General features: G+C 39.8%; 1 protein-coding gene across 2 annotated transcripts; it reads right to left on the bottom strand.

Moving 5' to 3' along the window:
- Positions 1-15,787: 15,787 nt before the first annotated feature.
- On the bottom strand, positions 15,788-56,113 carry LOC126194775 (splicing factor U2af 38 kDa subunit). Of its 2 annotated transcripts, none has more exons than XM_049933066.1 (8): positions 55,937-56,113; positions 55,455-55,542; positions 55,296-55,362; positions 49,920-50,002; positions 49,665-49,736; positions 34,824-34,957; positions 32,659-32,757; positions 15,788-16,082 (listed from the first exon to the last, which is right to left on the bottom strand). In XM_049933066.1, the coding sequence occupies exons 1-8, from the start codon at positions 55,978-55,980 to the stop codon at positions 15,908-15,910; spliced, it is 762 nt and encodes a 253-aa protein (XP_049789023.1). In that variant the 5' UTR covers positions 55,981-56,113; the 3' UTR covers positions 15,788-15,907. The 2 variants fall into 2 exon arrangements, with proteins under 2 accessions (XP_049789023.1, XP_049789025.1); XM_049933068.1 differs by having other exon boundaries at positions 55,305-55,362.
- Between the last annotated feature and the right edge of the window lie 15,976 nt (positions 56,114-72,089).

Genomic DNA, 72,089 nt, shown 5'->3' with positions numbered 1-72,089 from the left:
GTAACATGCATCACTCTCCCAGTAACTATAATGCAAAGATGGTTCCTCACAGATAGTGCAGCAATACTGGTGAGAAGTTAGCTTGAAAAAGTCAAAGTCCAGCCAATATCAAGATGCATCTGTTCAGCTATTCGCTAGCCAATGTGTCTACCAGCAGCCAGGGGGATTGTGCAATGACCTCAGAAAAATTTAGCTAAACGTGGGATCTCACAGGGGGAGGGGGCGGGGGAGATACTTGTTTGCAGAGGATGTTTCCATCTCCTTACAGGGGAAACCTCACGGAACTGACATACCAACAAACTTGGAACTACATGTGACTATCACTCTTCACTGGAAATCCTTCTCTCTGTGAGATCTATCTCGACTATCAGAGGAGAAGGTGAGAATTTAGGGTGATGAAAAAAATAGCCGGACACACTGTCGAGCAACAACTAGAGAAATGGGTACATTTTGAGTGCCCAATATGCGGCAAACAAAATGCAAACCTACATCCCATGAGGTTTCAAGTTCCCATGTGCCCAGGGAAATGCCAGAAGGCTATACCTGCAGTGTTGCTGTATGAATGCGATATATGCAGGCAGAAGTTACAAAGGCCTTATAATATCACAGGCACTGCCATGCTGAACTGAAAAACAGAGTGAGAACTAAGGTGATGACTACTCCACTTATTACTATTAGAAAAGGGGCTAAATTTACTACAGAAGTTCTCTAAGAAATAGCTAAACTAGAGGTGAAGTTCCACAGCAACTACAGAATCAACGAAACAATCATAAAGCGGCCAGGCACAGAATTCACCGGCATACAAATACAAGATAAACACAGGGAACCAAAGAACATGTGGAGAAGAACAGACTGGTGGACCAGGGCTCCACTCACACACCAGTGCAGCAGCCAGGCTGCAGAAGGACGACACTGGAGGAGTATACAAGGCCCTTCATTTGCCTTTGTTGCGCACACATTTACTGCGTATCCACTGGGGCACCCGGCCAGACATGACAGTGTTCAGCTGTGAGGTGCAAGACCTGTAACAAGAATCGATGGTACTTGGCTATGTTAAATTATAGTTACTCTTGCCAGAAATGATTTAGATATTTGACTTTGTGTATTGCTTCACCATGTTGGAGTTAGATCATGTTTTGTGCTATCTGGTGTGGTTGACTGGCATCAGGGAGTTGCAGAGCTTCATCTTAGTCCAGGAGCCATTATAAAATAATGTAAGGGCTGTGACAGTGTTTAAAGATACACTGATTACGTATGCCTAGTGTGCCCACTGTTGGGATGGTGTCACTTGGAATCGCACTTCTGGTTCCCACCACACTGGCAAGGACATTTGCATCGAGCTGCCCTTTGGCCTGACAGAGCAGTGGCACCGAACTGGAATACTACTACTCTTTCTGCATCTTGGTGCAGTCCCTATCCTCATGGCGGATGCTGGTGTCAATCACGTGGATCCTCCCCTTGCATGTTATCAATCTGTATTGAAGTGTCCTCCATTAGAGCCTAGAAGTCTCGGCTCAATGGATGTATCTGCTACATCATTTGTTAGCAGGTTGTGGAGCTTGTCATGGCAAATGGATGTGGAAGCCCTGTGCCTTGCCTCAATCTCCTGTTGGTCACATCAGCTGCTAGTCCTCTATTCAGCATCGTCCTGTTCCTGGCTGTGTTGAAGGCATGAGGTTTCAGGAATTTTAACACAAAGCTGCTCGCACGGCTGGCGGTCAGGGACTTTACCACTTTCCCTTGTGAGGGGAGACTCACCCAATGCTGGAGCTGCTCTCTGGCAGCCCCCTTTTATATATGACATTTTCACATCTACAGGTGTGTTAAGGCGAGCTGCCTTCCCTGTTTTTTCAACAAGGTGGCTAAGGATGACAGGTTTCAGGGCTGCAGCAGCTGTGTCATTTGACTATGGTGCAGTCCTGCCCTTAAACTCTTAAGTCACCTGCATCTCGTGCCATGGGACACCTAGACCACCTCCTCTGGCTTTGCAATATATTGTGCAAGCTCCTACATTGTGAAAGGACTGAGATTTAGAATGTCGTTCACCAAATTCGTGATAGAGACCCCGGAGGTACATTATGCCTGGCGCCACCATTACGAAGGCATATTTGAAGTGTGGGTTCAGGTATATCTTTTAGATTTCCAAGGCCAATCTTTTTAACCATTCAAGAGACCCTTTCTGGTCTTTGCCAAACCACAGGGATGTCTAAAACCCTAGCTATGTCAACTTTTAAAAGTCGGATCCAGCATGTCCCTGTTTGCCTCTATCTGACATGCACAACTTTTTGTTGCAGATATCACCAGTCCAACATTCCTTTAATACTGGACTGTGATGTATAAAAGACCACTAGCATGCTCCACATATTCCTCCAGTAAGAAAGTATTGTCTGAAAAGGCCAAACTGCACAGTTCCCTCCTCCCATTTTCAGTTCCGGTACATTATCTAGTTGAGAGCAAAGGCTTCATCACCACGGTAAACAAATAGGAGAGCTGAATCTCAAGCTCCACTCTCCAGCAGCTGAGCTCTGTCTTGAGTCTCAGCCTAGGCACTCCCCACCATTTCCACAAAGGCTGGTAGTAAAGCCTCGAGGCAGAGCGCATGTTCTGTAGCACCATGCAGTACAGTATCGATGGCGTTAGAGATGTCCAGCTGAACCGCCACAAGACTGCCCGATGCCTTGCTCCTTTTCATGTGCTACGGCAGTGGGACTGCCACAAAGTATTTCTGCCTATTGTTTATCTTTTGTCATTTTGACCCTCTCGTCCGTTAGTCTCCAGAACAGTGGGCTGACTATACTGCTGATCGTGAGGTGCCTCTAGTTGGCGGCATTGCTCAGATCTTTACCTACATTGGGATTCAGCATCAATGTTGGTATTCCAGATGTTTGGGGTTCTGCCCACCATTATTACAGCACTCAACACACTGCATTTAGCCCTATTTTGTCTCAGACACGGTTTGGTGCCATCAGGGCCTCTGGACTTGTTGGAGCACTTCTTGGAAGTGGAACATGGATTCAAAAGAGAATTATGGTTCATTACCCCCCCTCCCCCCCCATCACTTCCTGGGATATCCGACTTGAGTGGGTGGCTGGAAGCTCCTCACAGATGGCTCCTGCATCCACCATCGCTTCTTCCTGAGGCTTTATTGGATCCGGACCTCCAAGCATGTGAGCCACCAACATGTTTGGTTTTCATTTGGGGGTTACGTGTCCATGCATAGTGGAAATGCTTGTGGGATTTCCTTCCTTGTCCATTTCTTCCCCTACCCTTCCTCTCTGTGTTGGGTTGATCAGTACCTGTTGCAAGCTGTAAGAACTCCAATATCTTCTTGTAGAGACCAACTTGTACCTTGCTAACATCAAGTTCGAGTCTTCGGCGATAAGTGCGGTCCCAATTATAATAGTCCTGACAAACTCCTGTGGTTCAGGCTCCTCTATTGAGGTGTTCTCGAACTCTTGTCATTAGGTTTTGTCTGCACTCCTGGTTGCTTGACCTTTGTGCATCTCTTAGTACAGGCAGCTGTTTACCTCCCAGGGGTGGCCCCTGCTCCACTCATCTGTTCTGCTCCTTCTCCATTTCTCTGGGCTCTCCCTTCTTTCAGCAGTTTGGCACACGTTGGTTCCCTGCATTTATCACTTATTTGTTTGCAGGTGAAGACAATGCCTACCCGCTTGATGACAGCTTTGTCAATTCTGTAGTTACCCTGGAACTCCACTTTTAGTTTAGCTATTTCCCAAGGAAGTTCTATGCTACATTTAGTCCCTTTTCTAACTAACAAGTGTAGTAGCCATCATCTTAGTTTGCACTCTGTTTCTCAGTTCAGGATGGCAGTGTCTGTGATAAGGCCATCAGAAGTGCAAACTTCTGTCCGCAAATCTCATTAATGTATAAACACTGTAGGTATAGTCTGCTGGCATTTGCTCGGGCACATGGGGACATGGCACCTCATGCCACATGGGTTTTCTTGTTTTTTTTTTCTGCTTGTTGGGCATTCAAAATATACCAGTTTCTCTGGATGATGTTTGATGGGTCCAACCATATCTTTTATTGCCCTAGATTCTTACTTTCTCCTCGGTGACTTGAGAGATCTCCCAGAATTAGGGATTTTCATCGAAGAGTTATAGTTATTATCGCAAAAATGTTGCTGTTCGCCTAGATGAGTGGAAGCTACGGTTTGAAAAAGATCACCCAGCTATGGATACAAGTATTCACAATTACTTGCAGCAGCACATCTCAGAAGAAACTCTTCATCCACAGTGGTAAAAGTATCCAAATGTGTCAAAACTTGTTAAGGCTTCCCTCACATTGTTCCATGGAAATATTGACAGAGTGAGAAGATATCGCATTTCGAGACACACATTAGGAGAAGGCAAGATAGTGATGAAAAAGATTTTTAAACCGTGATTTGACTGAGGGATGACTCTGGGACAATAATGCCATTTACTTTCTGTTCCAATTGACACTGCTCAGTTTGGACAGTAAGCACATGCAAATTGTACTGTTTCTGAGGAAGAAGGTGAGAGGAAAAGGAAACTAGGATCAGCTGCAAGAAAGAGGAACAAAACCAGATATCTTGAAGTGATTAAAATGAACATACAAAATCAATTGACTATAGACCGGAAAGAAAACAAAAACATCTATTTATGGGGGCGCGAGAAGAATCTCTTCAGCTAAACTGGAGAAAGCACTCTGGAGGGAGTCAGCAAAATTAGCCCGCTAGAGGGTGTGCAAGTTATGAAAATAGAAGAGTGAAAAAGATAAAAAAATATCTACTTTTTCCAGTGCTGAAGTGTGGCATGTAATTAAATGTGAAATATGTAATGCAAATTTTGTTTGTGAATTACAATTATCAAAACCAAATTACCAATATACTTACATTCGCTGATAAATTTGTATGAAGGAACCAGGATTATGGTAGATAAATTTATTAAAATCTTCGCTGCAGATTATAAAAAATGAGGGCAATTCAATTGGGGCCACATGTTTATTGAAATAATTGTCACCTTTTTCAAGTGCCATCATGGCTTCTCACTCTGCAAGAATTTCTTGATAAGCTCTTTGATAGTATGTGGTGGCAGTAGGCAACTGGGCATTCCTCAAGGTGGCTATAGATAATTTCATCATGACTGGAGACAGTGTTTCACTTATTAGAGAGAGAGTTGCATCTTTAGCCACTACTTGTATGTTTTAATTCTGTTCATGGGGTGCTGTGTACATACTGGAAGTTTGTTGTGAGAGATGAGATACCTACTTTGTACCTTTGTAAACTAATGAAAATATCTTATCCGACTCTCTACATAAATAAAAAGATGATTAAGTTTTTTCCAAGATACTGTGACCTTTTAAAGTAATGGGCATACCACATGTCAAAGCAGTGTTTTTGAGGGACCACAAAATGGGGCAAGAAAGACACACTTAACATTGACACAATTAAAAAATTTAGGACCTCAGGAGAACATGTCCTCTTTGCTGATGCCACCAGGTTCTGAGTTAATTGCTTCATTAATTCCCCTTGTGTTCCATGATGCAGTATCTTCCTCTTCAATTATTCTGTTATCTTTCAGCTACAAACATATCTCACTACTTTATCAGATTGAGTTAAAGACAGTTTTAAGTTACATTTTTGCAGAGGGATTTCAATTGTTCTCTTGCAAGAATAACAGCATAAAATTTATGACCTGCTGGGAAACTAAGAAATATTGTGTGATAGTGTAGCGCAAAATACATCTGTCCAGAAGAGTAAAAACTTCTGATATGGATCAAAGTGAGGTACTCAAGGATGCAAAAACATGAAAGAGACTTGTATTTCCAAAACTTTCATTTACATATATAAGTAAGTGATTCTGTACATGGGATTTTCTATTCCCCTCAAGTAAGTAAAGGCTGGGTTTCATATATTTTTGGATGGGAGATTAGGTACTAAAAGTGAGTACTTCATATCGTTAAGAACAAAAATATTTATGACATACGCAATAAATTACATAATCATGCACACAGACATTTCCAACATGATGTTGACTGACATTTAGAATTACGACTAAAGCTGAACGACGTAAAATATGTGGTTGCTAAATTTCTTATTGGGTATCAACCGGGGTGTGTTAAGATCAATTGTTGGGGCCTGTACGAGTGAAGTCATTGTGAGTCGGTTCTGTAGGTTATGTTAACACACTTCAAAAACTGCCATCAGAGCAAGGTACTCATCAGGAAGGATACCTTGATGAGAGAGGTGGGATGGGGAATCTATCTTTGGGGCCTGTTATCTTTATTTCTTCACTCTTAATATACTTTTCTTTCCTTTCATCCTTGTGCAATAGGGAAACCAATTCTACCGTTCCTATTGCCGAAACCACGTTCCTATCGCCGAAACCACGTTCCTATTGCCGAAACCATTTTTTTTTATCCTTGCACAATGAGGTAATTAGTCTTTTTCACAGGCCAAGAGATGATATAGGGTGCAACACAAAAGATGTATTCAGTATTAGACTGAGACATGGCGGCCTCTTGTTGCACAGCTGTCTTAGCAGTTCTACACATCCCTTGCTCGCAATGGCCGTCTGCTAAGGCAGTGAATTTCTCCCTTTGTGTGTTACCTGAGAATATTGTCGTCTTGGTGAAATTCTGGAACGAAACTGCCACCTTGCACAGTGTCCCATTTTTTCTATTGCACTACGCCGTTTTCCAGTGCCAACCATGCACGGCAAATGACTCTTCAGAACTTACGAATTCTGAGCTCATGTCAAGTGTTTGCAGTTGCGTAGATGGTATTTAGATGCATTCCTTGAGTATGTGTGAACATTGTTTTTTGTGTGTATGTGTGAACATTGTTCTTTGTGTGGCACCTACCACGTCTTGCTCTACTATTTGGTAATTGACTTATAAGTTAGGTAAGGAAACATTCCTACATGCACATGTTAGTCATGTCATGTGAACAGGGAGCAGAGATGAAATAGTAAAGGGAAGTAGTACTTGTCCCTAAAGCATGATATGGCATGGTAACGCCTATGCAAAAAGAAAATAATCATGGTGGAAGTACGAACACATCAAAATCTTATATCTAGTGACAGAAAACAGTCTTCATGACCAGTTCTTAATTACATAGGAGAGAAGGATCAGAATTGAAATAAGGGGAATGATACAAAATGATGAAGAAGGAAGCATGTTTTATATAGCCTGGTAAGGTCACTACGCTATGCGGGGAATTTCAACATTTGTAGTTGTAAAGGCCAAACGTCAGAAACTGGACATACGATAAGTTTTAAGATGGAGTGCATCCAGCTTTATGTTGATTTAAGAGGTAAAGGATAGGGAGACCCATATAAGGAACGGTCTCGTCATGTGAATCCAGACAAGGAATGACCTGAACTGATTTTGTAGGTAAAGAAAAATGAACACTTAGATCATGAATGCAATCAAATACATTCGCAGTATCTGTCCAGAGGATGTGAAACAGAATTGAATATAAGTTAAATTAATTTCTGAAACTGTCTAAAGCATACAGACTTATCTGGTCATTATTGATTTTTTAAAAATATATTTCCTGTACCTATTGAATGATTACATATCTAAGATTTGAAAACATGGAGATTTAGACAGACTGGAATATCAGGCCTATGGCTCATTTCATTTAAAATCACCCAAAATAAAGAAATCTTGCTGCCATCATGTCACAGATATTTGTGAAAATTTGGTTTAAGTACATAAATAGAAAGTGATAAAATAATTTTTTCAGATTTTTTAGATCAAAACTGTAGTCAGGGGGCCATTTTGAAATGTCTGGCATTTTCTCCATCTGGTGTCAATACGAAAGGCAGGTTGAAAGTTTTTTTATTCAATCTGGTGTCATTAGAAAGATAAAAGGACCAACTACACCACTAAACTATAAAAATGCTGCAACTGGGCACATAAATATGCAAATCTGTAATTAAAGTCATTTTTCAAAAATTTTTGATACAAACTTCATTAATTTTTCATCAAAATCACAAGTTTCACCATTTTAAATTTTGCCTCAAACAATTCCTTTTGTCATACAGTTCAACAAACAAAAAAATCGGAAGGTTGTTTACTCTGTTTAATCATTTAAAACAGAAAGAACATAAATAATAATATACATTTAGTTTTGTGACTTACCTAGTGGTCACAAATGATAAGTTTATATATTATTATTATTATTCACGTTTGGGCCCTACTGGACCACACGAAGTACAATCACGGGGCATTCAGTTATTTTCTTTTAGACTTTCTCTCTGCCCAAATTGTTTTCATTCTCTCGGAATGAGCTCTTTTCCTTTCATCGGACCATGTGGTTCCAGTTTTCTTTGGTTTTTCAGCTTGACCAACTACCCAGTCATGAATTTTTTGCCTAAATAATTTTCTGTCTTGAATTTCATCTTGTTTTATATCTGCCTCTTTCATGTCCTCTTTTATAGCAGCAATCCATTTTATTGTCTCAAATTTAGCTTTACTTCGATTTTCGTAGAATTCCACTACTTGTTTAGTTAGTCTGGTAGCATCCATTCTTTTAATATGCCCATAAAATTTTAATCTGCGTTTTTTCATATCTGAATATATGCTGGTGTATTGTTGAATTTCACTATTTGCTCTTAGCCTGTATGTTCCTTCTTCAGTATATTTTGGACCTAGAATTTTTCTGATTACTTTTCTTTCTCTTTTTTGGATTTCTTGAATGTCCTTTTTTCTGTTTAAAATTAGCGTTTCAGCCCCATAAAGGCACTCTGGTTTTATGACCGTGTTGTAATGTCTCAATTTAGAGTAGCTTTCGCAACAAACGGTTGCTTCGTCAGGAAAGGGAAAGATGAAAGGAAGTGGGTTTCTATATATATTTTTTCCACGTGGAATGTTTCCCTCTGTTATATATATATATCATAAAATTCTAAAAAGCATTCATTCTTTCAAACAAGTTTTCAATGGACAATATTCTGTCTGATTCAAAAGTATATAAACGACCAGTACTTGTGCTTGCACTAGGAGCAGGCAAGGTCATTAAAATGTTTCTCTAATGTGTTCAGCATACGTCAGTGTGAAGCGGTCATGAATAACTTGAGGAAGGGCCACTTGGATTCATGAACTTTACTTTTGCATCTGTGTTCTTCACTTATCTCTAGAATTTTTCCAAGCCACCACTGGTTATTGTAGATAGTTGCTACAAACGTCTCTTCTTTAATTTTGTTAGCGGCGGTGTTTTGAATTCCAAGAGGAACTTGAATGAATTTAGTAGATGATGAAACACACTATCAGCAACTTTTTTTCATTCAGTGGTTTGAAAAAATGATTCACTCGTCCCAGGAAAGGCAGAACCAGTCTAACATCGTTTTTGCAACATTTTTGTGAACTTTGTTGTCTCCTCTGTTTTAACATAAAAGGTTTCTATTACTAGAACATGAGTTTTTGGCAAATGTAAACAGATCTTTCGGACTTAAAATAGTACCACCAACTCCATCATATGCATTTTTGCCATGGCTAGTGGCAAAAAAAAAAAAAAAAAAAAATCCATTCTGCAGTTACTCCATGATCTTGCTTGTGATGGCACAAATTTAAAAAGTTCTTTTAAGTTTTTATATTGTGCAGAACTGCCATCACTGAAGTACGTAACATGCTGTATGTGTGGTAATTATTCCAATACATAAGTGAGAGCAGTTTTCTGGAAAACATAGAATGTGTTTGGATGAAGGGTGACTTGAATGTTCTGCCAGCGAAAACCTTGTGCAGCATCCTAAAGCAAACACGTATAGTTCTCTGTAAAATCCACTATGATGATGCGTGTAGCATTGGGGAGGGTAGTGACTCAGATTTGAAGTAGTAACTTTGAGATTTTGATACATAATGATGATGTGTTAAATTTTGAAGTTTTTGCATGAGATACTCAACAAATTCATTGGTTGTCTTCATTAATGTCTCCAGTGTAGGTCTATCAGTTTGGATCCATTGTTTGAATACATTTTCAGTCTTGTAAGGACTCTAGCTCCATTAAAAAATTGCTCAGTTCATATTTGTCAGGACACAGAACAGCGATGCAGCATGCACTTCTCATTTTCCACATTGCACACAAGTTTGTGTAGAAGTTCAGTGTATGGTTCTTTCACATGTGCAGCATGGATTAACGGTTTTACGTTTTGGTGATACGTGCATACTCATACATCATTCATTCCATGACTGTTTGCAGTAACACATTCTTTTGGTCTAAGTTCACAAAATTTAGTAAAACCAATTTTATCTTCAGGGTATTTTTATCTGAAAGCTAAGAAAAAGTCTTTCAGATTATGTAAAATTAGTCTTTTTGTCTTATACACTCTTTTGCCATTTTCTGAAGGGACAGACAGTCTTTATTAGCAGAAATGCGACTTATCTGTTTCCCACTTTATAGCTCCCTTTTGGACAAAATACCATCATCTTTTAGCAATACCCTCAAGTTCTTTACCATGTATTCGGTAGTGTTAAGAAGCATTTGGATTTTTTCTTTACTCCATGAAGCCGGTGCTAACATAAGTATTTGTAGTTTTTCTATAACAGAACTTTTGCTGAATTTCTCAAAGTTTTTGCATTAAAATATTACAGTCTGTACATTCAGCACTGCCAGTTTCTTCAGACATTTTTCACTGGAACATGTAGCAATTCTGATGCTGTTTGCTGGAATTTTAAAGCTAAGTAATGAGACTTGGATGGAATGTATTCTGGACGCCTGTTTTGTGCTCTCTTGGTAACCTTAAATGGTGAAATTTCAAGTAATTCACAACTTTCATAAGTTTTTGAAGAGCTGTAGATGGATCTGGTGTACATCCTTGGTCTTCAACTTCACATTCATCCATCCCTGGAAGGTTATCCCCCATAGGAGATAAAATTTCCTTACGGCATGTTATGCACAGCTTGGTATGTGGGATAAGTCCAAGGGTTTTATATTTCCTTGCAATGGTTAAAGAAATAGGTTTCAAAGATTTCTTAGCGGTCATTTTACCAGGTTTCTTGAAAGGGTCACAGCAAATTCTTTGTCTTCAAATGTTCCCAAATAGCGCCTTTTGTGAGAAGAACAAACACACACAATATTTTCACTGGTGCTTCTTAGCTTCAATAAATCAATAATTCAATACCAGCTTCATTCAGGCTTGACATATCTATTAAATCAAGCTCTTCACTGCTACTACTTTTCTTCTGGCACACAACTGCTGACACAAAATCTAAAGAACATTTGTTTTTCATTGTGATTTTTAATCAACTATGTATGTTGCCAGAAAAGAACTGGATGGTTTGAAACTTTTTCTTGTTCTCTAATTAGTCAAGAATGTACAATGAAGAATCTGTAAGGGGGATATGAGAAAGAGTTAATGGCCACTTTATTAAGTGATCCGTAATATTCTCATTATGCAAAGAGACAGAATGGCTGCTTATGTAATAAGCACAACAAAAAAATCCTTCAGATATATAAAGTGCACAGACACACTAAACCTAACACACACACACACACACACACACACACACACACACACACACCCTGTGTTGCATGTGAGTGTTGCTGCTAGACTGAATTTTTTATTGTTCATGTCATGTATTGTTGATTAGCTATTTGAAGCAATTAATTATTACAGCATTATTGAAAAGTGTAAGATCTAACAATAGAGGGTGAACACCCTTCAGATTTTTTTATGTTGAAAAGTTTGGCAGTAGGAATTATTTGAAACAAAAATTCAGATGGTGAAACCTGTGATTCTGCTGGAAAAAAAATCCTGAATTTGCAAAAGTGATAAATTACATTAATTCCAAATTTTCAAACATTTGTTGCTTCAACAGAGCACTTTAATAATTTTTATATTATATATTACAGCTCTATTCTTTTACTTTCCAATGACACCAAATTGAACAAAAATGATTCACAAATAAAAAAGTTATAGTGGTTACAAACTTACAAGGCACTTCATTTCTCAACGCCAGTTGGTCGAAGGGGCCCACATTTCAAAATGGTCTCCTAGTTACAATTTTGGTCAAAAAATTCCAGAAAATACCCTAATGCATTATATACATTCTTACACCAAATTTTCATAAAAATCAGTGACATAAGGGCAACGGCCACAGGGTGACTTCACATGAAATTATCCCTATGCTTAAATAAACATTCAGTGATATGTGCATTGTTGAGAGAAAAGATATGAAAAGGAGGTAACAGCTCTAAACCACAAACATTTTATAACAATCATCCTTAATGGAAATATAGACATTAAAACTCATCCTTGACAAATCATTAATTCAGAATGACTGATGTAAGACACCTGAACGTATGTATTTTGCATGAAAAGCTTTGGCCCCACGAGACTAATGTAATTATTTGTTAAATTATTTGTTAAACGGTCAAAGCAATCAGATACTGTAGTTATAAATTAATAGAGGGAAACATTCCACGTGGGAAAAATGTATCTAGAAACAAAGATGATGTGACTTACCAAACGAAAGCGCTGGCACGTCGATAGACACACAAACAAACACAAACATACACACAAAATTCAAGCTTTCGCAACAAACTGTTGCCTCATCAGGAAAGAGGGAAGGAGAGAGAAAGACGAAAGGATGTGGGTTTTAAGGGAGAGGGTAACGAGTCATTCCAATCCCGGGAGCGGAAAGACTTACCTTAGGGGAAAAAAAGGACGGGTATAACTCGTGCGCGCACGCACACACACACACACACACACACACACACACACACACACACACACATCCATCCACACGTGTGTGTGTGTGTGTGTGTGTGTGTGTGTGTGTGCGCGCGCGCGCGCGCGCGCGCGCCCGCTTTTTCCCCCTAAGGTAAGTCTTTCCGCTCCCGGGATTGGAATGACTCCTTACCCTCTCCCTTAAAACCCACATCCTTTCGTCTTTCTCTCTCCTTCCCTCTTTCCTGATGAGGCAACAGTTTGTTGCGAAAGCTTGAATTTTGTGTGTATGTATGTGTTTATTTGGGGGGGGGGGAGAGACAACGCAGTGGTGCATTTAATATTGTGACGTCACTTCTCTCTACCATACCAAAGAGAAGAATGCCCCACTGTCCGTGGAGTTTTGGAATTTATATGCAAATCTGAAGGGCGAAATATGAGCAAGCTGCATCCATAAGCTGTGATGAGTGACTGTCTACTTGCAATGGAGAAGTAGTTTATACTTTGCAGCTGCACTTTGGGGATGCTGTGAACTCCAGAGAAGAAGGGTCCTGATAACAATGGTCTAACCTCCAAATATATGAAACTCTACTATGTGATCTCTTACTTACTATCAGTCATTCAGTGTCTTCAATGGCTACAAGTATATTGCAAATGTGAGATCTGTTCATACAATGTTGATATGGTTTATGAGAAACAAATGCACAAGAGTTCTTTAAAAACTGGCTATATGATTTCGTAGCTAGTTGCTAGAGAGCTCTCTGTTACAGCCCTCTTCCCGCTGCAGTTGGAAATGAAGTCCCACAGTACAATTAGTTGTACTGCATATAGTACCGATGCATCAGGAATCGGTGGAAAAGTAATCTTAAGAGTATATTACAGGTAAGCAATATTATGAACAGCATCAGGGTGATAAATCTCTGCATGAAGTAGGTACTCTCAGTAAGGCACATAGTAGGGCAAAACTGTAGCACTTCAGTTTAAAGTGCCTGCAGTAGACAACATTCCCTCATAATTGTTAAGATCATTGGGGAGCCAACGTAACGAAACTTTCCCATCTGGAATTCAGGACATGAGACAGGTGCAATACGTTGCAACATACTAACAAGAATTATCTATTGAACAAACACTGGTGGAAACTGACCTCAGCCATGATCGATTTGGTTTCCAGAGAATTTTAGGAACATCTGAGCCTATGCAGACTCTGATGTGTGTCTGTAGAGCTGGTGAAAAGCTCTTGACAATGTTGATTGAAGCACACTTTCAGTTTACTAGCAATAAAATATAGGTAGCAGAGGCATATTTACATGATGTCCAGTAAATATACTGCAGTTGTAAGGAGTCGAAGCACATGCAAGACAGGCTGAAGTCAAGATGTAATGGGGCAGGTTTTAGTTCATTCCCATGTTATTCAATCTGTTCAAGACACAAAGAAAATCCAAAGGAAGTTTGGGAAATTAATTAAAATTCAGGGTGGAGAAATAAAAACTATAGTTTTCTGACAATTTTTTAATTCTTTTAGCGATTGCAAGGACAAGGAGGACCAGCTGAATGAACTGTATTGTGTCTATAAGAGGTGATAAGATTAAAATAAACCAAAGTAAGGTAAGGGTAAAACAATGTAGTAGACTTACACCAGACAATGTCAAGCGAGACAGCAAAAGTAGTACAGTTTTGCTATTTAAGCAACTAACTGCTGATGCCTGAAGTAAAGAGGGTATAAAATGCGGACTGTCAATACCAAGAAATCTTTTTCTGAAGACAAATCTCTCAACATCTCAAACTTTTGCAAAGAGTACATGCTGACATTTTTTATTGTTTCACTTTAAAAACAGCTGACATTTCATTGCTATACTAGAAAAAACAGTCACTTAAAAAGGCCAAACACTAGAATTTCTAGCTGTAGAGTAGTTCTCAACAGAAATGAAACATGGATGTGACAGTATAAAGAAGACGAGTATAGCTTTTGTTTTGCTATCAAAGAAATATGAAGTTAAATGAGAAACTCGGGAGGAGATACTAACTTGACTAAAAGAACAAGTAAGCCGACAGGACATCATGAATCATCAAGAACAATTAAAATTTAGTAATAAATGGAAATGTGCAGGAAAAATTTTGTTAAAGGAGACCAAGACGACAATGCCAAAACCAGTTTCAGGACTATGTATGTTGTTGTAACTGTACAGCATTAATTCTCATCAAATTAGTCTTGTGATTAAAGATCAGAACATGATGATCATTACAAGCTGATACTGATCATCTGGTAAGTGACTAATGCTCAACCTTCATGCTGCATATGTGGATATTAAGTTCATTAGCTAAGCTGTCTCAGTTCCCGTCACTAATCTGCACAACAGTCACACATTATGTCGCAGTTACCATGTTTGTAACATTTATTTTCTTATAACAAACTATTCTGCATTTATACTTATGAGTACACTACTTTCACTGCATTTACCACTTGCTTCCAACAAACAAAAATTTATATGGGCTTCTGCTTTGTATGGGTGAGATGTTAAATATGTATACCAGAACGCAGGAAGAAGATACTAAAACTGGTTGAATTACACAACATCTGTCCAGTGCCATCTATACACGAAACTACAACATTGGGACAGCAGCCAGTGAAGCAGCTAACAAAATATCATTGTTATTCCTGTAAATAATTAAGACAGCTATACCCAACACAAACAGAATGTCATCTTTCACTTTGAAATTCTGCGGCAAAGTAAAACTTTCAATGTGTGTTCACGCTAATTTTGTTTTTGCTGGTGTTCATTTGCAGATTTTAGGTAATTTTCACAGTATGTGATGCCTTAATACGGATTTTCCACACAACCATTTTTGTCCACCAAATCCAACAATTATTAACTTAAATTTGTGCCAAGCCATGGTAGAAAATCTTTTTGTGACAAAATATTACCATCGTGTGATTTATTGTGGCTGTTTAACAATCCACAATGGAAAATATTTTTAGAAGTTAAAAGCTGATTGTGCTCTAAACATATTAGAATTACATTAGTGTATTTTACTTCAAAATCAACTCTCTTTACTACCTAAAGATCTGTCATCAATTTATAACAAAATTATACATTGTAATCTAAATTACTGTTCATGCCAGGAGCTCAGATGAATCAGGTTCTCACTTATTTTATTAAAACTTACTTAACATACTCAGTGCACTAGATGAACATACACAAAGTCTTAATGAACCTAATATTCACATTGGAAATGCACGACACTTAAGACTACACTTAGTAACGACCAGAACGGCCCTCTCGATCCTTCTCTGACCGACCCCGGTCACCTCCCTTCTTCCTACGGTCCCTGTCACGATCTCTATCACGGCCTCGTGATCTTGACCTTGAACGTCTATATCCAGCAATCCTTTCTCCATCACGGTCACGGCTTCGGCTGTGTGAACGGGATCTGGAAAGTAGGGGAAAAGTTAAATTTAGTAGAGTCTAAAGGTTCATTGAAAATGTAAACCAAAAATATATTATCAACTAGCTCAATGCCCACTGCTTTGCTCATGTTTGTGTGATAATTAAATCAAAAATAATTTTATAAACATACATTAGGCCTACTAAAAATCATGAAATTAATGTGCAATTTCTTTTTCTATGCAATTCTGACAGTCAATTTGTTGTGGTGACTAATAGCTTTCTTTGATTTAGTTCATAAATTGTAAAAACTTCTGAGCTTTTCAAGCCAACTGCTTCTAAGACATGGTCTTGTATGTACTTCTGAACAAAAAGCGATTCTGGCAGCTGGAGTCTGAGGTTTCTGTTGGTCATGCCTTTTGCGTTCCTGTGGTGGTATTTCCACAGAATATTTCTTCTCCTCACACACATTTCTTTTTATCAATTCGAGAAGTGAAATATCAATTTTCATGGATTTAACTTTTTTATATAACAAAATATTTTCTTAAAAATTTTCATCCCATATTTCACACCCCTTTGGGGATTGAATTTCCAAAAACAGAAAAGACCTATTTTTTAAATTTCTGATCAAGAAGTCAAATACCAATTTTCATAGATGTAGCTTTAAAAATACTTTACAAGTTCTTTAATAATGATTTATTTTCAAAAAACTTTCACCCACTATTTTACACCCTTATTTGTTGAATTTTTAAAAAAGGCTGAAACGTGTTTTTTTATTTCTGACTGATTTGGGCTGGGAGACGATGAGTGAGTGAGTCAGTTGACACACTGCCTTTTAGAGATTGTATTGAGAGTAAAGACAGACTAACAAAATTCTAAATATTTAACTCAGCAACACACTTCATTAAGAAATCAGTTTATATTTCAAAAATCAATTTAATAACAATTAACTTCAATATGATGCAACGAAGCTAGCTATGCCCATGGTACATGTACATACTATTAAAATACCTGTGCACCTCCAGTAATACACAGCAATTTTATCACAGCTTGGTATAAATTGACAGAAATAAACCAATGTAATAAACAAGTTTTTGAAATCTTTATTTTTTTACTGTGTACACACTTACCAGATGATTATGGTGGTGTGGACATGAAGAGGACTACTGGTTCTATCCTTAAGAAATTAGTCCATGAATCTATGAACTTTATTGCACACAAAATGCCACTCCTGATGTGTGTATTCCTACCAAATTTTCCAAAATTGAGCTACTACAGAGGGACCCCCTTCTTTACACTATTGGTAATACCATAAATCAGTTTTTGTAAGTTTCGACTAGAAAGTAAGTTAAATCACTGAAAAATGTTTCTCACATGGCTCCATGAAATATCACAAGGCTAACCCAGTATGTTTTCAACTTCTGCAGGCCACGACACACACACACACACACACACACACACACACACACACACACACACACACACACACACACGGATTTTTTATCACCTGTTTTGAAAAAATAACTATATGAAACAAATTGTTTTGTAGATTATAAGTAAATTGCAAGAAGTCATAAACAGGGAACACAGTGGATGACAATGTTAACTGAATATCCTGTCTGGTTATTTAAGAGACCAAGTTCATAAGAATTTCCCCTCTCCCCACCTATACTAGTAGTTGCTGTTGTGGTCTTCAGTCCAAAGACTGGTTTGACGCAGTTCTTCATGCTACTCTAGCCTGCGCAAGCATCATCTCCGAGTAATTATTGCAACCTACACCTCTCTGGCTGTATTCATGTCTTTATCTCCCTCTATGATTTTTAAACCTGACACTTCCCTCCAGTACTAAAATGGTGATCCCTCGATGCCTCAGAATGTGTCCTACTGACCAATCTCTTCTTTTAGTCAAGCTGTAGCACAAAGTTCTCTGCTCCTCAATTCTATGCAGTACCACCTCATTAGTTATGTTATCTACCCATCTAATCTTCAGCATTCTTCCGTAGAATCACATTTCAAAAGCTTCTATTCTATCATTTAAATATCCTTTCAAATGGTCTACAGAAGCTGTCATCCTACCTCTTAGTATTGTACCTCCATTATTTCAAAAGACTATTACAGACACAAACTTAAGTGAAAATGTCAAGTCTGCAAACTGTGAATCTTGCGAAGATAGTTTTGCCCTGGTATAATAAGAGCTCCATTCATGGCAACTCCATTTTGTCATGAAACTACATTCAACACAATGGTCAGGAGCTATTTCCCTTTCCCAATGCTATCATCCACTTCTGGTCATCGGTATTTTACTACAATGTGTAGACATTACAAAGACCATGCCCTGACTGGTCGTCTGGATTATATCCGAGTAGACCAACACATACATAATACCTCTGATCATTTTCATTACACTTACATACATTGCACATAATACTGCCTAACAAAGTATCTTAAGTATAACATTACAAACCGACATAATTCGGTATCAAGATTAGTAGGGCGGCTTTTAGAAACAGCCAAACCTAAAAAATTTCAGTGAAAGGTCCAATCCTAACATGCAACAACTTAAGATGACACATGACTTCTTTCACTTTTAATACTCGTAGTGTATGTTTCATGCTTTATTTATGATTTATGCAATATGTATAACAATAATGTTAACTACTGGATGGAAAAGTAAGCGAAGCGCAACTAATAGCCTGTAGAGGATTGGCACATGGCACACAGAACTGAAATGTTTCATTTTGATGTAAAAGGTGGAGAGAGCCTATACCTGTAAGTGGAGCACATGCTTTATCAAATTATTGGAACAAATTCTGGTTGGTTGGTTTCAAGGTGGGAGAAGGGACCAAACTACGAGGTCATCGGTCCCTTGTTCCTAATAAAACAATGCCACAAGTTTGAGAATAACACGGACGAAAAATTAACACAAAACAGAAAGAAAGGAAAAGCCACATGAACAAAAGGAAGGCAATGAACACTAAAAGGAATAAAAGAGGACAAGGAAACAGACACTAGAAACAAAGAGAGTAAAACATGAAAGCACATTACAGTGGCTGGCCAACCACGAGAATAAAAAGGGAAAGCCAGCCACTCTGCAACACATTAAAACCTCCACTCTAAAAGCGCTAGGGTGGGCGACACAGAGGGCAAAGGACATGCGCTAAAACCTACATAGAAGTATAAAACCCACACTCTCACGGCTAAAACGTAAAACTAAAGTTGCTGTGGAGGCACTGTCTCCCCAACACCAAAGGCAGGGTGCTGGGAAAGTTAAAAGTCTGCCGCAGAGCGGCTAAAAGTGGGCAGTCCAGCAAGAAGTGGACGACTGTCATTTGGGAGCCACAGCGACACTGAGTTGGGTCCTGCGACGGAGTAGGTAATGATGCATTAGCCACGTATGGCCAATGCAGAGCTGGCAGAGGACAACTGATTCCCTGCGAGAGACCTGGATGGAAGACTTCCACACATTCGTAGTCTCCTTAATGACACACAGTTAGTTGTGTGTGCTGTTATGCCATTCCCTCTCCCGAAGCCAGGAAACCCTGCGGTGTAAGATAGAACACAGGTCAGCTTTGGAGATGCCTATCTCCAGAAGCTGTTTCTGCATTGCCTGTCTGGCCGAAGCCTGTCAGCAAGTTTGTTGTCGGGCATTCCAACGTGTCCTGGGGTCCACACAAACACCATGGAATGGTGGGAATGTTCCAGGGCATAGATGGACTTCTGAATGGACACTACCAGAGGGTGGCGAGGGTAGCACTGGTCAATAGCTTGTAGGCTGCTCAATGAGTCAGCACACAGGAGAAATGACTCGCCAGTGCATGAACAGACGTACTCAAGACACGAGATATGGCCACCAGCTCTGCAGTGAAAACACTGCAGCCAACTGGCGAGGAGTGCTGCTCAATATGTCCTCCATGAACATATGCGAAGCCTTCGTGACCATCAGCAATTGAGCTGTCGGTGTAAACCTCTTCAGAGCCCCAGAACACACCAAGAATCAAGAGGAAGTTACAGCGGAGAGCAGTGGGGTTAACGGAGTCCTTAGGGTCATGCAAAAGGTCCAGACGAAGCGGATGCTCGGGGGAACTATGAATGTGTGCTGCGTAACTGGCGAGCAGTTGCGCTCATCTGATCTGCAGTGGAGGGACACCAGCCTCCACCAGTACGCTGGTCACCGGACTTGTCCTAAAAGCTCCTGTCGCTAATGGAACCCCACAGTGGTGCACAGGGTCGAGTAAATGCAATGCTGAAGGCGCTACCGAACCATAAACCACACTCCCATAGTCAATTCAGGATCGGACGAGGGCTCTGTAGAGCTGCAGCAGCAGCGTACAGCAATCTACACCCCCAACTGGGTGTTGCTCGGGCAATGGAGGGCATTGAGGTGCTGCCAGCACTTCTGCTTAAGCTGACAAAGCTGAGGGAGCCAAGTCAATCGAGTGTCAAAAACCAGTCCTAGGAATTGATATGTCTCCACTACAGTGAGTGGATCCAGACATGCATGACACACGAGTTTGCGGCTGAAACCTGAAAGCTGTGGGCTAGAGCCCATCTTATACTGTTACTCGTTCCTGTGAACGGGAACGCGTTATGCAGATCTTGGAGTCACTCGTGTCCATCTAGAAAAGTTTTTACCAAGTTTAACGAAGGCGATGTTGGCCTGATGTATTCGATGATGCCCTTTGGCTACACTGTCAGAAGGATTGTTATAAGCAATACCAAATTAATATCAACCTGATGATGCATAAATATGGCGAAACGCATAGTTGAAAAATAAAACTGAAATTGGAACCAAAACTGTTTTTAACCAATACTATTAAGCACTGGTTTGCTGTATGCCACATATGGATTGGAAGAATTGTTTAATCATCTGGCTGCGGAGGCGATCAGGCACAGGAGCTGTGTCGGGGCAATGTGCAAGGGCACTGAGGAGTTCCCACTCTGTAAATGGGGCGTTATAGGATTCACTGCAACGTGTAGTGAATGTAAGGACATTCCCTTCCAGCTGCCGTTTGAGTGTGTGAAAGGCTGGGGGGTAATTCTCCGACGCAGTGGCTCGAGCAAAGTGCTCGTCAATTGCGTTTGTGTCGGTACATAACTCGCTATTTAGGGTAACACTGGGGACAGCTGTTGGGGCCTGGTACCGAAAAAGACGTCTGATCTTTGCCCAGACTTGGGAATGTGACGTATGGCACCCAATGGTGGAGACGTACCTCTCCCAACACCACTCCTTCCGTTTTCTGATAAGGTAGCAAACACGGGCACGGAGCCATTTAAAGGCTATGAGGTGCTCCAGGGAAGGGTGCCGCTTATGCCGCTGTAGAGCTCGCCGACACTCCTTAATTGCTTCAGCGACTTCCGGCAACCACCAAGGGACTGCCTTATGCCTCGGGCACCCTAAAGAGCGGAGAACATGTTTTCTGCCACAGAAACAATTGTGCTAGTCACCTGCTCAACCATCACATCAGCGGTGACAGCAGACGTGGAAGTTCCCCATTCTGCCTTGTTTAAACCCCATCTGGGCAGGTGTCCGTGTGCCTGATGCTGGGGCAGTGACAGGAAGATGGGGAAGTGGTCACTACAACACAGGTTGTCATGTGCTCTCCAGTGGATAGGTGGGAGAAGTCCTGGGCTGTAAAATGATAAATCCAAGTAACTACCATGAGCCACACTGAAATGTGTGGCGGCCCCAGTATTTAAGAGGCAGAGATCGAATTGCGACAGTAAAATTTCGACATCTCTGCCTCGGTCAGTAAGCATGGTACCACCCCACAAGGGGTTATGTGCATTAAAATCTCGCCGAAGTAGGAAAGGTTTAGGGAGTTGACCAATAAGTGCACCTAATACATTCAGGGGTACTGCACCATCTGGAGGGAGATATACATTGCAGACATTTATTTCCTGTGTCATCATTCTGACAGCCACAGCTTCAAGAGGGGTTTGAAGGGGCACATGTTCACTACAGACCAAGTTTAGGACATAAACGCAAACTCCACCTGACACTCAATTATAGTCACTACGGTTCCTGTAATATCCCTTATAGCCGCAGAGGACAGGGGTCCGCATTGCTAGGAACCAGGTTTCCTGGAGGGCAATGCAGATGGCAGGTGTAAAGCTTAACAGTTGCCATAGCTCAGCCGGATGATGGAAAAAACTGCCGCAATTCCATTAGAGGATGACACTGTGAGACTGGGAAGGCATGGAACATTCAATGAGGCAGTTTACGCCTCAGAGTCACCTGCTGCCACCGATTTATTGCCTAAGCAGTCTATATCCATTGTCTGAGGGTCTGGTGAGATCTAGGTCCTCAGCAGACGCCAAAATCTCCACCCCATCCTCAGTCGCAGAGCTTGTAGGTAGCGGTGGTGTGGGTGCCACCGCAACTTCCTTGGTCTTAGGGGTTTTCTTTTTGGATTTCTCTCACTGCTACTTGGATTTTCCTGGCTGGGAGGACTTCACTGGCTCAGTCTCTGGAACTGAGGATGAGCATGAAGCCCTACGACCAGCTGCTTTTGGGCTTTTCAGCCACTGGCAGGTGTCGTCTTTCCCACTAGAAGAAACCTGGGAAGGGAGCGACGCAAGGGACCCCTTCCTAGCGAGAGAAGCCAAAGAAGACTTACACTCCTCCAGCTGGTTTGGGGAAGGGGGTGTTGCTCCTGAAGTAGGTGGTGCAGGAGCAACAGGGAGGGAAATGCCCCCCTCCATCATGGGGGCAGGTGTAGTCTTCCAGCGCTGAGAAGTGACCTGGGTTGGCAGAGCTGATGGTGCCAAAACTGTTGTAGCGGCAGTGTAAGACGATGTGATACGCACAGGATGCAGGCATTCAAACTTTCTCTTAGCCTTAGTGTAGGTCATTCTGCCCAGGGTCTCTTACTCCATTATTTTCCTTTCTTTCTGGAGAATCCTGCAGTTGGGTGAGCAAGGCGAATTGCTCTCTCCACAGTTGACACAGTTGGGAGGTGGGGCACATGGAGTATCAGAATGTGATGGGTGTCCGCAATCTCAGCATGTGACACTGGAAGTACAGCGGGAAGACATATGGCCAAACTTCAAACATTTAAAGCACCGCATCAGGGGAGGGATAAAGGGCTTTACATCACAACGATAGACCATCACCTTGACCTTCTCGGGCAATGTATCACCCTGAAAGGCCAAGATGAAGGCACCAGTGGCAACCTGATTATCCTTCGGGCCCCAGTGGACACACCGGATGAAATGTACACCTCGCCGCTCTAAATTGGTGCACAGCTCATCGTTGGACTGCAAAAGAAGGTCTCAGTGAAATATGATACCCTGGACCATATTTAAGCCCTGATGGTTACAGAAACATCCCCAGCTTGTCGCAAGCGAGTAACTCCCGCGACTGGGCAGAGGATGCTGTTTTGATCAAGACTGGCCAAAGATATCATTTTGGACAAGCCCTCCACCTCCCCAAACTTGTTCTCTAGATGCTCAACAAAAAACTGAGGCTTCATCGTTATGAAAGATTCCCCATCAGCTCTCTGTCATACAAGGTACTGGGGCGAATAAGATCCGCTGCCATCCTTAGCCTGACATTCCTCCCTTGGTGTGGCCAGGGAGGGGAATGATTTGGGGTTGTACTTCCGTGCGTTGAATTGAGCTCGTGATCGCTTAGAGACTGCTGGTGTTTCACCACCAGCAAGAGATGATGGAATACACTTCATTGTGTGTCATCCGCCCTGACGCCACCCACTCCGACCAGTGGCCCTCTCCAGACCCCACCCAGCCGCAGCAAAGGCCATCTGGCAGTATGGCCATTGCCAGAAGTCCCGATGAACCAGGGGGATGGGCATATACCCCTTGGCATATGTGGGGAGTTAATGGCGCAGGCATCAGCAGAGCGATCCCTGTGGGCTCAGGGGGCTACAACCAACATGGTACATGGCGGCCCCACCACAACGGACTGGCTACCGTGCTGGATATCAGGTGTAAAGAAGTCCATGGTTATTGTCGACACAGAAATCGACACTGCACAGTGCATGGTGGAAAATCCACCCAGGTAGGTGTCCCCGCCCAAGAGATGGAGAATGGGCAGACTGCAATGCAACAACAAGAAAGTGGGGTAAAGATCTCAATGCACAATGGACACGATGCACCTTGTAAGGTGCCCTTCCCCAATTGGCTCGCTCTTCGGGAAAATTTTGAAGAATGGAGGTCAAACCCTTCAGGGGACCATCACAAAGGCTGAAACATGTGAAACTCCTTTTAGTCGCCTCATACGAGATGCAGGAATACCTTGGGCCTATTGTAGCCCCCCGGGCCCACAGGGGGAAACAAGATCTCTTGTTGTCCAAGTAGTCACACAGAACACTTGACTACAAATAAATAACCATGGTTAGCTATGCCCAAGAAATACACAAATACAGGAAGACATTTGGGCAGAGCCGTTAGCACTGCTGAAAATGGTGAGGTATTTTCAACCATTAGGCAAGCACAGATCCGCATTATACTAAATTTAAAAATTGTTTGTGAAGAGCTGAATAGGGTTCCACACCTCCCCTCCCTCTCTTGCTTTCAAACAGTTCTGGATTCAGGATTGACCATAGTCAGTTTACAAATGTTTTTCATCATATTGAAGTTATTCTGTGGTACATGTGTCTTATACAATTACTATGCTTAGACATATCGTCACTTTCTACTTGTCATATATCCAACAATGTCAATAGTTTGAAAGAATTATAGTAAACAAATAAAACCCTGTGCCATGTCATTCTCTAATGGCTGTGTCTTGCATCTGTTCACTGGTCATAATGTGTGCAAAGAGAGAGAGAGAGAGAGAGAGAGAGAGAGAGAGAGAGAGAGAGAGAAGTAGCAGCAGCAGCAGCAGCAGCAGCAACAGCAGCAACAGCAAAAAGCTGACTTGCCAATAATTATAGTGCGAGGACCTGAAGTAGATTTTTAAAAACACTAAAAACCCGTAAAGAATGAACTGCCAATATGAAAATGTATTTCATTGTAGGTACAGGATACAATATACTTTGTGGCATTTATCAAAATGCTGTGTGAATTTTTGCACATTTACCTGTGTACTTACTATTATCATGATCATCCATTTTTCTCACAATTACTTTCTCATCTCAACCTACAGCTTCTTTAAAAAGTTTCTACTTCTACCACAGAAGTTTGTGTGCATGTTTGAAACTGCTGTTATTGTGCAGAAGTCACCATCTCCTCATATTTTTTGTACACAACAGAAGTTACCAAGTTTTGTGGCACTTACTGCCATGATACACCATTCTCATTTATGCTTCTGATCACAGTGATATAATGCTGGATAGAACAGCTTATATTTTACATTTCCACTTTTTTAAAAATATGAAGGGTCATTCCTTGTCAGTTCAACCAGTGGCTTCAGCTCAGTCTCAGATTTGACTGAAATTCAGTACACTAATTCCACCATGTGTGGAATACTCGTGTACAAAGTATTAGTTTCCCCTACCAATTAGTTCCAGAAGTATGACTTGTGAAAGAAGGTGGCGGTGACCTGGAAATTGCAACCCGCATCTGGCAATCTATCTTCAGACCCAACTTCAGGTCTCAATAACTTTGGAACTATTACACACAGTCCAGTGAATTTTTTACAACCCAGTAACATCCGTTTAGAGAACACACTCCATGAATCAAAACAACAACATATTTCTGAGGGAAAATAAAAAATTCCAAAATGTGATTAAAAAATGTAATACGTTAAAAGGTAGCCTACATATTGTAGGTGCCATCTATGCCAAATATAATTAACTAAAAAAGGGTATAAATTTTTTGTGGTAAGCTTAATGTGGCCTAAACGCACACAGAACTCATCATGCCCATATCAGTCAAAAAAACTGAGTTACATGCACACGAAAATACAAAAATTTGAAAAATTACCTGGAAAAACATGGATTTTCGAAGTGTGGTAGCACAAAAGGGACAACTGGTATCCAAGCCAAAATTTCACACACTGCATAAGTAGACAATGATATATATCTCAAAATTTCAGCATGTTATTGCAGGACATTTGTGTACAATGGAAGTTGACAGATGTATTTGGTGATATGGCCATTGTTCCACAACACAATTTCGTAAAAACATACTATAAACTGTTCTGCCTCTTCTTATCCTCTCCCACAACCATTTAATCACTAAGCAATAATATATAGACAGATTAACACAACCAATCATTAATGTTTACTGCACCTTAACTGCTCAAAACCAGTCGATTGTGCTTCGAACAGAAGTTCTCCCACACTTTAGCTACTGTACTCTGTACATTGAGTGGCAAACTGTACTGTCTTCCTGACACTGTGATAGGAACTGGAACCGTCATAAGAATATGTTCAAAAGGAATCCAACACCTGTCTGCCAAACGTGGCCAATGAAATGATCTTGCTGGTCCTGCTGGTGCCGTGAAGTTCACAAATACATCACCTTCTGCTTCGTAGCACTCTGCAACACATCCTCAGTACCATTTGTCATCATAAACAGCAATAACATAGCAACCTAGTTGTATGTTGGTGCTTTTGCTTCTGAATCCTGAGTCAGACATACTGTGAAGACACATGTTGTGCATGAACCTATAGTTATAACTGGACAGTCTGCTCATCTGCACACTGTCAGAGTCCGCTGGAGAGAAGTGATGATGGCCCTTGTGCCTGCAACAGTTTTAACGTGTTCTAGTCTGCTTTTTAGCAACTCTGACTGATTTCACCTCATCTTTCGAAACATAGAATGACTGTATGCCAGAGATATTTTTCTTTACCCAGGTAAATAATTGAAGAGGTGTTAGACTGTGACCTTCTGTAGGGTGCTGCAGACTAGCTCGTGATGCCATGCGCTTAATGGTAGCACCAATACCATCACATACATTTTTACCATGACTTGTTGCGAAAAAATTCCATTCTGCGTGAATCTGAAAATCATGGTAATGTATGCAAAATTTTTGATATTTTTACAGTTTTTGTACTAACTGCCCTATCACTGAAGTATTTCGCAAAATGTATGTGAGGCAGCTTGTTTTTCACATAGGCCATGGCAGTGCGAATATGGGCATGAACTGCAATGGCATCTTCAATTAAACAGTCACTGAAAATGCACAGGTTCATGACAGACACATCACCTGATTCACCTCTATAGTAAATCGCAAATGGCTGGAGAGTTGCTTGACTGTTGTCCCAATGATATCCTTGGATGACATCTTGAACTATAAATACATAATTTTCAGAAAAGTCTAGTATTACTATAATTTCATCTTGTTTCAAATTTTCCTTAATGAACTGGAGATAAGCAGATTGTGCTGTTGCTGTGTGTGGTCAGTTTGTCCGTTTTTTTGACAACACATTTCAACAAAATCTTCCACTGTACTTCGCTTTGTTTCAAGACTTGTGCGATCCATGTGTGTCCATTGTTTATAAGAAACTAGTTCATCGTCATCCATAAGGAGTTCACCATACAGTTTGTTATTCATGTGTTCAAGATTTGCCTTACCAGGGCACTTTTCACACCTGTGTATCATGCACTGGTAGGAACTGATGTCACACACTAACAGCTTCATTGCACCTTTGTAATCCAGACAGAATCCTTTATAGCAGCAAATATCAGCTTAGCATTTTGATGGGTCTCTCATACACAAACATTGTGTGTGCCCCTTGCACTTACAGGCACAACCCATTTTGGCCGAAGATTGAAAAAAGATGATAAACCTACTTTGGTATTTGGATATTTTTCCTTGAATTCTACATATAGTTCTGATATGTTGCATAGCAAGTCTTTTTTGCATCTGTACATGTACATTTCCCATTTTCACTGTTACATGATCTTTCTTTCCAGGCATTATTCAGCTGTAGTCATTATTTTCATAAAACTCCGACACTAGCACCTTTAATTCTGAACTCAATTGCTTACCCTGAACATGCTGAAGTTGTGGAAGCACTCCTTGGGTTGCTTTTATTTTCCTAGCTTGCTTTACCATATATGTAGAAACATTGAATTCCTTTGCAGTGTAGTCAATAGACCAGCTGGAAGGTACAAGGGTAAGAATAGCTACTTTTTTCTGGAGTGTGGATATGGCACATTTTTCTTTAAAATCATACACAATTTTGTCCAAATCAGAGCATTTCTGGCATGATTTCTGTTCCTTTGGAGCAGATAGTTCTTCCTCTTCCACCATTAGTGTGTCAGCTATTTTGTGTTTTAATTCCATTTGAGCTTTTTGTAGTTTTCTTCTACCATAGCTGGGCCTGTCTCTCTTCCCAACTTTGTGTGTCTTCATGGGAGACAAACCAAGAGCAGTAACTGAAGTATTTAATTGCTCATCTGCTATGGTTGTAGGTGGCTGATACTCTTCGGCACTGTCATGTAAATTATCAGAATATTCTTCATTTTTTAGCAGTGTAACACACCTGGAACTTAACTTTTGTCCTGGTTTCATGTTAAGTCCCACGCACTGATTCACTTTCAATACTGATTTTATGTCAATTTCTCCGGGGCTACACTTAACTGTCTTCTTATGAATCTGAAATGAATCAAAACAACTTCTTTGCAGGAAAGAATACTTATCCAGAAGCACTTTCATATTATGATAAACACTAAAGTTCCCTGGAACTTCTTGTGCTCACAGGGTATATCCCGGATCTCCAAAGCAACAAATCTTTGTCCGATTCATCCAGATCATACTGTACAAAGTGAATGCCACATTTTGTTCCATATGTTGTTTTATGACATTCAGATGCTTGTGCTCTACCAATACTGCAACTTGTTTGAACAAAAGCACCACTAGTACACTCTTCTGCCTCCATACTGACTTTCCACAACAGTACTGACCAGTCTGAACTAGAATCTTAAAACATGAGTAACCTGTAACTGTTGCCTGTTTCCATTGTTGTTCCTGCCTAACAATGACTCATTCTGTCCCTGAAATCTACCATTGTTTAAATTTCTGTTGCCTAATGGTTCCCAACAATTGCTGCAGCTTTTTCTGAAACAAGCTGTCTGCATCCTCACTATTACTTGCTAAAGCGTGTTAAAAGAAATGTAACCAAATACATCTGTCAACTTTTATAGTACACAAATGCCTTGCAGTAACAAGTTGAAATTTTGCCACGTATTATATTATGGTCTACTTATGCAGTGTTTGAATTTTGGCTCGGATATCACTTGTCTCTTTTGTGCTACCACACTTAGAAAATCGTGTTTTTCCGGTAATTTTTCAAATTTTTGTATTTTTGTGTACATGTAACTGTTTGTGTGACTGATACGAGCAAGATGAGTTCTGTGTGTGTTTAGGCCACATTAAGTTTACCAGAAAAAAATTTATACCCTTTTGGAGTGAATTATATTTGGCATACAGGGCACTTACAATATGCACCTTTTAACATATTTCATTTTTTTAATCACATTTTGGAATTTTTTATTTTTCCTCAAAAATATGTTGTTGGTGTTTTGATTCATAGAGTGTGCTCTCTAAATGGTTGTTACTGGGTTGTAAAAATTTCACTGGACTGTGTGGAATAGTACCGAAGTTATGAAGACCTGAAGTTGGGTCTGAAGATAGATTGCCAGATGTTGTTGTTGTCTTCAGTCCTGAGACTGGTTTGATGCAGATCTCCATGCTACTCTATCCTGTGCAAGCTTCTTCATCTCCCAGTACTTACTGGAAACTACATCCTTCTGAATCTGCTTAGTGTATTCATCTCTTGGTCTCCCTCTCCAATTTTTACCTTCCACGCTACCCTACAATACTAAATTGGTGATCCCTGGATGCCTCAGAACATGTCCTACCAACCGGTCCCTTCTTGTCAAGTTGTGCCACAAACTCCTCTTCTCCCCAATTCTATTCAATAACTCCTCATTAGTTATGTGATCTACCCATCTAATCTTCAGCATTCTTCTGTAGCAGCACATTTCGAAAGCTTCTATTCTCTTCTTGTCCAAACTATTTATCGTCCATGTTTCACTTCCATACATGGCTACACTCCATACAAATACTTTCAGAAACGAATTCCTGACACTTAAATCTATACTCGATGTTAACAAATTTCTCTTCTTCAGAAACGCTTTCCTTGCCATTGCCAGTCTACATTTTATATACTCTCTACTTCGACCATCATCAGTTATTTTGCTCCCCAAATAGCAAAACTCATTTACTACTTTAAGTGTCTGATTTTCTTACCTAATTCCCTCAGCATCAACCGACCTAATTTGACTACATTCCATTATCCTAGTCTTCCTTTTGTTAATGTTCATCTTATATCCTCCTTTCAGGACACTGTCCATTCCGTTCAACTGCTCTTCCAACCTTTGGTGTCTCTGACAGAATTACAATGTCATCAGCGAACCTCAACGTTTTTATTTCTTCTCCATGGATTTTAATACCTACTCCGAATTTTTCTTTTGTTTCCTTTACTGCTTGCTCAATATACAGATTGAATAACATCGGGGACAGGCTACAACCCTGTCTCACTCCCTTCCCAACCGCTGCTTCCCTTTCATGCCCTCAACTCTTATAACTGTCATCTGATTTCTGTACAAATTGTAAATAGCCTTTTGCTCCCTGTATTTTACCCCTGCCACCTTCAGAATTTGAAAAAGAGTGTTCCCGTCAACATTGTCAAAAGCTTTCTCTTAAGTCAACAAATGCTAGAAATGTAGGTTTGCCTTTCCTTAATCTATTTTCTAAGATAAGTCGTAGGGTCAGTATTGCCTCACGTGTTCCAACATCTCTGCGGAATCCAAACTGATCTTCGCAGAGGTCGGCTTCTACCAGTTTTTCCATGTTAGTATTTTGCAGCTGTGACTTATTAAACTGATAGTTCGGTAATTTCCACATCTGTCAACACCTGCTTTCTTTGGGATTGGAATTATTATGTTCTTCTTGAAGCCTGAGAGTATTTCGCCTGTCTCATCCATCTTGCTAAACAGATGGTAGAGTTTTGTCAGGACTGGCTCTCCCAAGGCTGTCAGTAGTTCTAATGGAATGTTGTCTACTCCCCGGGCCTTGTTTCGACTCAGGTCCTTCAGTGCTCTGTCAAACTCTTCACGCAGTATCATATCTCCCATTTCATCTTCATCTACATTCTCTTCCATTTCCATAATATTGTCCAGAAGTACATCGCCCTTGTATAGATCGTCTATATACTCCTCCCACCTTTCTGCTTTCTCTTCTTTGCTTAGAACTGGGTTTCCATCTGAGCTCTTGATATTCATGCAAGTGGTTCTCTTTTCTCCAAAGGTCTCTTTAATTTTCCTGTAGGCAGTATCTATCTTACCCCTAGAGAGATAAGCCTCTACATCCTTACATTTTTCCCCTAGCCATCCCTGCTTAGCCATTTTGCACTTCCTGTCGATATTTTTGAGATGTTTGTATTCCTTTTTGCCTGCTTCATTTACTGTGTTTTTATATTTTCTCCTTTCATCAATTAAATTCAATATTTCTTCTGTTACCCAAGGATTTCTATTAGCCCTCGTCTTTTTGCCTACTTGATCCTCCGCTGCCTTCACTACTTAATCCCTCAGAGCTACCCATTCTTCTTCAACTGTATTTCTCTCCCCCATTCCTGTCAATTGTTCCCTTATGCTCTCCCTGAAACTCTCTACAACCTCTGGTTTAGTCAGTTTATCCAGGTTCCATCTCCTTAAATTCTCACCTTTTTGCAGTTTCTTCAGTTTTAATCTACAGTTCATAACCAATAGATTGTGGCCAGAGTCCACATCTGCCCCTGGAAATGCCTTACAATTTAAAACCTGGTTCCTAAATCTCTGTCTTACCATTATATAATCTATCTGATACCTTCTAGCATCTCCAGGGTTCTTCCATGTATACAACCTTCTTTCATGATTCTTGAACCAAGTGTTAGCTATGATTAAGTTATGCTCTGTGCAAAATTCTACCAGACGGCTTCCTCTTTCATTTCTCTTCCCAAATCCATATTCACCCACTATGTTTCCTTCTCTCCCTTTTCCTACTCTCGAATTCCAGTCACTCATGACTATTAAATTTTCGTCTCCTTTCACTACCTGAATAATTTCTTTTATCTCATCATACATTTCATCAACTTCATCATTTGCAGAGCTAGTTGGCATACAAACTTGTACTACTGTAGTAGGCATGGGCTTCGTGTTTATCTTGGTCACAATAATGCGTTCACTATCCTGTTGGTAACAGCTTACCTGCACTCCTATTTTTTTATTCATTATTAAACCTACTCCTGCATTACCCCTATTTGATTTTGTATTTAGAACCCTGCATTCACCTGACCAAAAGTCTTGTTGCTCCTGCCACTGAACTTCACTAATTCCAACTATATCTAACTTCAACCTATCCATTTCCCTTTTTAAATTTCCTAACCTAGCTGCCCGATTAAGAGATCTGACATTTCACGTTCCAATCCGTAGAATGCCAGTTTTCTTTCTCCTGATAACAACGATAATTCTGAAACTAATTGGCAGGGGAACTTAAAATTTTGTACATGGGTGTTCCACACTTGGTGCCATTGGTGTGCTACACTTCAGCCAAATCAGACTATCAGCTGGAACATTATCTCAAATTGGTTGAATTGACATGGAATGACCCTTTATGTATAATATTGTGCAAAAGTTTGTACACACAAAGAAGAAATTTAAGTTTTTACCTTCTGCCCCTCCTGCGTCTACTATACAAATAACGACGAAGCTCTCTTGATATTGGTTTCAAGTGCATGAAATTGCAGAAACCACTGCGAGTGCACTCTCTGAAACAAAGTACCAGGAGTTCCAAATCAATAACTAATTAGAAACTCTTAAAATTTTAGTGCCTAGATATTGGTGTGTAAATTTTTATATTGAAGAGCAAACACACACACACACACACACACACACAAAACAGCTACTGGTATCGGGTTTCGGGACAGTTGCTTAGCAATATAGATAAAGGTAATTTTCATCTGTAGATGAAGCTCTGGTAGTTTAGGTTAGATGCAGAATTAATTTGATGGTTTCAGACCTGTGGGATGGACTTGGGTGAATGTGCTGAGGGTGGTGATGAGTGGACAGCACATCGTCAGGCAGCCAACTGTGGGAATACCCACATACCTTTCATTTTATGAATATCTATAACATTGAAACAGCAATTTACGTGAAGCCAAATGCAGCCTGAACTGAAGTGTCTTTACAAAAGAACAACTCAGCAGCAGTACACATTCCTACAAAAGATACATTAATTCTAACACAAATACAGCCAACAAATACATTTACAAAGAACACTCAAATCACTGCACAACAAATGAAATGCAAGATTAACCAATGGCACTGAAGTGAGTACTGCTAGACATCATTGTTCATTTCCTAAATTAGCATCGAATGGCGACTTGCGCTTTAAGACCATAGTGGTCCAATTTCTGCCAATTCATTACTTTGGAGCTGCAGAGGATAAAGTACTGCTATTCAGTATGATCAGATTGTCAATGTTGCAAGGACAGAAAATTTCAGCTATTGATACTGAATGAAATATCACAGCTGCAACTGTTGAGAAACTTAGATCTGAAAGTCTGCAGTTCACAAATGGTTCACGCAGACAATACAACACAAATTTCAAGTCAACAGTGATTAATGAAGCAAAGGATAAAAACAGATTGAAAATGATCAGTTCTACACGTTAAACTTTCAGGGGAGCATATCAGGGAAGGCTTCGTAAGCTGGAGCCACAGGTTGTTCAATGCAAGAAGGGCTTTATTCAAAAAGCTGGAATTGTAAAACTGCATTTGTCAATGAATTCAAAGCAAGTGTGGGCTGGTGCCTGACTATCATGAAGAGGGTGGTGCTTATGCATTGATGCAGAACAATAGCTCAGCAACTTCCCATGGCATTTGACAAAAAATTACTTGTGCATCTGTGTCATACAATCAATCAAAGGTAGACAGTAACTGTTTACAATATATACACTCCTTTAGACAAATCTGAATATGCTTTACAACAGCAAATGCGTTTGTGATTTTGATGAGCCAAAATATGGAGATAAAAAATGTGGAAAGAACACTTAAATGAAAACTAAAAAAAGATAGTGGAGACAGAACAACCATGAAAAATACTGTGCCTCAATTCCAGTTCCTTCCAAACACCTGGAAAAAACTACTTTTGCAAAGCTTTCCACATGATCATCTGAAGTAATGTGTATGACTGCAGTTATTTCTTTATAATGCCACAATCCATTATTGCTCCCATTCTGAAGACATCTGTTCCTCAACTCAAACTTCTGACACCTTTAAATTTGTCATTAAATCTTCCTATCACTACTTTATATTGGCTCAAAGTATTAAATTTTTTCCTGAACTGTCTCTGTGCTAGTCACAGCCACACACTTCAAGTAGAATGTATGAACAGGAAAGTATTGCGACAATCAGTGTCCAGTCAATCCAACACAATCCCATTAAACTGTTGTCTTATCAATATACTAGCATTAAAACGGTGCAACAATTATCTTAGAAACAGTACAGAAAGCTATACTAGTACAACCACTAAAATGGATACACAAATAGGAGGCAGAATGACAGTCACCCAACAGATTACTGAAGTTTTCCACTGAGTGTCAAAATAATATAAATGATAGTTTCTTTAAGAAGCTTATTTTTAGAGTATACTATATCACAAATATTTAGGTAATTCAGTAGGAATTAAGCAAATTTGAGTTACCTTAGCATGGCTTAAGAGAAACACAAGTGTTCCACTGGAGACACACACAGTTTTAACAGTTGAACCTGATCACATATAAAAAAATTTGAAACTAATTTGTGTGTGTATTTCGTATTAACTAAGTACTTACCCCATTTCATACTGACGACAACAAGCTTCACGGAAATCTGTGACAGGGCTCAATTCCGCATACACAGGGCGCCCTCCAAACCAACGGTTGTTCAAATCAGCAACAGCTTTCTCTGCATCTTCTTCACGCCTGAACTAAAAGTAGAGAACACTTCAAATGCAAACTGATAAGTTTCTTTGAACGTGTACTTGCCCAATGAACAAAAATTATGTCAGTATATAAAACGTTACACGCTATCTATGGAAGAACTGAATTTTTAACATATCCAAAATAGCAATTTCGATTAACACATCTCAACTTTGCAACTGATGCGAAGACAAGTTCAACACACAAAATAACATGCCAAACAACTACACATGTAGAGAAATAATAATTCACTGCAGGAATCAAAAAGCAGCACACGCATACACAAAAGAAGAAAAACAGGATGCAGGTTAGTGTTTGGCTTCTGTCAACAGTGTCACTGGAGACTGACCCCAAGCTTGAATCAGCCAAGTATGAAGAAAAGAAATCAGCTGTACTCCTTTCAAAGAAACCGTCCCTGTAATCAACAAAACCTAAATCTGTATGTCTAGATATGCATTTGAACTTCAATTGTTGTGTCTTAACTCCCACCAGCTTCATTTTGTTCAAAAAGAGGTATTCCAACTTCATTATTTTTTAAAACAGAACCTTTAAAAGAATATTCCTGGCTCACAGCCATTGTCATTATTATGCAGAGACATAAGTTCTACAATAACAACACAGTCTTTGATACTAATAAAGACTACCACTGTCTCCCAGACAAGGAGACGGAATATTACAATTTGACAGCTCGTTTAAGATAAAATCAAGGTACTGATTAAAATTGCACCAAGATGAAAAACTCAACCCAACCTGATTTGTTTTTATTTACATGCCCACATTTACAATCAATCACTGCCAGTATAGCTACTGTTCACTGTATCAAGCTTTATAGGAAACAAGCGGGGCTGCTGATATAGCTTATCCTGCACAAGATCTTGTGATAGGTGTTACCCAACAAAGATCAACCCTCATTCTGCTGGTGAAATACAGTCTGACACACACCAAATTATCATACAGCACATAATCTAGTTAACAATGGAGAAAGGGTTGGTGCCTTCCTGGTGGGCATCCATAACTTCTGTTCATATCAGTCCTATTAAAATTAAATAGTATTGAACTTCACTCTATGTAATCTTTTTCTTCAGTCTTCAGGTCTGAAAATAATGATCTGTTCTGAAGGGAGATTGGGATTTAACACCTACCAACAAAGGTCATTACAATTAGACTGGACAGGAAAATGGTGACGAATGTAACGTGTAGTGTCATTTTTCAAAGGAACTATTTCAGTACTCATTTAACAAATTTAGGGTAATCAAGGTTGACCCTAAATTAATTTGAACTCTGTTCCTTCCAAACAATATAGTTTCCTAGGCACCCCACTGCTTGTTTGATCAATCCTGCTAAAAACTCCTCAAGTACCAGGATGATTCGATAAGCCTGGAAGAAAGGAAAGCAAAAAAAACGTGTTTCATATAAAACTCATGTTACTTCTGAACAGTTTCCTTTGAGGGGTATACACTTGGGCAGCAATCCTCCAGCACTTTCATCCCATCGTACAAATAGGTTCTGTAAAACTGTGCAAAAATACTTGTTCCTCATTTGATGACTATTTCTTATCAGTATGCCATAGTTTCAAGTTAGGGAACTGGAATAAGTAATTTGGGGGATAAGTCTGCTGAATAGGATGGCTCAGGAGCCAATTCAATGCCCAATTCATACACATTCATGATTGTTATATCTGATGTGTGGAATGGTGCACTACACTGGTGAAAAATCACTTTTTGCCTACCAATCTTTGACTTTTTCAGCGATGCAAGTTTCAAACTATTCAATGATGTTATGGGTCTGCCTTTCTTAATCTCACATATGATATCTTCATAGCCAAGACTCCATGCAGGATATTATGCACTCGCTCAGGTAGGATGCCTACAGTCCCAATAAACTCTCAAATGTTTACTCAGTGTCTTGCAATACCGTATCATGGATTTCGTCAACTGTTTCCTATGTGTTGACTTCAATCCAACAGCCAGAACCCACTTCATCTTCGGTGCTTGTATGACGATGTTTAAATTCAGTACTCCAAAAATAAATGGTCTTCAATGACGGTGCAGAATCCACATGAACTTCATCCAATTCAGTACTGATTTGTGCAGCAGTTCAACCCTTCATACTAGACAAATCCCAATAATGGGAACTTCTCATGGCCACTTGCAGTGTTCCACGAGATGATGCCTGGTGGTAAATAATTTCAAATACTTCTGACCAGAACATAAAAGGAGTATATTCATATTGAGGACAAACTGGTACATTATGCTCACTTTCGATGAGGTGAGTAGCAAAAGTAGATTTTTGTGCCACTTTTTTCCAATCTAAAGCAAACTGTTCACGGGACCTGGCTTCAAGCCATATCCCAGTCCCCCCCCCCCCCCCCACACACACACATATATACACAAGAAGCTTTGAACTTAGCACCAACATTTGACCTGTGGTAAAAGTTTCTTTTTTCAATACTATTTTTTAAAATTCTACTCAAGTTATCCACCACAGAAAATGCCACATTTACTGTTTGACTTCAGAAAACAAACCACCCTGTCACTCATTTTACCACAGTATGGTAAACAAATTTATTATTGCTAGTGTCTGCCATATCTAAACTTATCTTTTTGTCTTCAGTTTACTATGCTGTTATAGCCATAATTGATATAATTATGCAGGTAGTTACCAACCTTAGCAATATATTTTACTGTATTCAGCTCAGACTCGTGACTTGTATTCGAAAGTGAAATTCTTCATCCTAATGTCTTTGCGTTATCAAAATAAACAGGTGCAAAATAATAGTTTAATTCAACAACAATATAATTTACTTACATTATGATCTAAAGCAGTGTTTAATTAGACAATTATAACAAATATCCTAGAGTTTTTTCACACCAATTTTTTATTTTTCCAGGTTATATTGTGCTTAATCCCAACCAATTTTGATTGATTTTGTGACAAAACCTACAATTTTTTCATTGTACAGGAATACAATGGGGACTGTAATCTGAACGGAAAAAAGCCTTGAATGAACATGGTTTATTTCAACCTAGAAATAAACATAACAGGATCTGACAAAATACAGTCTAGAGTCGTCAGAGAAACCTCTCTGAAGGCTGGCATTGCCATGGAACATACTTCAAGAAAACTTGACAAATCTCTTCATATTTTCATGTCCACTGATCACTGATTGATGCAAACAATCCCTTCCAATTATTTGAGAATTTCTTCCACTGACATGATTTCTACGAGATTTTGGAACTGATCAGTAATGGTATCAATTTCATGAGCACCAAGGTGATTTAAAGTAGTGAGATTTGTCAGTGCTATGCCTGTCTTTTCTCATGGTCAGCATTAATTGCCATTTATGGGCCTAAACATGGAATGCCCTTCATAAAGGAATATGCCAGGGACAATTTATCCAGAATTTTAGATATCTTATTCTTCATTATAGTGAGGGAATCATTTTTGAACAGCCATGATATCTTTCTTGGTTCCGTATCTATTTCGCCTTTCTGAGGTTGCACCAATTAATGTTGTCAGATCTTTTTGAATTTAGTCTGCTTCTACAACCTCCTTGTTTGGCAAATTTTCTCATTAATTCTCTACCACAAGATGAAGGGAAGCATAGAAAAATGGAGTTAAGGGGGCATCTGACAAATTTGGTCAGAGAGAACTCATCCTGAGCAGCCAGTCTCAGAAGGCGATGAGATATCAGATCTTGTTCCTCAAAAATCTGCAGACTACTTGGAAGCTATGACATAAGATTCCAATATTGATCTTAGGTTTAATTTTTATGTACTTATGTTCATACTTCCCTTACACATTTTTAAGGAGCCATTAATATTTGCTGAGGCCAGATTGACAACACATTTTATTTTCCACCCACCAAACAGTGCAAAACTTCAGTGGGGAAACAGGCGAGCCTGTAATATTGTCAAAATCAGATTGGCAGGAGAGAACGTTTTTAAACAGATTACATAAAGCTCTCAAACTGAAGAGGATTCCCACCAATGCTAGTACAACCTGTCACCATGTACTGTATGTAAGCTTCATGTCCAAAAGTCCAGGAACACAGCACCCTCCGGATTACCCTCGACTGAGTTTGCTTTTCAGCTATCTTCGGAATGTAATTAACAGTAAGGCCATCCATGGACATCTAAACAACCTGCCTTTTCAGATTTACCTTAGACTCTGACACACCTGCCTCAAATCCCACTAAATCTTTTGCAGCACTTTCTCAAAAACACACAAGTGGGATACCTGCTTGAACGAGGCCCAACACACTTTCCCAAAAAGGTACAAACAGATCCAATTAAATCACTATCACATCACAGGCATCAAAAATATCCTGTAGTTGATTAGTGAAAAATGGCTCTAGTGTGAACACAATGCTCAAATTTACTTTTGCTTATGAAGCAGCAGTATGGGGCATTATTACTGTCCAGGAACACATCTGGTAAGAGATTAACAAGCTGCCAATTTCCAGAGAAGATAGGTGTCTCACAGCAGCCAGCCAGACAAATGGATCTATACCTTCACCATGGCATCCCTCTGCATGTAATCAAGCACCATCGATGATCAGCCAGAAGTTCCTGCAGTAGGTGCTTTATGAGTGCCTCGGGATAGGACCTGGTTGCTAAGACACCACAATTGCATGATGTATTCCCTGCCTGCACCACAGAAGACTGAAAATATATGGAGGATAAATAGAAATACTATTTTTCTTCACTGCAACGTGTAATAATGGCCCAAATTTCTTTGTTTCTTGTGAGCAACTTCCACCCCATCCCCTCACCTACATCTCTCTATTAGGTTCAAAGAAAGTCAATACAATCTTCCTTGTGCGTGTTTAATTGTATGCAGTTTATGTTAGCAGAAATGTTAGTGAGTCAGGATAGAAATGCCAAGAGTTGCCTCAGCCCCCCCCCCCCCCCCCCATGTCCCAGCCATCTACTCTATACAGGGTGTTACAAAAAGGTATGGCCAAACTTTCAGGGGACATTCCTCACACACAAATAAAGAAAAGATGTTATGTGGACACGTGTCCGGAAACGCTTAATTTCCATGTTAGAGCTCATTTTAGTTTCGTCAGTATGTACTGTACTTCCTCGATTCGCCGTCATGATTTCATACGGGACACTCTACCTGTGCTGCTAGAACATGTGCCTTTACAAGTACGACACAACATGTGGTTCATGCATGATGGAGCTCCTGCACATTTCAGTCTAAGTGTTCGTATGCTTCTGAAACACAGATTCGGTGACCGATGGATTGGTAGAGGTGGACCAATTCCATGGCCTCCACGCTCTCCTGACCTCAACCCTCTTGACTTTCATTTATGGGGGCATTTGAAAGCTCTTGTCTACGCAACCCCGGTACCAAATGTAGAGACTCTTCGTGCTCGTATTGTGGACGGCTGTGATACAATACGCCATTCTCCAGGGCTGCATCAACACATCAGGGATTCCATGCGACAGAGGGTGGATGCATGTATCCTCGCTAACGGGGGACATTTTGAACATTTCCTGTAACAAAGTGTTTGAAGTCACGCTGGTACGTTCTGTTGCCGTGTGTTTCCATTCCATGATTAATGTGATTTGAAGAGAAGTAATAAAATGAGCTTAACATGGAAAGTAAGCGTTTCCGGACCCATGTCCACATAACATATTTTCTTTCTTTGTGTGTGAGGAATGTTTCCTGAAAGTTTGGCTGTACCTTTTTGTAACACCCTGTATAAGTCCCCAAGCACCCTCCAGCCACCTGCATTGCACTGTCCCCATTACAGCTTTTAGCTTAATCTTACCTAAACCGCCTCAGTGTTAACTAAACCAAAAACTGCACTCCAAAGCCCAATTACTGCTTGTTAGTGTTCTAATTACACTATTTCATGCATACCACTAAGAAGCTATAATCATTTATACACAGTCAGATCAATAGCTGTCTGTATGCATGTATAGATATTTTTCAATATACATCTAAAACAATGTACTGCATGCAAATCTACAATGCCCTGGTACTTCTGGTTCAAAATATAATTGGATTCAATAGGCCACAAAAATAAATTTGAATAGCCCACAAACTCTCACAAAAGCACTAATCATTGTGATTAGATTGTGTTACAAATAAGGCAATATTTACAGAATGAAATTTTCACTCTTTAGCATAGCGTGCACTGATATGAAACTACCTGGCAGACAAACTGTGTGCCGGACCGAGACTAACTCGAGACCTTTGCCTTTCACAGTCAAGTGCTCTGCGAGGTTTGCAGGAGAGCTTCTGTGAAGTTTGGAAGGCGGGAAATACTGGTGGAATTAAAGCTGTGAGGACAGCTCATGAGTCTTGCTTGGGTAGCTCAGATGGTAGAGTACTTGCCTGCGAAAGGCAAAGGTCCCGAGTTTAAGTCTCGGTCCGGCACACAGTTTTAATCTGTCAGGAAATTTCAAGGGAATATTTACATTTGAGGAGATGTAAGCACCAAATACTCAACACAGAGTCTTCCTGGCCACATCGCATCACAAGCACACAAATCCACAACACAACAACAATCTAGATTAGCACGGCCAGGCTGCAGTGGCAGACATCTAAGGCAAAGGCACATCTTATCTGGACTGCCAAGCCAGGCTGGCTGGCTGGTTGGTTGGTTGCTGCATTGGACTGAACAATTGGAAGGACTGGAGGATGCTAAAACCCAAGTAGAAGATAGTCGCACAGCATCGAGCAGAGGGTGACCGGTGAGAGCAGCACTGCATCAAGCCAAGCAGAAGGCAAGAAAATGCCTCTGCTCAGAAACAAATCAGATACCATGCCTTTTCCACAATTTTTAGGCAAAATACAAAAATTTCCCCAAGTTTTTCTTGAGTTTTCCAGAACAAAATAAATATCCAGAATACTGGACACCCTGAAATAACCTTCATTACATCACTGTTGCCGTGTACAAGTGTTACCTCATAGTAAAGCACAAAATGGCACAGTTGCAGCAGATCCCAGCCAACTGCTTATTTGATCACTATCTTTTAGACAAATGCCTCATCATGGGACTGTGCTGCTGGCTCGTAATCTGCGTAATTTTCTTGCATGGATCGTAAATTTGTCACACAGCCCACTGTTTATTTTATATTACAGGTGTTCACTTGGATGTTTGACAATGGAGTTCATAACTGCATTAGCTGAAGCAGTAACAAATTTGGTATGGGCTCAACTGTAAACCAATGGAACAGTATAACAATATTATTTGTGATTAGCGCACTTGCTCAAGGATTTATGACCTACGAAAGGCAAATTTAAAGTATGCTTTCTTGTGCTGACTGGTGATTTCAGGTGAAATTTATGGTACAGTCAGTGCATGTGCCTTTTCTGTAAATCTCAAATGAATGTTTCTTATTTACATTAATAACGTTCAAATCAAAAAACGTTTGATTTATTTTACACAACTGCACATGTTATTTCTATTTCTCTATTAGGTCTTTGAACCTGTTTACAATTGTTTTGACATAATTACCTTCAATTAATAACTAAGTATCATCAACATAGGTAAAGTAATGTTCCTACCCTTAGAAAGAAGTAAAAGTGCATAGGAAGGTACACTTACTATGTCAACTTAATAGCAGACGTAACCCCTAAAGCAGCAGAGAAATGCCTTGAGGTTTTAAAAAAGCAGTATTTTAAACTATCAACAGTCCATGAAAAAGTAATTGCAAAATAGATGAAAGAGCATTAGATGTAACCATTTTATATACCAACATTCCAATTAATAACACCACTGGAATCAAACTAAGGTTTATAACACAAAACAAATTATCCAACTATAAAATCAGTAGTAAATTTAGTTGCTTACATTAATTGCACAGTATAATTCCGTTAAATTCAAGGTTGCTATAATTTCACAGAAAGATGGTTTAAGTACAGGTAGCCCACTTCCAGGCCTTATAGCAGATATTTTCATCAATCATTTGGAGAATTAATTTTTTTCCCCCAGGACAATCTAGACGTGACAAGTACACTAATAAGCTAGTTCAGATACACTGATTAGAGATAATTATGAAAATATTAAAACTCCCCAAAAAGTTCAATGACCTACTTAGTTAAATGAAATTCATATGTGAGAATCAAATAGATGTCCTCACACATGAAGATGTTTCATCTATGTGAGAAAGGGTGTGTTATGGGCCTGTCGGAGAAGTTTGAAATTTTTTACCACCAAGGCATTGTCCTGTGGTACACTACTTAATGAGAAGGTGCCCAGGAGAATCTCCCATTTTTTAGGAATTATTTAAAAATCATTGGTATTCAGCTATTATGAGACAATTCCAACAGACACACAGATCTCAATACGACCCATATAAGATTATTTCAAGCCAATGGTGTGTGAAAATGAAATGCTGTTGGCATATCTGCACACATCTGCGTTTAATGTGTAACGGGTGGAAGTTTCATTGTTGTATATCAGTTATTGTTCAGTGTTGTACTGAGTAGGACATTGTGTTGCACAGTTTGCAAATTTCGAGATGGCGGAGCTAAAGGACCAATGCGTCTGCATTAAATTTTGTCTTTACAGAGACACACCAACTGATGCAGGAAGCCTATGGCTATGAGTAAAAAGCAGTACTTGGTGTTACAAATGGTTCACATGGTTTAAAAATGGCCGGACAGAAGTTAAAGATGCCCCTCTTTCAGGAAACCCTTAGACACTCATGTCAGGAACGTCAACTAAATCGTTCATGCCAATCTAAGACTGACTGTCCAAGAGATGGCAGATGAATTTAACATTTCATTTGGATCATGCCATGAAATTCTGACACAATATATCGGAATGCATTGTGTTGTCACCAAGTTCGTCTCACGAGTCAAGACCAGAAAGACCTTCACCTCGCAATTGCGAAGAGCTTTAGGAAGTCGCAAATGAGAACAAGATGTTTCTTAAGAGAATCATAACTGGTGATGAGACGTATATCTATGGTTTTGATGTCGAGACCAAGGTTTAATCTTCACAATGAATTGGGAAAGTTTCTTCAAGACCAAAAACAGCTTACTAACTACATCAGATGTCAAAACCATGCTGAAAAAGCTTGTCAGGTCGGGTCAAATATAGAAGCCACAACAATAGTTTGACATTGAAGGATTAATTCATCATGAATTTGTGCCACAAAGAGTTAACTGATGGTGCTATGTGATGGGCTGCGACAGCTGCGAGAAAATGTGCGAAGGATACAGCCAGAAATGTGGAGAGAATTCATGGGTCTCGCATCATGATAATGCACCTGCACATTCATCCCTGTTGTTGCGTGACTTTTGCACAAAAAAATGAAATCACTCTGCTGCCTTATCTTCCGTTCTCTCCAGACCTGGAACCCTGCAGAGTAATTTCCAAAGTTTAAAACCCCATTAAAAGCTATAAGATTTGCAACAATAGATGAGATAAAAGAAAATTTGAAGAGGGCATTGATGTGATCCAGCAAGAGGCATACCAAGACTGCTTCTGGAAGTGGTAACAGTGTTGGGAGCATGTGTCAATTGTGGACGAGATTCTGTCTAAGAAGACCATGCATAATAAGTGAAAGGCACACGTAGAAAAATTTTGTGGTCAAAGTTCTGGAATTTTTCGAACATACCTGTTATTTCACACATTTATACATGGTGTATTTGAAAGCTTATCAGTTTTAACACCAAGATGTATAAATTATAATGTGTTTTTATGTGAAACCAATGAGAGAGAACATTATAAAGCAGAATGATTTTGGCTGGGAGGAACATTAGATACTGTTTTTAGTTACAACCACGTTATCTGTTTTATGTATGTACAGGGTGTTTCAAAAATGACCGGTATATTTGAAACGGCAATAAAAACTAAACGAGCAGCGATAGAAATACACCGTTTGTTGCAATATGCTTGGGACAACAGTACATTTTCAGGCGGACAAACTTTCGAAATTACAGTAGTTATAATTTTCAACAACAGATGGCGCTGCAAGTGATGTGAAAGATATAGGAGACAATGCAGTCTGTGGGTGCGCCATTCTGTACGTCGTCTTTCTGCTGTAAGTGTGTGCTGTTCACAACGTGCAAGTGTGCTGTGGACAACATGGTTTATTCCTTAGAACAGAGGATTTTTCTGGTGTTGGAATTCCACCACCTAGAACACAGTGTTGTTGCAACAAGACGAAGTTTTCAACGGAGGTTTAATGTAACCAAAGGACCGAAAAGCGATACAATAAAGGATCTGTTTGCAAAATTTCAACGGACTGGGAACGTGACTGATGAACGTGCTGGAAAGGTAGGGCAACTGCGTACGGCAACCACAGAGGGCAACGCGCAGCTAGTGCAGCAGGTGATCCAACAGCGGCCTCGGGTTTCCGTTCGCCGTGTTGCAGCTGCGGTCCAAATGACGCCAACGTCCACGTATCGTCTCATGCGCCAGAGTTTACACCTCTATCCATACAAAATTCAAACGCGGCAACCCCTCAGCGCCACTACCATTGCTGCACGAGAGACATTCGCTAACGATATAGTGCACAGTACTGATGACGGCGATATGCATGTGGGCAGCATTTGGCTTACTGACGAAGCTTATTTTTACCTGGACGGCTTCGTCAATAAACAGAGCTGGCGCATATGGGGAACCGAAAAGCCCCATGTTGCAGTCCCATCGTCCCTGCATCCTCAAAAAGTACTGGTCTGGGCCGCCATTTCTTCCAAAGGAATCATTGGCCCATTTTTCAGATCCGAAACAATTACTGCATCTCGCTATCTGGACATTCTTCGTGAATTTGTGGCGGTACAAACTGCCTTAGACGACACTGCGAACACCTCGTGGTTTATGCAAGATGGTGCCCGGCCACATCGCACGGCCGACGTCTTTAATTTCCTGAATGAATATTTCGATGATCGTGTGATTGCTTTGGGCTATCCGAAACATACAGGAGGCGGCGTGGATTGGCCTCCCTATTCGCCAGACATGAACCCCTGTGACTTCTTTCTGTGGGGACACATGAAAGACCAGGTGTACCGCCAGAATCCAGAAACAATTGAACAGCTGAAGCAGTACATCTCATCTGCATGTGAAGCCATTCCGCCAGACACGTTGTCAAAGGTTTCGGGTAATTTCATTCAGAGACTACGCCATATTATTGCTACGCATGGTGGATATGTGGAAAATATCGTACTACAGAGTTTCCCAGACCGCAGCGCCATCTGTTGTTGACAACTGTAACTACTGTAATTTCGAAAGTTTGTCTGCCTGAAAATGTACTGTTGTCCCAAGCATACTGCAACAAACTGTGTATTTCTATCGCTGCTCGTTTAGTTTGTATTGCCGTTTCAAATATACCGGTCATTTTTGAAACACCCTGTATCTTTTTTTTAAAGGTATAAAATAATAAAATTATAAAACATGCAAATTGTAAAACAAAGTTAATATACCTTGTTAATGCATCACACATGTTGAGGGTGCTGATTAGTATGACCTACAATGAAGCCAGCTGTGTAGTAAATGTGAACAGTGAACTCAGTGTTCATTCAGCCTTTGGCACAAATAGTCCAGTTGGAAGGAACTTGTCTATATAAGTGGTTGTGATGTTTTAACTTACGTTTGCTGGTATGTATTTTATCACTCACTCGCACGTAAAGCTTACACAACTGTTATGTATAATGATATAAACAGATAGATAAAAATCTACTCACCAAGTGGTGACAGCAGAACACACACGCGCGCACACACACACACACACACACACACACACACACACACACACACACACACAGACACACAGACCTCGAGGCAGAAGAATTGAAGGGAAAGGAAGAGTGGTGAATGAAAAGGAAAGGAGAGGTAAGTCTCCCTTGACCTGGGGTTCTGGGTGACTTTTCTGAACTGTACCCCTTTCCCTAAACCTCTCCAGTCCTTTTCCTTCACCCCTCTTCCTTGACCTTCAACTCTTCTGCCAGAAGGAGCCACTGGCTCCAAAAGCTTCTAAAAGTTATATATATATGTGTGGGGGGGGGGGGGGGCACGTTCTTACCACCACTGAGTGAGTAGATTTTTTTATCTATTCATTTATATTATCTAGACTTGATTACTTTTGTTACGTGTGTACGGTAAGACATGCATGTTGCCTTACTTGAACTGGGCTTTTATATGTCTTAGCACTGAAGACGGTCAGTCAACAGAATCTGGATTTGCAATTAACATTTATTTTCAACTGATTGCTGTACCCTTTACCACTCTTCTAAGCAATCCACAAACAGGCACAGGAACCTTCAGAAGATGTCCCACCCACAGCTGGGCTTGCCTGGCTATCAAGCATGGTTTCTTGGCTTTAAGCTACAAATATCACAAGGTGGTAGTGGACCAACAAAAGTTTGCCCTCTTATATCAGCAACCACCTCTTTCTTGCAATGGACAATACTAACATTTAGACTAAAAATATTGTTTTAAAATTGCTCAGTACAGCCTAGAATTTCCCTTGCCATCAGAATACATTTTACAATATTATTAAACAGCAATATGCTTGAGTCAATTTAGTTTCACTGTTTATGAAATGCGAAATGACTATCTTTGATAATCTTACATGCAATTTTAGAGATACCAAAATGGAGGGTTGGTTTTTCTGAGAAATTATTTTAAAAATGCTTAACAGTCAAGAAAGAATCCTTTCCATAGTTTAATGTGTCTCCAATCACCCCAGTAACCATTCACTCTTTGAAGCTAAATTTTGCAGATCCCACACGAAAACTTATGGACTCCAAAATGCAAAGCTTTTTGTAAACCATCACTAAAGAATAAAATTATAAACAGCCGACCAGTTGCAATGGATAAAGAATTCTTTACCTAGGTTTCAAAAAATATAAATTTGTCTTCTTCAGAAGGTGGCTTAAGGACAATGACCATCATAGCTTACATTACAAAGGTATGAAACTTAAGTCAAGAATAGATTTTAACACAAATTAGAGAGCTCTTGCATTACAGAAATATGAGAACGATGACTGGTACTTACAATTTTACATTAGTAACGACTAATGTACCATCGCCATTTTTACGAATGTCGGCATAGATCCATTTGTCAAAAAATGTCAAAGGGGCACCCTCTTTGGCATACAGTACCACCGCATTTTGGAACAGCTGAACAACATCCTTTGCCAGGGCTTTTTGATTATCCATTATAATGATCTGTAGTGAGTGACGTCTTACTGAAGATCATTCCCAACCCTCCTAAACTGGTGTTCCATGACCCACCCAACCTCCAATTTTATCACCATAGTCCATCCCCTTGTCACTCCCAATCCCAACTCCTTGCCCAATCACCCATGCAGCAATTCCTATTACAGTGCTGTCACAGGCATATCCTAACCCATCAGAGGCTGGGATACCTTTGGAATCAGCTCTGCTGTAATTATTGCTCCGCTTTTTATATTGGTATGACCACCAATCAGCTAGCTCTCCACCGGAATGAATGGCCACCACCAAAATTTGACTTGACCAAGAGTAAAGTAGACCACCCTGTGCCACAACATTCAGCTGTACATAACTTGCTCAATTTCAATGGCTGCTTCACAAACTGAGTCATCTGGATCCTTCCCTCCACCAACAGCTTTTCAGTAGTGCAGATGTGAGTTATCCTTACAACACATTCTCCACTCCCAAAATTATCCCAGCTTCAACCTATCCATACACACTCCACCCAACTGTTTCCACACTATCTGTCCTGTCACCTCCCCTCACCACCACCATTGTGCTCTACACACTGCCAGTGAATCCACCAGTCTTTTTCCCCTTTTCTACTCTTTTCCTTATCAAGCTCCCTTTCAACACATATCAGCATATCAGTTGCATTCTGGCAGGCGTGTGTGTGTGTGTGGGGGGGGGGGGGGACTCTTGTGAAAATTTTGTCTCCTTTTCCTTTCTGAAGAAGTCTTTGGTCGAAAGTTTACATGGAACATTCTTTTCATTGTGTGTCTGCAACCCAGAGTCATCTTTACCGTACATAGCAATACATCTTTTTCATAATATTGCAGACTTTTATAACTTAGTGTTACGCTGTCTTCAAAGCTTAGTTCCAATCTACTTGTATAATAACTGAACAGACAATATTTGCACAGACTCAATGCATTCACAGCACAGTTGCAGTGCCTATTACTGCACAGTTCAGATCAAAGACTCATAGTACCTGATATTTGTATGGGTCAGCAAGAACAAATTACAGAATCATACTTCTTTCTTTTTTCAACTGAGGATGAGCTTTTCATACACTAATCTTACTGGTCTTCAATTATTTGATTACTAGTAGACTGTTTAAATATTCTGTTGCAATTATAATTACATTAGCATGTTAGTGAGGTGACATTGTGTGAAAACTTTTGTGGAAAGCAAATTTTAACATGGCAATAAAAGGAAAAGTGTACAGGACATGCAAAAATAAATTGCTCCATCTCTTAAAATTTCTGCTTAATCCAGTACCCATTGCATTTTTAATAATAAACAGCTGCTAGAGTAATTTGTCATACTCACATAACCTGTTAATTTGATCATTTGCAACTACCTTAAAAGTTCTGAGACACACACATTTGGGTGTTCGCTTAAGCTCTAGAACTACACCTCCCCTACACCACTGCCCCATCTGCAAGGGATGCCACCCCTACTGTTTTCTCCTCCACAGCACTATCTGCACAGCTAGTAGCTACATAACATAGCACACAGTATGTGAAAATATTCTGGTGATAGCTTAACCCATTTGCTGATCTTACCTTAATGTACACGTTTCCAACAAGATGGTCTCCCAAGTTGTCACATACATTCATTTCTTCTATTTCACCATACTGCAAGGAAAAATAAACACTTAAGAAAAAAAAAGGTATGCAGGGAAGAATGAAAACATCAGGAAGGAGTGGAAAACAAATTCAACAAAACTAACAGTTCTGAACACTATTACTTTACATCTACTTGCTAGAGAGGAGGAGGAAGGAACCATTACTTCCAGTCAAGGCATGGAGTTTCCTTACCTTATCTTCACATTCCACAAAAACATCTTCAAAGAAATTGTCATAATGTTCCTGCATTTCTTCATCTGATACATTTGCCACAACTGAAACAAATACATTTGTCAGTCAACTATTTCACACAACAATATCTTAGCAATACTGATACTATGGAGGAAAGTAATCAATATCAACAACGCACAGTGCAACAGACAGTGGTTGTACTTACAAATATTAGAATGAAAGTTGCAAGTTTAGAAATTATAAGCAGGTACTTCTTGTACAACGCAATACTATCTGCATTCATTAACCTCTTCGGCATCACAACATTCACAGGGAGTCACCTCAAATTCAAATAAATATGTTCAGTAACACAAAACCAGGAAGTACTGCAAGTTGAGTAAATGATTACCTAAAAGGATGGAAGGGAGTTTTAACCTCCTGTCAATGGCGATGTCAAAGATGGAGCACGAGTTATGAAATGACGAAGGACAGATTAGGAATCAGCCATGCCATTCTCAGCAATACATTCATACTTGCAATAATTTTGATTGATTTAAGGTAAACACAGAATACTTCACTCTGTATGGCCAGACTGGGTACAAGCCCTGTTCCTCACAAATTACAGTCCATTTTGCTAACTTTAATCTATGGATCACTTTGACATGTTCCAGAATTCTATAATTTAAATACCATTTATCACAGTGAGGATTCCTTTTATAGAAATATGCTAACTAATTAACTTAAAACCACACCACAAGCAAAAACAATACATAAAAGAAAATGGATCATGACTATGCTACTGAGAACTGACAGCTAAGACATACTGGTAGAGAGATTTTACAACTGAACAGAATGGAAGATAGACAAAGCAGATTTTCTGATTGGTTGTTGCTATGGCAGATGACAACTTTGTTTTTGTAATCCAGGTATACATCTAAAAATAGTAAACATTTTAACAGTTGCAACCACATTTCCAGAGAATATGCCAAGATATTCTGAAGATCACAGAGAAACAACACCACAAAACCTGTTGTGAAAGGCAACACAATGGCCAGCATAAATTTTGACTGTAGCCTTTGACAAGTCATACCTTAGACCTCCTGTGAATAATGACACAGTGAGACCTCTGCATGACTATTATAGTTAATGCAAAACAAGTTAGTTACAGAATGAAATTTGCAAATTGTACACACCTATTTGATTATACTATCCAAAATACTTCAAAATCACACCTTAATGTTACATCCATACACCTCAGCAGAAATCTGAAGCCATCACACAAACTGTATGAATTTCTTGAAGGCCATCACATCGATATTTAGAAAAAGAAACACTACTGTATTGATCAATGAAATCTATATTGTTAACTACGATTGATCATCAGCTGTATAATCCAAGCTTTGTACTGGCACATAAACCACTTTAGGGCAGGTATAACAGATATTACATTGTAAAGGTATGTTCATATGTCTTTTTCATGTTCAACTTTGAGTAGGAACATAATTTTTCAACAGTACAACTAAACATGCCTATTTAAGCATGCATAATTTCCTGGAAATTGAAGTCATACATACAGTTCATTGCTTCCCGGCTTCACTGGGAGAGAGTATTTACAATCTTTAGCAGTCATGTGTGTTATATTGTTTAGTGTGTTGAGGTTACGTTGTGAAGTGAATTTTGTGCAAAATTTCTGTTGACTCCAAAAGGAAGCATGTTTAAACTTATACATAATTACAAAGTTGTATGGAATGTCACTTCTGAAGATTATTTGAATTAAAATTTGACACATGTATTAGATAATAAGTCTGACCATACTGCTGTATGAAGTAAGATACCATGAGCTTTGAAGTAGTAAAACAGAGAAGAACATGCTAGAAGTTCATGAAGGGTGGATGAATATTCATGCTATCGTGATTTAATAACCGAGAGGCCCGACATTCAAACACAAGAAATGCTGAGGTATTTGTAGCTCCTAAAAAAGGTACTAAAAATAGAAATGAAGGAAGATGAAAAAAAAAAAAAAAAATCTGATCTAGTGGATACTGGTGTCTATGAAACTCCCCAATTTGCTGAGTCTGAGGATGTTAATCTACATATAATATTTAATGATTAAATTGTTTAAACCACTTTTCTTCTAAAATACAAATGGTGCATTGAAAGTTAGGTAATCTTTATATAATTAAGAATATCCCTTAAATATTTCTCAGTTTTGGAAATAATCAATGAAATGCTTTACTTTGAAATATGAAATAAATAATTCAAACAAGTGTGTAAGTTGCCAGTTACTATCCAACAATATTGTATTGCCAGCCTTAATGCTGCAGTCTCAAGCAGAAAACCTAAAATCTCATTGTGACTCCCTCTTTAAATTTGCGTACAAAATATTGTCACTTTGTACTTTTCATGCAACTATTTAGATATTTCTTTACCTACAGTCACTTTTGCATTTCCATTTTCTGTTGCCTTTTCATTACAGCAAATACAGCACACACCGGAAGGAAGGGACTCTACAGCAAACTACTTTTACAATGAGGTAACATGTGGACCCAAGAATGCCAATGTGTATATGCGTCCTTTCCACAAATTTAGGTGCATGCTCTTATTCCCATGCATCTGCATACTAGGAAAGAGAGATTGTGTGGAGGTTTCTTAACAGTTATCGAGGCGAACAAAGGTGTGGAAGAATCTATGACCCAGTTCAATTCCCCATATTAGTTGCTCCGCATTGTATGTTAAGATTACTTATTCTCTTTACGACCATTTCATAGAATGACTAAGTGGTCCTAAATCAATATTAAATTTGCAACACAAATTTGGAAGCAATTTCTTTCCTCAGTAACTCTTGCATTTACAGCAAAAGAACAAGTCATCAGGTCAAATTTCAGAAGAACATAAAATGCAAACTGAATTCAATAGCAAGGCAACTCATAGCTCTCAAAGAGAACGTAGGTAAAAACATAGAAAAGAGCCACTGGTGTGCTTCATGCAGGAATGTTGTAAAAATTTGCTCTTATATATACGGGAACAAAAGGTCTGTTACACAGCCAGTGTGAGAGCAAGGGCAGACAAAGTGTTTCAAAGTAATCCTTTCGGAAGAATGATCTATGTTTTAACCTTGTTTGTAACTGATAAAAATTGATTTGTGTACTATAGTATTCTTTATATTTTACTTCACCATACTGACACTGTCATTTGTAGGAAATTTTACTAAAGGCGTGTCAGTGCATCTTGCCATTATTTTAGTTTCTTGGCTTACATACAGATCAAGGCCAGTGGCAGTCACAGCAGTGCTTATCTACTGCTTATGGGTTGGCAATGCATCTGTTCTGTGTAGAAAGTGGGATGATTCATTGATATATCATAACCAATGAGGTGCAAAATGGAGACTATTTCTTGCACAAAGGCCATTGTCTTTTAGCTTCTTTTTGGTGTGTGAGTGAGTTCCAAGAGAAATATTTTGTGATTAAGGCAGTGATAGCTATAATGTGAACCAATTTACATGATTTAGTGCTGCACGGTGACATCATCCATTCATGTATGTCTGGTGGATTAATTGCAGAGACACAAAAATGTATCAAATGTGATAGTGAAAATACTCGAAGGGTCAAAGGTTCCTGCAAATGGAATCATCTTGTGTTCTTTACCTCAATCATTGGAGAAGGTAGGTGGATCAATGTTTACAAACTATAGTTGCACATTCAATATATTAATAAACATCCACATACTTTCTCCCATGATTTAAGTAAGAAACACTGATCCATTTATTCAGTAGGCTCGCGAAGATCGACTGCTTAGCAACACAAGAGCATACAAATATCTCATTGCTTTTTCAAGTATATGATTATTTGCAGCACTGTCCTTGATTTGCAGATACCAGCACAGTTTAAGGAGCTGTAACTCAAACAAGGAACAATTAAATTTATTCACCCTTTCTTCCAAATGTATTACTTCAAAACAAACTGCCTGCTGGCCATGTAACACAAACAGCTTATATGTTGTTTCCATCATACCTCACAGCAAGCGCTGATAACATTGCTGCACAAAATGCCCAAGTACATAACTGACCCTATTCTACACCTTTACCTGCAAATGAAACAAAGATATACTTCCCCACACGCCCGGGTTCGATTCCCGGCGGGGTCAGAGATTTTCTCTGCCTCGTGATGACTGTGTGTTGTGTGATGTCCTTAGGTTGGTTAGGTTTAAGTAGTTCTAAGTTCTAGGGGACTGATGACCATAGATGTTAAGTCCCATAGTGCTCAGAGCCATTTGAACCATTTTATACTTCCCCAAAGTATTACATCACTTTTTTTTAAGTTCAGACTTCAGTTTGCTATTTCCTAGTTGCCAGGGGAAAGTCAATGATCACTTATATATCAGAATTTCCTGGTCACAAGACCACCACAGTAAATACATATCTGAAATGAAGATTTACAGAAATATCCCGTTGCATGTACATACAAGAATATCCAAAACAAAATATCAATTTGCTTGATTGTACATTATTAATTACTGACCAAAATAAAATTAAATGTGCACAAAGTGTAAGCAGCTCAAAACCAATGAACACTTCAAAATACTTCCCACATATCCAAATGTTGGTGCAAAATTAGTGGATGTAGGAGCTGCAATGAATATAAATACTGGAACAAACACCGAATACGTAGTGAGCTGCTTTTCTGTAGATGCCTTCTGTCCTATTTAGCATCTTATATTTCTTTATATTTTCGAATCTAAGTGATCTAATATTTCTTCACCATATAAATTCCATCTAAATACTACATGTTGCAAGTTATTGCTCTGCAAATTTCTTTTATCTTTAAATATATTTTAAATTAATAAAAATTATAAAATTCTGTGCAAAACTGAGGGAAAATTAACTTCCTTCACCAAACTAAATACAAGCTACAACCAACCATACATCGTGTACCTAAGAGCATCACCTTCTACAGAGTGCATAGATTGTCACATTTACAATTTTCCAAGAAAGCTGGAGAAACTATTTCTTACTTCAAGAAATTTTAATATCAAAACGCATTCATACCATCAAAATTAGTAATACAACTATCTGTAATTATTATTTATGAAGTTAAATTACTGTTTTTAATCCTGCAATTTAACTTTTCCACAAAATTGATATATATACCTTTTCAAGCTGTCACATTTGGACAGATACTTCATTATGATCACACCCTTCATTAAATTGCAGGATCATATGCTGTATGTATAATGTTAATTCCCTATCTGATACTATCTATTCTGTTTACCCAAAACTCATTAGTAGATCAACGAGCAATAAATAACAACTTGAGTATCTAATTTCCCTCAAACGCAAAATAGCATTTGTTAACTCCCACACATACAGCAGAGACTTAAAACTTAGAAAACCAAACTTACGATGCGAACCATCGGCAGATTTAGCAGAGTTCTGAGGATTGACGTATAGGTTCTGCAGCAGCACGGTCTGAAAATAAAACACAATCAACCAATAATACCAAAAACAAATTGCCTTTAGTTCAAAAGCAGGTAGGCATTCACTTTTAACACGAAACTCACCTGGCTGAATGTTGGTTTGTTGTGTATTCTGGAACACCGATCGCCATGGCGACATGCCCCTATCTTGAAGTAGAATGAACAATTAACTCTGAAAAGGTACACAATACAAAAAATGAACTTCGGTGAGCAAAGGCACCTAGTTAATGCACATAAATAGAACAACTCTAAATTCCTATCGCACTGAACTTCCTGTAGCTGTTGATGGAAACGGAAAGTTCAAACAAGTTTGATAGTCATAACACACCGCTCTATAGCTTCTATTATTTATATAAGGAGATGACGTTATTTGTCAAAATATCGTGTACAATATCAACCGGAGTAATGCATAACAAACTAATCAATGGCAGAAGAAACCAACTGGCCCAAACGTAACTGAACAATTACGCGTATTTACACAAAAATTTACGGGGCAAAGTTGTTTGAAAATTCTAAGCGCCACTCCACATTGGCTTCACTGTAAAACACGCAGCTCAACAACTTACTTGTCCTTTTCTGTACCAAAAATTGACGCAAGGTATTCTGCCATTCTTTAATGTTTTTATATCACGCCGACCAAATAATTCGAAAAAGAAATCAGCTATAAACTGACAACACTACCACCACATCACCGCCATCACAAATGGCGTTCCGGTTCCTTCTTCTCAAGGCGAAATCATAGAATCAACAATGAACAACCGAACATGAAAAATACATCTCTGGTAACCAGAGGCGAAAATTAAGGCCTACTTCCATACAGAATTGTTACTGGCACCAACCACAACAACGTAGTCGCAAAGTTCACAAACAGTGACCATGTTGCTTCTGGCGGAGTTTCCAATGTTGTATGAAACGTCATTTGTGATAACCTGTAATCGTGAACAGGAGAACAATAACTGAATCTGAAAGATGTAATATTCTTACTAGAGAAGTTATTTGCCCGGAGCGCAATAAATGTATACACAGAAAAACAGTTTCAGCAATAGAAATTGATGTCTTCAGATCATAAAACGTATGGCTATTTTTTTACAGTATAGTAATCGTCATTTGTCATAAAGAAGACCTCTTAATACACGTGTCACATATCATCTACATAAATTGACCATTGTGCCACTGTGTTCTACGTATGTAGATGGTATGTAATGCATATATTAGAATTTCTTCTTTATAAAGAATAACGATAATCAGACTGTAAAATTATTTGAATTTAGCATGCCAAGACTAGTTGTATATATATATATATATATATATATATATATATATATATATATATATATATATATATATATATTTTGCGATCTGGATAAATAAACTACTCTAGTAAGAAGATTAATTTTCTCAAATTTCATATATCTTGCGGACGACCGGATATGAAGAACATATAAGCAGAACAAGGAAAAAGTACATTATAGTGTACACCATGATATACAAACTCCTAAAAGTCGTTAGGCGCATGATCTACGATGTTTTGTGGGTACTTGCAATTTCGATTTTGCATATGTGGCTGGAATCACCCCACTGAAATACTGCGTCTTTCATGCGGTGTCCAGTGTCGACGGAAAGCGTGGGTCTCTTTCTCATTACAAAAAAAAAAACTGAATTTTTAAAGTTGAATTTTACATAGTTATCCGATATAGCGCTCCCAAATTAGTCTACAACGATATCTGTTTTATCAACATGTGTTAGCAGGGACTGTAAAACACGAAGAACAACCAACAAGCCTACTCCAGTATTGACTGAACAGCTAATTTTTTTTGTCTGTATAAGTCTGTGTTGAAAATATCGGATGAACTGAGTCTTTTCTAAGTCTTTTTTGTCCTGGTGGATACAGGATACGATTCTGAGTTGTCCTATGTATATCGTAATTTTGTGAGTGCATCTTATTGTTGGCAGTATATAGATATTCCATGAAATTTCAGTCTTCTTTTCTGATGCCTGCTGTGAGATTTCATGGTTTTCCAGTTGTTTTTCAGGATTGTAGTCTATCGCCATCTTATATTCTTATGGAGCCGAGTATTTTTCTTAGAACTTCGGGTTCTTCTTTTAGGACCGAGCGAGGTAGTGCAGTGGTTAGCACACTGGATTCGCATTCGGGAGTACGACGGTTCAATCCCGCGTCCGGCCATCCTGATTTAGGTTTCCCGTGATTTCCCTAAATCGCTTCAGGCAAATGCTAGAATGGTTCCTTTGAAAGGGCATGGCCGACTTCCTTCCCCATCCTTCCCTAATCCAATGAGACCAATGACCTCGCTGCTTGGTCTCTTCCACCAAATAAACCCAACCCAACCCTTCTTTTAGGATATCTTTAGCCTAAAAGCGTTTTGCTAACGTTCAAGACTTCAGGCTTGATAACTGTGTTTTGGTGCCTGATTTTCTGTGAATGGGTACACGTTTTTATGTAGATGTTATAAATTTCACCATAAGCTCTCGTAAGCATCATTAGCTAGATTTTCTGTGCCATTTTCTCTCTCCTTGTAAGTTCAAGGACTCTGCCGCATAAATAATGAACTATGGAACTCTCTCGATTTGTCCATATGATGTAATCAGTTTTTGAATAGGATGTTTTGAGCAGATGTACTTGGTTCTTTGGAAGGATATTTCTTGAGAGATCCTATATGTTTAGCAACTGTCGTCTCGTTGTCTGCTTGTCAGATTATCTGCAAGAATGAGGCAAGAAGTTTAGAGGCCAATTTTAGGTATTATAAGTCGGAAGGACATACAAGGTTTAGGCTTTTAAGTTTCTTTTTCCTACTCTCGGACGATTCTGCTCAAAATCCGATAAACGACGATAGGGGGCATACCGTCGTCATACCAAAACTAGTTTGATCGAAACGGTTATGACAATTCACCTACGAATGCTATATTGGAAAATCTGTTGGTGAGTGTTTGTTTGACGAGATTTAGGGTTTTTGGATCACGTCCTTGTTCTTAGAGGATGACGAAAAGAGATTGCCAATTGACTGATCCATACGCCTTCTTGAAGTCCGAAAAGGAGAATATGAAAAGGCTGTTCCCAAGCACTTTGTATTTCAATGCTGTTTTCAACCTGAATATTTGTTTTATACCGGTTCAGTTAACGTGTAAGACAGCTTAGTAGTCAGCAGTTTCGTGACTGAGTAGCTTCTATACCCTTTGGAGGAGGCATGATAATAGAATTTTGTATGTAACTTGCAAAAGGGAGATTCCTCGACAGTTGTTTGAATCTTTTTTGTTGCCTTTTTTGTGCAGTATGCTGCGAATGAATGAAAGCGCATTTCCTATCTTTTGGAAGTTCGTCTGTCTGGCAAATCTCTGTCGTGCTTTCTGTGAATTCTTTGAGGGAATTTGGTACAAGATTTTCGTCAGTTCTGCAGTGAACCATCTTTTCTCGAAGCTCTGTTATTTTTGAGTTTGGGGACATGCCAGTGAATCTCTTCTTGTGAGGGAGGGAAGGATTTGGCGTGGGCAAAGTGAAGATTCCCTTAGGGACTCTTTAGGGCGGTTCAGGGCAGTTGAGGAGTTCAGAAAAATATCATGCCAGTTCCCATCAATTTTTCTGATTCGTCAATGTGAAGCTTCCATCTGATTTTTTGAAACAAAAATTTTGTGGGAAATATCCTCTGATTATTCCTGCAAAAAGTCCTAAAAAATCTTTTCTGCTGTAGTTGCACAAATTTTCTCGGATAGAATCCAGTTTTTCTTCATGTATTTCCTTTTGTTTTGTCTGATGGTTTTCATCACTTGTATTCTGATTTTAAAGAAGAATCGTTTATTTTCTTGTGTTTATCTCTAGAAATAAAAGTAAATGAATTAAAAATGTTAATGTTTGAGTATGTATAATTCATCTTGCTCACTCAAGCAGCACATAAGAAAATAAGATAATAAGCTGTTAGAAGTTGTAGCTATTAGAACCTGCGCTATATAGGTAAAATAACAGTATCAGTATTACAATGGTCCTGCCTGCTGTTTACAAAGAGTATTTAGTAAAATTTTGTGAATGATGTATGATATTCATGTTGTGTATGTTGTAATATGTATTAACTTATTCAATGTAATATGTATTTTTGAATTGACTTATCCCCATACCAATTATACAAGCTATTGTACTGATTTGATCCACAGGACATATAATAAATAAATACTTTTATGTTTAAGGAAAGCTTGTTCACATGCTTTTCTAATTATATAAACCCACGAGGCTGTCTGAAATTCCTTTCCAGTGGGTTTCATTCTTTAGTCTTTTGTGTCACTTTAGTGTGAAATTTTTCACAGTTGAAGGTTGATTTTTCTGATTTTGCTTGTGACGAATTTTTGTGGGTATGCTTTTTTCTTTTGAATTTTCTTCAGGCTAACTTTCACCTTGATTCTCATTAAAAAATGGTCCAAGTCTTTGTTCGCCCCTCCATGGACTTGGAAGATCAATAAGAGTAATCACAGAGCACATGGGATACCATGATATGATGGTCCAAATAGTCACTGAACCCCCACCAAGTTCCAATCTTGGAGTGTAAACTCGGCCAGAAGTTAAAAGCAGAGCGAAACAAGATTCAACAGACCAAATTACATTCTTCTACTGCTTCATAGTCCAGGTTCTATGCGTTTACTACCACGTTTTCCTGTTACAGGCACCTGGATTACTGGGGGGGGGGGGGAGGGGGGGGTACTGGAGTTCCAGATCACCCATCAATTCCCAGTTTCTGGGGTACCATTCATGTTGTTTTATTGCTGACAGGTTTGTGATTGCGACATCTAGTTCTGGAGAAATTTCACAGCTGTCTTCCTTTTATTTGCCATCCCAATCTTCTTCAATGATCGTCTATCATGACCAATCAACACACAATTTCGTCCACGTTGTGACTTGATGGATGATGCTTCTGCACTTTCCTTCCATGAGGAATAAAACTTTAATGTGGAGCCTCTTGAAACACCAAAAACTTGAGCTACCTTGGTTACAGAAGAGCCCATCATGTGAGCAACAACGGTTTTTCCGCATTAGAATCACTTAGCTCTGGCATAACGCACTCACAACTACACAGAATACTGTTCCAACCATAACTAGCATTTGTAATGCATTGACGACATTGCTTAGGTGTCGTTTGTGGTCAATTGCAGCTGCACCATTCGCAGGCTTGATTGGCATCTAGCATCTGCATTTATGTTCAACCATGCATATCTTGCGATGCTTCCATATTTTTGTCCAACACTTATACCTGTGTGTGTGTGTGTGTGTGTGTGTGTGAAATCACCTAAAACTTGCACCACAAATATTGCTGAAATGGAAAGTGCTACTGATGTGTGGTTTTCATAGAGTGGATTGGTAGTCAGTGGCTTGTGTCGGTAGCTAATCAACAGATTTCAAAAATACACTTTTTAAATAGAACAATGCCTATTGACTTTAATGTACTGAATGAAGGGTAAATTAGAATGTCAGTGGTGTTGTTGCCGTTGTTTACAAGGTAATGTATTTCGAAAAGTTTCCACACTGACATCTGTTCAATACTTATGGTAGCACACACTAAAGAACACAAGTGCATACACTGGTCATGCGGATCTGTCTTCACTTAGCTGCTGCAGCTACTAAAGGCGGGTGACCTTGAACGAGCTTCGCCTGGCTGCCGCCAGAGCTGGAGGATCGCGCTCTAGTTTTAACAGAGCGCGATCCGCTGCTAAAAATGCAGGAAGTAGGGCCAACGCCCATCCGGTCAGGTGCTGATTGGCTGCCGCGTGGTCTTATCAGCAGCGGCGTCAGCCGCTGCATCACAACAGGCATGGAGGGGGCCCAGACTCTGTGCTGAGGCAGCTGCACGCTCAATCTACTCGAAGCAGCCGCACAGTACAGACAGCCATGCTTCAATGTATCTGAAGATACAGAAGCACGTTTATAGTGTTCTATTTACTCTTATTTCTTAGTTTAGCTTAGGGTGCGGAGTTACGACTCCTGGGGAGGTGGGTGGGTGTATTTAGTTTATTAATTACAAATGTTCTCATATTATATCATATTCTAAAACAAATACACATTGATCTTGCCAAAAGCCGATTCTTCTTAGTGTTTTAGCTCCCTGGGGCACTCTGGGATGCTCTCTGGGTCATTCTGGGATGCTCTCTGTGTAATAGCTTAAAATAATAATTTATTTCAGTTCTTATCATTTCATTCTACCTCGTTAGATTTTTTTTTAATGTTCAAAAGACCACCGGCATTGGCAACACACGTTTCCAGTCTGGTATGTAAAAACTGCTGCACATGTGCTAGCATTTCAGCGGAGATGTCCAAGCAGATTTAACTAATACGTCATTGCATATCATTGGGTATGGTTGGTATGTTCTTATAGATGGTGTATTTCACCTTTCCCCACAGTAAAAAGGCTACAGGTGTCAAATCTGGGGAACAGGCCAGCCAAAGTACACGCCTTCTGCCTCCAGTCTAATGATTTGGAAACAATTCATGAAGATATGCTGTAGTACTTCGTGAACTATGGACTGGGCAGCCATAATGTTGGAATCTCAGGTGTCTCCTAGTCTGCAGAGGGACATCTTCTAGCATCCATGAAAGGTAGTCTTAAGAGGCTGTGATACTTGGGGGTGTTCATTGTTCCATCTGTGACGAACAGGTCTATGAAATGATGGTTCATTATCCAACACCACATTCCATGGACGCTGACAGTCCACCTGACGAAGCCAATTGGGATTGTCAACAGACCAACTGTACATGTTGTGGCTGTTTACCTGGCCATGATTGGTAAATGTGGGTTCATCAATAAACCAGGTACATGATAAATCTGGAGTATCCTGTCTTAATGCCCATGTACAGAAGTTATCACGATTCTTATAATCATTTCCATGCAACTCTTGATGGGGAGAGATGTGATATGGACGGAACCTATGTCAATGGAGAACGCATAAGATACTTGTCTGACTATTTCCACTTTGGCATGTGGTTAAATAGGAGCTAATGTGCGGATCAGCTGCATTGGCAATAAGAAAATTAATTTTATCCTCTTCTGTCGTCACTTGTTTCCATCTGTTATGTTGTCTAGGTGTCACACTACTACTTTCACGTAACTGGTTGAAGAGCTTGACAAATAATCAACGAGATGGTTGACGCCTATTGGGGATCTTGCCACATACACTGTACTAGAACAAACTGCATTCTTCCTACACTCCCACTGCATATTGGCTTTATTCCGCATTGATAAATCCCATCGCCCACTGGTTGGATTGTCACACACTAATGGACTAGCAAGTCGCAATGCACTCAATGAACACACAAATACGCTGCAAGCAAACATAACAACATTATACCTATCAACTACAGAGATTGAAAGGCACAAACATGAGACAGTATGGAAACTTTTCAAAATACGATATTTCGTAAACGACCAGCACTAGCATCGTGAAAAAAACACCACTGACATTCTAATTTACCCTAATTTCAGTTTGTTTGCGTCAGTAGGCATTGTTACATTTAAAAAGTATAAGTTTGCACAAAAATATTAAAATCTGTTGATTGGCTAAGAATACAAGCACCTGGCTACCAATCCATTCTGTGAAAACCACACATTAACAGCACTATCAATTTCCACAATATCTGCAGTGCAAAATTTAGGTGATACACCCTGTATATAAGAGTTCCCCTTTCAGAGTATTTTAGTGTACTATAAGCTACTTATTGTCTTTTGTGGCTTGTTACCGAGTAATTGCATTCGACGAATGTTTTATTTAGTTGAAATGTGAGACAGTTAAATGGCTTCACATTTCTGCTTTGTAGTGCTCATTCTGTGAAAGAATGGGGATGGAAATAAGCCATGTCCTTTTGAAAAGAACCATCCTAGCATTTGCCCTGGAGCGATTTAGGAAATCTAGAGAAATTAAAATCTGGATGGCCAGACAGACACCTATACTGTCATAACTCCAACTGTGAGTCCAGAGTGGGAACCACTGTGCCACCTCGCAGTTGAAGAGTTTCTGTGAAGATAATCTTCTGTGGAGTACAAGTAGTTGTCAATAGGAAGTTCAATCAATTAGTTTTAAACATCATCACATATTTTACATGACATTACATGTGTAGGTTGTTGAATATATGTGTTTCTGTGTATCTGACTGTTTTCTGTAGGATGGAATGTTAGCACAGCACATTAGAGGTTGCTTTTGGTCCTAGGGCTAAGTTAATGAGTTCCATTACATTTTTAGAAGAGAGAATATATATATATATATATATATATATATATATATATATATATATATATATATATATATAGGGTGTCCCAGCTATCTTGTCCACCCAAAATATCTCGGGAACAATAACAGCTATTGGAAAACGACTTTCACCGGTATCAATGTAGGGCTGGGGCCCATGAATGTACATATTTGGAAACATTCTACAACGAAAGCATATGTGTTTTTTAACACAAACTTATGTTTTTTTAAATGGACCTCCTATATTTTTTCTCCAGCAAGCCATAGCATGACAAAGCACATACACAATGGCGTTGATTGCATCGCAATATTCCCATTACATCCCGAGATATTGAGACGCGAAGTTGACGCTTGAAACACATGACATGCGCTGCTAGCGCACGTCCTGAGGCTCAGGCGTGAACCCCATGCTGCCCGTAATCGCGATGTGATTGACATGTGTAATCACACCTCCATACTTATCAAGAGGTCCGAAACGAATAATACGGTCTGCTGCCATCCTGCATTAACGTCGTACATTCCAGCAGGTATTTATCCCATAGGCTAGGGGTGATGCGGTTCTGTAACATATCTGTGTACCGCAATGTTAGTCACAAAGTTAACTTCGCTTATCGTTAATCCGTTACCAAAAAGGTAATGCCGTTCAACGTTAAAACTTTGCTTTACTGTAGATCTAGCGCAAGTGACAGTTAATCATTCACTCGTAATAGTAAAATTCATGTTGATGGTTTTAGTGAAACGAGCAAGCGGACTAAAAGTTTTACCGTTGTTTAGGTAAAAATGTTTTGATTTGGGAAGTTCAGGTAGGACACAGAAGATGAATGTAAACATGTTTAACCAATTAGTTTTATTATCACATAATTATCAATGTTATGTTTATCTAATGCGTTAAATGACAAATTACTGCAAACAAATGTTTCTTAACATCACTGGCTAAAATGGCCCTTTGTAGAAACATCCACTGTGATACCAGCACTACATACTAAACATAGAGTTCACATCTCATGCTCAAAGTGATGCCCATTGGCTTGCATACATATGGTCACTGTGCGGATGAAGGATGCCCTACTTCGTGCTATTGTTTCCTCTTTGATGGCTGTACAAGCATCAATAATGCGTTGCTTCATGTCCTCGGGTGTTGTTGGTTCATGTTGGTAAACAACATCCTTCACTGCTCCCCAAAGAAAATAATCCAGCGGTGTAAGGTCCGGAGATCGGGCAGGCCACCTAACTGGGCCACCTCGTCCAATCCACCTACCAGGGAACTTACGGTTCAGAAGTCGCCGTGCTCGTAAGGCGTTATGTGCAGGGCATCCGTCATGCTGATACCACATGACCATTCTCTGTTTCAGAGGTACGGTGTCCAGGAGAACAGGAAGATTGTGTCTTATAAATTTGGAGTATTGTCTGCCATTTTGGATGCCATTTATTAAGAAAGGTCCGATAATGGTATCGCCAATAATCCCACACGAAACATTAACTTTCCACGGACGTTGATGCTCTACCTGACGGAGCCATTTTGGATTGTCTGCGGATCAATAATGCATATTCCTCATATTGTCAATTCCTTTGTTGGAGAATGATGCCTCGTCGGTAAAGAGAACATCTGCAAAAAAATTTGGATTAGTGAGAAGTTTTTGCTGAGCCCACCGACAAAATGTTACCCTATTGCGGAAGTCATTTCCATGAAGATCCTGGTGTAAATGAACATGGTAAGGATGAAGTTTATGACGTTTAAGAATACGCTGTGCACTTGATTTCGACACACCAACTTCACGTTCAATTTGACGTGTGCTGATTTGAGGATTCACAGCTATGGTAGCGAGCACAGCAACTTCAGCACGTTCATCTATGCGTGTTCTAGGACGATGTCGAGGTCTTGTATTTAAGCTTCCCGTTTCATGTAGACGAGATGTGAGACGACCAAACATCCGGCGCGAAGGCGATGACTTGTCAGGGAATCGTCTTCTGTACAGTCGTTCTGCCTGAACAGCATTTCGTCCACCTACAACAGGGTACAGTACAGGTATGTAGAGTAGGGTAGAAAACAGACATATTAACTTAATAATCATGATGTTCGCTAACAGTACTATCAACAAACAAGCAATCTCATAACGTATTTCCCGTCAACGTACATTCTCTATAGATCAGCAGCATTTCTACCATATCTTCATGTGTGTACGGTATAAGTTCCACAACACAACGTTTATTCACAATGTGTACTACCTCTGTGGCGTCACTAGATTACTCTGATGCACGACTACACTGGCAAGCGGTGTACTTCACGCCAAAGCAACAACAAATGGGATGCTCGGAGGGTGGTGGAGTACAGGAGTTTGCATGGGTCGCAAATCATAAACAAGGCGAAGTGATAACTGTGGCAGTAGTGGGAACTACATTGGACACTTGACTAGGTAGAGCCAGGCCCTGCGCGACAGGCATAATGGGTCATATAACGCATTAGATAAACCTTATTTTGGGTGTGCAGGATAAATAAGACAACCTGACGGGTGTACACCGATCGGTACTGGTTCATATTGTGTACGTAGATACGTAAAACGTGCAAGAGGAAAACCATTATGTGCTTATGAGAGTTGATGGCAGCAGACCGTATTATTCGTTTCGGACCTCTTGATAAGTATGGAGGTGTGGTTACACATGTCAATCACATCGCGATTACGGGCAGCATGGGGTTCACGCCTGAGCCTCAGGACGTGCGCTAGCAGCGCATGTCGGGTGTTTCAAGCGTCAACTTCGCGCCTCAATATCTCGGGATGTAATGGGAATATTGCGATGCAATCAACGCCATTGTGTATGTGCTTTGTCATGCTATGGCTTGCTGAAGAAAAAATATAGGAGGTCCATTTAAAAAAAACGTAAGTTTATGTTAAAAAACACATATGCTTTCGTTTTAGAATGTTTCCAAATATGTACATTCATGGGCCCCAGCCCTACATTGATACCGGTGAAAGTCGTTTTCCAATAGCTGTTATTGTTCCCGAGATATTTTGGGTGGACAAGATAGCTGGGACACCCAGTATATATATATATATATATATATATATATATATATATATATATATATATATATATATATGAAAACAGTCTGTATTTCTGTAAATATGTAGGTACATCTGGGATCTCCTACCAAACCCCTGGATCAGTTCCAACCAAATATGATGCACAAACTGTACGCTTCACAAGTATCACTATGTGTTTATAAGCTCCTGGCTCCCATAGGAGTGGAGATATGGGCAAAAATGAGCCTTTCCTACCCCTGTCATATGGGCTACCCTGTACAACAGGCACGTTGTATGGAATATGAACAGTCTGTACATAATGGTCGAAGTCGATTTTCAAGGCCTTGATGCTTAGATTGCACTGCATGATAGGCGTGTTGTGAGAGTAGTATCAGCCTGCTTTGTCGACCCTTTTTGCAGGGTCAGCACAACCGGGAGGGTATGGGTGGGGTGAAGTAAAGATGGATAGAGGAAACAGGCAGAGAGAGTGAGCAGTAAGGGACAGATAGGGAGAGAGGGATGCCAGGGGGGATGGTCAGTGAGAGCGGGACAAAAAGATGGACAGAGAGAAGATGGTGGAGGATGTGAACAGAGAGGGAGGAGGAGGATGAGATGTACAGAGAGAGAGGGGATGAGAAAAAGCTCAGGGAGAGACTGAAATGCATAGGGAGGGAGGGGAAGGAGCAAGTGAGCAGAAAGAGAGGGGTAGATGGAGATGGATAGAAAAAGGGGGTAGAAGGAGATGGTCAGATAGAGGGATGGAAGAGCAGATCGTCTGAGAGGGAGGAGGAAGAAATGGACAGAGAGTGGGACAGGAGGAGAAAGCAGAGAGAGGGAGGACAAGATGGACAAGAGAGGGTAGGAAGATGTATGTGTATTATATGGCAACACATACATGTGGGCAAAGCCATAGGGAGAAGGGTAGTACATCCAGAGTGATTCAGCTGCCCCAACCAAAGTCCTATTTGCAACCCACAATGTTATATCTGGCTTTCAAAAACCACACACAATATTTTCATGTTCTATAGCTCGCTATGCGCTAGCTATTAGTCCTAAAGAAAAAGGTAATGGCTCTTTTTTGTAGGAAATTTAATGTAGTTTAACTTTGTACTGGCATATGTTTTGGCTGGAGGCCATGATTTTTGAGTTATTCATTAAAAACGTACAAAAGTGACTTTCAAACGCACCTGCATCCCCACATTCATCCCTCACCATCACAATTTATAGTATGTTGCCTGTGGCACTCCTACTACAGTACAAAAAGCTCAAACTACACGAACTATTCTCAATATTCAACCTTTCTTGGCATCTATTGATTGGGCTATTATGCCACCAGCATAGTCGGCTATTTTGTTAATGTTATTAATTTAAACATGCACATGAGAGTAATGAAAGAAAACTATTTTTGTAAGCGTTATGCTAAAACTAATTTCGTTGACAATTTGATCGAAACTTAACCCTTAAAAGCACAATCGTAGTCAGAAGGCCTAACGAATAGAATGATGTAATTGTTTATTTTATGGTGTCAAATTTCACAAAACTGTTAGGTAAAATTTACACAAACTTCAGTTTTTCAATTTCTAGGTGTTCGACTACGCAGGTGGTGTAATAAGGCCAGTCAATGAAGACCAAGGGGGTTGAAAGCGGGAAATAATACATACAGTTGTAAATTTTTGTAGAGTGATAGGAGGAAGTTCCATGAACAATATACTAGAAATCCTGACTGGTTGGGGTTGAGTGAGAGAGTGGAGCGGAATGGAAGATAATTTTTGAACGTTTTCTTGAATAACTTGGAAACTACAGCCTCTAGCGAAAATGTATCCCAGTACATAATATTTTCACAAATAGATCCTGTTCGCTTTTCTATAGAACTAATAGTTCGTGCATAGCGAGCGAGAGGATATGAAAATCTCGCCCATAGTTTTTCAAGGCCAAATATAAAATGACAGGTTGCATAAAACGACATCCATAGTGGTAGCTGATTCACCCCGTATAAAGTAGACTGTTTTTATGTATGTGTATATGTTTGATGTATGTCCAGGATCTCTTGCAAACCCACTGGATCCATTTAAACTAAATTTGGCACAGAAAGAGTGAAGTTCATGAGTGTGAGCAGTATGGAATTTATAACCTCGTAGGTCCTATAGGAGCAACGATAGAGGCAGAAAAGTGTTTTTCAGACACTGTCATATAAGCTTCCCTGCATGACAGGCTTGTGTTGATATAGTATCGGCCTGCCTTACCAACCTGCTTTGTGAGGCAGCTTACATGATAGGGACAAGAAGTGGATTTCCACCCCCAAGCATGTTGAGTATTATTGGCCTGTCTTATCAACTTACTTTGTAGTGCAGCCAACACAATAGGTAAGAAAATGGTTTTCAAGCCCATGATATGTAGGCTCCCCTGTATGATAGATGTGGTGTCACTGCCAGACACCACACTTGCTAGGTGGTAGCCTTTAAATCGGCCGCGGTCCGTTAGTATACGTCGGACCCGCGTGTCGCCACTATCAGTGATTGCAGACCGAGCGCCGCCACACGGCAGGTCTAGAGAGACTTCCTAGCACTCGTCCCAGTTGTACAACCGACTTTGCTAGCGATGGTTCACTGACAAAATACGCTCTCATTTGCCGAGACGATAGTTAGCATAGCCTTCAGCTACGTCATTTGCTATGACCTAGCAAGGCGCCATGTTCAGTTACTATTGATATTGTAAATAATGTACAGACAAGAGCTACGTTCAATATTAATGGATTAAAGTTAAGTATTCCACCAGCTACATCCTTTTTTTTCTAGTCTAAATTCCTTGTCCTGTTCCAGACCTCACGCCAGCCTGCGTGACCTAAAACGTGTGCCTTTCGGCTTCCTCTATTAAGCCTGGGTTGGCTCTCCTGCCAATCCACAACAATAGACATGTTGTGGGTATAGTATTAGCAGGCCTCATCGACCTATTGCACAGGAGGCTACACATGTGGATGTGCATATGTGGGGAAAGATTTATGTGTATAGAGGAGGGGATGGACAGTGAGATGGTAGGAAGGGATGGAGTAGATGTATGAGGAGAGGAGAAATGCACAGGGAGAGGTCAAAGAGCGGAGGGACAGAGAGAGAGCAGAGAATAAGATAGATAGAGAGAGTAGAGAGGAGAAGATGGATGGGGAGAGAAGGCAGAAGGAGATGGAAAGAGAGATATAGGCAGGAGGATATTGACAAAGGGAGAAAGGAAGGAGGAAATGTTCACAGAGAAAGGAGGGGAAGTGATGGACTGGGTGCAGGGGGAACAGAAACACCATGGGGGAGGGGAGAAGGAGATGCATAGGGGAAGAGAGGGAGAATGGGATGAGGAAACTGTCAGAGAGAGGGGGCGGAGAAGATGGGCAGATAGAGGTAGGAGGATGGAGTGGAAAGAGAGAGGGGGAGACTGAGGTGGACCAAGAGAGAGGGAGCAGGAGAATTGTGAAATATATGTGGCAAAAGAATATATAAGTAAATTTGGAGAGAACAGGCTGATATATATATATATATATATATATATATATATGTGTGTGTGTGTGTGTGTGTGTGTGTGTGTGTGTGTGTGTGTGTGTGTGTGTGTGTGTGTGTGTGTGCGTGTGTGTGTGGGGGGGGGGGGTAAATCACATGAGATGTAACACCCATTTTATTTCGTGAGCAGTTACACATACTGAAACCTGGCTTTCGGCAAATGTTAGAGTATTTTGGGGCATGTATTTTGTTGTCTGGTAAATATTTTTGGCGCTGGTATAAATGGAGATATTGTAGCAATTACGTTTTTAAAATGGAACACTATGCTTTTTATTATTGCATTCGGTAGCCCTTGAGGAGACAATTACAGTGATATTGGGTTTGTTAATGTTGATGTTGATGTTGAAACTTGTCGAAATAAAATTCAAAAATGGCTCTGAGCACTATGGGACTTAACATCTATGGTCATCAGTCCCCTAGAACTTAGAACTACTTAAACCTAGCTAACCTAAGGACAGCACACAACACCCAGTCATCACGAGGCAGAGAAAATCCCTGACCCCGCCGGGAATCGAACCCGGGAACCCGGGCTTGGGAAGCGAGAAAGCTACCGCACGACCACGAGCTGCGGACAAATAAAATTCAATAAATGTGCTAGAATGTGAGAGTGTGGTGGGCAGAAACAGCATTTTCGGTACAAACACTGCCACACAGGTGTAAATTTTGGAAATTTATGGTAAGGTTTTACGTGAGCAAACTGCTGAGCTCATCGGTCCCTAAGCCTACACAATATTTAATCTAACTTAAACTAACTTACGCTATGGACAACACACACACTCATGCTTGAGGGAGGACTCAAACCTCCGACAGGGGGACCCGCACAGACTGACAAGACTTCTCAGACCGTGTGGCTACCACGCACGGCCAAGCAGGTGTCTCGAACCAGGTTGCATAGTTGTATACCATAAGGTAGGCCAGCGTTAGGACAATAAAGCTTTATTTCCACTGGAACTAGCTTATACCCTGGATGCAGGGTCACCTATGAATGTTGTACATGGGAAAATGACATAGGCCAGAATCTAGAGTATCACAAAAGGAAAAGGAAAACGTTCACATGTGTGTGTCCTCCCAGATTTACTTAAGCTGAAACAGAGAAATCAGCTGTTCATTCTTCAACACTAAAGAGATCTTATACATTGCAAAAGGCAAATACTGTATTAGATATTTAAATTTTAGAAGGAAGATTTGATTAAAATTTGACCTATCTTTTCCTGTATGTGGCTGCGTGTTTAGAGGTAAAATACATGCTACTGGACAACTGTCTCTACCTACACTGCTCTAAATTATATTGTATGGGAGACATTCTTTGGTGACCACCTTACACCTTACACCGCAAAATAAATATTCTTCTTCACGAAATGTCGTTTTATACTGAATCTAACTGTGTAATTACATTGTTACAAGCTACGTGCAATAGACGATGTCGACTTATTTGACATTGCAGTGTAATTTCGTACACACGTAAATGAAATAAACAGTTTACTAACAATGATTTGGTAACCACTCAAATCACATAACATAAATTTTGTCTTCCAAAAAATAACTTTACTCTTTATTTAAGCATGTGTTCAAACTGTTGTGCATGGACTGAAAGACACATCTACAGTCGCTGTTCGAAAGGGGAATGAACAGATGTAATTACAGTGCATGATACGTTAGAGCATGCATTAGTGATTCGATGACACATACTGGCTGGTGTGGTTGGGGCTTCATCATGGACTGCATCTTTGAGTGTTCCCCAAAGAAAGAAATCAAGAGGAGCCAAATAGAGGGACCTCACAGCCATATGACAACAGACTTTCTTCTTACCAACATCCAGACAAGTTCTCATTCAGTATTTGCATTGACACAGGGGATGAGTGAGCTGGACAACCGTCATGTTGCAGCCACAAGCACTGTCGAATATCCAGTTGCACGTCTTCTAG

The sequence above is a fragment of the Schistocerca nitens genome, chromosome 7 (genome assembly GCF_023898315.1).
Source record: "Schistocerca nitens isolate TAMUIC-IGC-003100 chromosome 7, iqSchNite1.1, whole genome shotgun sequence".
Taxonomy (NCBI): domain Eukaryota; kingdom Metazoa; phylum Arthropoda; class Insecta; order Orthoptera; family Acrididae; genus Schistocerca; species Schistocerca nitens.
The sequence above is the reverse complement of the archived record's forward strand: the minus strand, read 5'-3'. Positions and strand labels throughout refer to the sequence as shown.

What these genes read in the sequence shown, in the direction of transcription:
- LOC126194775 (XM_049933066.1), bottom strand. Translation starts at nt 55,980, where the DNA reads ATGGCAGAATACCTTGCGTCAATTTTTGGTACAGAAAAGGACAA. An exon ending in TTTGGTACAGAAAAGGACAA is followed by an intron (nt 55,543 to 55,936) that starts GTAAGTTGTTGA and finishes GTACCTTTTCAG; the next exon opens with AGTTAATTGTTCATTCTACT. An exon ending in TTGGAAACGTGTACATTAAG is followed by an intron (nt 34,958 to 49,664) that starts GTAAGATCAGCA and finishes CTCTACTTTTAG; the next exon opens with TTCAGGCGTGAAGAAGATGC.